Here is a 72,089-nt window from a genome sequence, read left to right on the forward strand (position 1 = left end):
TGAGGCCCGGCTCCTTTAGGGCTCTGGCGAAGAGGAGTATCAGAGCGCCCCCACCGTCGATGAGCACTTTTCTGAAAAGCACCTTCTGGATGGTTGCATCGAGGACGAGAGAAAATGCCTTGTGTAGGGAATGTGCACCCATTGGTCAGCCCTACTAAAGGTGATGGGGACCTCAGACCATGGGCGATAGCTGGGGTTGGCGGCGGCGTCCTCCGTAGTGACGGCAAGCACCCAACGTGCGGCGAGTTTTCATTCTCTTCTGCTCTCGGTGGAGGCGAGGCCCTTGAAGATTGTGGTGACCACCTTGCCGTGGTCCTAGAAGGCATTGTCATTGCCCCCAGGTGGTCGGCGACCTCCGGCTCCGTCGTTGGCGTTGTCATCCAGCTTTTTGTCCTATCCTAAGCCAAATCGAGGCAATTCTTCATCTTATGCTTGGCGTTCTTATGGAGAGGGCACGGGCTGTTGAGGATCTTCTTGTACTGCTCATCGTAGTTGCGCTTGGCACGAGGTTCATTGATGGCAGCGATGATGTGGTCTGGCCGGCGGCGGTGATTTTGACCAGTCTTGGGTCCTTCTAGCCGTTCACGGCCGCTGTCACGATGGTAACCACGGTCGTTGTGGTGGTGGTCGTCGGGGCGATCATCATAGCGGCATGTTGGGCGATGAGTGCCTGCATCCTCATTGAAGCGCACCACGGCTTCCTCGGCGTCGGCATACTGGTTGACGGTTGTGATCATATCGCCGATCCCAGTGGGTAGCTTGCGGTTGAACTTGGAGCGAAGCTCACGGTGATGAAGTCCTCGGATGAAAGCGGTGATGACCTCGGCTTCCATGATGTTTGGAATAGAATTCCTCATCTTAGAAAAGCATCGGATGTAGCTGCGGAGGAGCTCAGATGGCTTTTGGTCGATGCGGTTGAGATCATGCTTGGTCCCCGGTCACGTACACGTAGCCATATAATTGTCGGTGAAGACTTTTTTAGCTCTTCCCAGGATCCGATGGAGTCTGGGGCAAGGCTAGTGAACCAGTTCATGACGGTTGGCGCGAGCATGACGGGAAGATAGTTCGCCATGACACTGGTGTCTCCTCCGACAGTGCAAACAGCAATGGCGTAAGCCTGTAACCACTATGTTGGATTCATCCTCCCCTCGTAGGGCTCGACCCCAGTGATTTTGAAACCACGAGGCCACTGAAGTGTTTGGAACGCCCTTGTGAAGGCCGGGGGGCCCTCGGGGTTGTCGGCACCGTCGTCTGCAGCATTGCCGCCGGTGAGTTTCTCGAGAGCTGAGTTCGGGTTACCGTACTCTTGCTCGTACTCCTGGTGGTGGCATACTTCGTCTTCGTGGCGACTGAAGCAGCATTCGTCGATACGTTGTCGTGCATCACGGAGATTGTGGAGGTGCACCCGGACGTCCTGGTCGACCTCCTAGTCCTGTTGGTGGTGATGTTCGGCGCGGTTGCCCCTAGCTCCGCCCTAGAGGGGTTGCCTGATGTCGCGGTGCTGGTCGGTGAAGCGACTTTGGCGGCGATTGGTTCTTGTGGCGACTGATCGGCGAATTAAAGTGGTGGAGTATGAAGGTCTCTGATCCTGGCGGATCTCATTGACCTGGCAGTGCACCACTTTAAGCATGGCGGTGACCTTGGTGAGCTCGGGCATCTGCGGGAGGCGGGCGAGCTCATTGGCGGCCACTGCCAGATTGGCGCTTGGAGTCTTGAAGACGTCATGGCCGTCAACGCGGAGAAACACTTCATTGAGGTTGCGTTGGAGTGGTACTCCTTGCGAGTCAAGCTGCTGCTCGGCCCTCGCAAGGACATTCTCGTTTGCTCGTCGTTGTGCACGGTTGATGTTCTGGTTCTCATGAGCGGCGCGTTCCTCCTCGGTCTCGCTGTTCCAAGGGGGCTGTCGACGCTGACGTTGAAGATCGCGCCACCCCAGAAAGGAGAGAGAGGAGGTTGCTCGGTGAAGGTATCGGCGAGGGTCTCCGTAGAGCCTTGGGATTCGGAGTCTGGATTCTCCTCCGGGATGGTCAGGAGGGACGCTTCAGAACGTCAGCTGACGTGGAGCATGTTGATGACCGGCGGAGGCTGGTTGGCGATCTGGTCGATCGGCAAATTTGCCCCTTAGGGCGTCTTGGAAAGTGGCGGCGGTGTTGGCGAGCCCGAAGGGCAGAGCCACAACTCCTGGAGTCTTTCGAGCAGCCTCCGATAGATCTGGATCGGTGGGTGGTCGACATTGGACTAGAGTGTCCAGAGCCAATTCGACAATGGAGAGGCAATCGGCGAGCTTCAGACCAACCCGATCGATAGATGCGATCAGATCATCATTGTTAATCTGCCTCCTCTGGTAGCAAGAAAGCGAGCAGTGAGTCATCGATGAAGGCGACCTCGGAGGCGGTTCCGAGATCGGATCTGCTATCACAGGTGCGGGGGTGATCGGCGTAGAATTGATCTGTGCCGGCTCAAGGAGCTCTCTGACTCCATCGGCGTTGATGATCCACGAGATCGATCCGACCGTGAAGATCTGGTCGGGCTGCGGGAGGGGCGAAGAGCCTACGGAAAAAGTCATCTTGTTCGACAGGGAGTCAGCACGCAATCCCCTACCTGGCGCACCAACTGTCGAAAGAATATCGTAGGCAGTTCTCCGAGGAGTATCCCATGAAGGTAGATTGATCGGCAGAGGAGCGTGAGATCAAGAACAAGAAGACAATAGAGACACACGAGTTAGACAGGTTCAGGCCGTCAGTATGACGTAATACCCTACTCCTGTGGTTTGTTGGTTTGTATTAGCTATCGTATGATATTGCGTGAGTTTGGAGGGGATCCCTGTCCGCCTTATATAGTCTGGGGAGCAGGGTTACAAGTCGGTAAGATCTGAGAGATAACCGGAAAGTAATAACTGATTATAGGAATCTTGGTATCATACATATCCTAACAGATCTCGTAGTATCTTCAGGATATCTTCCAGATGTCTTGTGAGAGGCGCCGAGCAGAGTCATGGCCCGCAAGGCTTCGTCTCGTAGGCTGGGCCACCCCTAGGGCACAGTCCATGTGGTCTGCCATGGGTATCCGGGGTCATACCCCCACAAAGTAGAATTATATTTTGTGTTCGACTAGCTAAAGTAGAATGCATCTCAACGTCTTTAGGTAGAAGTTACGTAACTGACCGCCTCTAAAAAAACACTCGAGACTTTTGGAGACATGAACATGTTTTGCTCATATATGTAAATAAAAGAACTTATCTTGTACAATTATTTTTTTGAGCGAATCAAGTGGCAGAGATAATGGAGGAAGTTAATGTGCGATTAGTCATCATGTTTAAGGAGCACACGACCACGCTGGTGTCGTCCTCGCCCTGTCCCTGCCCCTAAATTTCACCACCTGCGGCCAACGGCTCCCGTCGTCTCGCCGCGCCATCGTCCTCCCGGTCCCGGCCCTCAACCCCACCCCACCCCCCCTCTCTAATCACCCGCATCACGACTCCCTCGCCTGGCCGCTGTCTCCCACCGCCCCCAAAGCACCTTCTACAAGGATTCTCTAAGCTCGAAACCTTAACTCTTTCTTCTTCCTCCCGACAAGCGGCGCACGGATGGGTCGCGCTGAGTGTACCAACACTTGACCCATCGCGTGATGGAGTTTGCCAGAGTTAATACGAGGACGGACAGGGGCGACGATGTCGTCCCGACGGACTCGCGCGCGATGTGCACGAGTTAGTTTGTGAGGCCCGAAGGGCCCCTACGCTATCGGGGCTCTGTTGGGCTGGATAGCAGCTTTAGTTTGGTCCTGTTTGGGTCTCTCTCCAAGCCACTATGGGTGTAGGCACCGTCCACGACACATGCCTTTTTCCCGGCCCAATTAGTCTGTGCAGAATCCTCTTCTCTGCGCCGTGTATTGGGCCGATCGGTCATCGGGCCTAGAAAGTGATCCGTATACCGTGCACAAATGAAATGAAAGGGTCTTGGCGCTTGACACCGGCCAGGTTTGACGTAGTGTTTGTGTAGCAGCGTGTATAGGAGTACTACTACGCGCGTACGTACTGCGGCTCCAGTTTCTCGCGCGCGTGTCTCTCTGGGTGTACCGACCATGCGACGGCCACCCGAGAACGAATCGCGTCGAACATCATATCCCACGAAGGCACCGGTTTGTCCTGTAGCCACCGTGCGATATGATGGGCCCACAAACATATGGAAATCGATGATGCGCCCTATTCGTTTGGGTATGGCTAAAAATACTGTTGGCTGATTTGGTATGAAAGAAAAATATTGTTTATTGACTGATAAGGCAGACACGACCAGATGGGCGCCACGCCTAATTTGTCTTTTGTCTTGTCTGCCCGTCGTGCCTCCGTCCAAATTTTGATCCCGGATGGATGGATGGATCCTTCTGCGAACTCATATATAATAATAATCCATATATTATATATATAGTCTACGGTCAACTGTCCATGTGAGCATGCATGTGGCGTCGGTTAGCACGAGTACGAGCATCATGCATGGGCTCATGGGTCATGGCACCGCGGCAGCCGGCAGGTCTCCTTTGCTAAGGCTCCGAAGCAAGCAAGCCCTCTACGAGTTGTGATCGATGCATCCGCGGATGGAGCGGTGGCATGGCATGGACGACACACGCCGTCTGCTTGTATATATCATCATCATCGTCACTCGATCAGGGGAATCTCGGATCATCATTCAGACTCGCGCGCACACGGCTTTGTTGCAGCAATCAGAGTGGCTTCATTCCCACGGCAGACTGGCAGAGGACGACGACGCGGCACTTAATTCAATACTGCTAGCTATTAGTAGGAGTACTAATCAAGCATCGAGCACCGATATTAGCTAGTAGAGCACTACTAATTAATCATCAATGAGTTTTCTTTTAATTCCCCTGTCAATCGAAGACTAATTAGAGGCTACACTGTAATGAACAATGAAGGGGTGTGTGTCCTGGGGATCAAGACTCTCTCTAGAGAGATTCCATTAACTTTGTGATGCTCAAGTAGCACCTAACAGTGAGTGGAGTTGTCTATCAGCTTGTTCAGCTGGTATGAACCGGCTGGTGCTGGAAACCAGCTGGTATAGGAAAAAACAGCCAACACAGTTCCATCCAGCCAAGACCAAACAGCCAACAGCACATCCAGCTCAATTTAAGAAAAGGCGCCAACACCACATCCAGCACAATTCAAAAAAATGGCGCCAACACATCCATTCAATAGCGCCAAAAGCAGGATACATTCAAATAACAATACAACAGCTCAAGGTGCTAACCATTAGCATAAAACACAGCACTGCATACTACAAACTTTCCAGGCCATATTGCAATCCGATGACCCAGATTGAGGGCGGAACAAGTATATCAGAATAACAGGTGCAAGAATCCTTATGCTTACTAGTTATAAGAACAAAGATGCATAAGGAAAATGCTTAGCCAGTACTTTGACTACTAAACAACATGCCATGAAGGATCTTAATTCTCCATGAATCTTAATTCTCTACGGTTACCATCTGCAATACACTGAGCACTACAGCTGCAAACAACAGCAATGAGTGTAACCTGTCAAGAAGAGAAAGGATATCAGGCCACATTCAGCACAAACATAACAGTAAGAAAAATAACTACTACGTATTACATAATTCATACATAAGATGCTTTGCATGCCAATAAAGCAATATGATGAAGTTAGTAGCCATAATTTTTTTAACTAGAAGCTAAAGGATACAATCAAAGAACCCTATGTTTCTATTCTCCACAAAGGTGACTAGGATACATTCCTTTTCTGTGGTCACCATACCACTAATTGGCCAAGTGCCACCACTACAGAATGATGTCAAACTTGACGCCATGGCCGTTAACAGGACACTGGAATCCCAGCGCACGATGGTCACAATGTAAACAAGCACACGATTCACTCAAATCCACACACCATGACAGCTAGAACGATAAACACGGCGCTAGCTAGTAGATGCAGAATTTTTCACTCATAGTTACTAGAAGCAAAAGCAGTTTCAATTATCAGCTAGCGAGAGTATCAAGGAGTCTAAGCCATTTGCAGCCATTAACCTACATCACCATCTAGTACAGATGATATGTCCAGGCTCCTATTTATTTTGACAAGGAAATCACAGACAATACTTCCGCTCATAAACCTATGCCAACCAATCTTCACAACATTTTCCTTTAATAACAGCAATGCAATGCCCACTTCCCATTGCTGGAAAGAGGTATACAAATAACCAGGACCACTAATACTGTAAATCTAATATAAACTAAGCAGGATCACTGTAAATACTTAAAAACTTGAACTCTTTGTATACAACTGTAAATGTAAGAAACTTTTCACAGAATGCAGGATCACCTTTGGAAAGAAGCCTATGCACCACCACTAGTGTCTCCAGGGCAACCTATATAACAAAATAAGAACACATTCTATATTAATGGCCACTAAGGGAAGCATAACCCAGTCTATATTATTAGCACAACTACAAGGGACGGCTAACTTTAATTGAAGTACTTGCCACCTTAATTTTAATCACCTTTGTTGCATCATTGTCCCCAGAGAGCCACAGATATGTACTCCCTCACTAATGACATAGTGTAATTAGCATTGATCTGAACCCAATCCGACGGTGGGTATGTAGGCGAACCAACTCCAATCTCACGATTGCGTAAAAAATTGTGCAATGCAAATCATGACATAATAATCATCTTTTGCTTTTCCCTATGACAGAACGGTACCCCATTTAATATGTGCCAACAGGCTTTGAGAACCCCAAATGTCCTTTCGACGACATTGCGGAGGCTTGAATGAGTGAAGTTAAATTTCTCTTGTCTAGATAATGTGTCCATGTCTACCCCCCTAAAATCGTCCAGATAGTACCTTGTATTTTTTTAATGGAGCCAAGTAGCCAGTGTCCAGCGCATATCCAGCGTCCACCAAATAGTAGTGTCCTACAACACATGCAACATTTTAGTTTTAAACAGTTTCGGTTTCCTCAAAGGCAAGTAAGAAAAATGGGACAAGTATTGCATGGCACTACTCACTAACCTACTGGTGGATGCGGGAACGATGGTTGCTGCCAACATTCTCTTAGTACGGCCATGTCATGCACTGACCCCGCCATCCCACCCCCCACAAACGTGAAGCGCATATCCATGTCCACAATGGCACATACATTAATTGTTACATCTCATTTCCTGTTTATGTAGTCAAGTTTGGCCTCCTTGTTCACCGACACTTTAATATGAGTTCCATCCAATGCCCCAATGCACCCATCAAAAAATGGTGCATATGTAGAAAACTGAGCGTGCACTCCAGCATAACTTCTATCAACTGGAACTAGAATACTGTTTGCCCATCTACTAATAATCTCCGCCACATGAGTAACCTTTCTTCTAACAGTATCTAAAGACCGCTCAAATCTATCACTGCTCCTTCTAGCTGCCCTGTTGTGAGCACAAGTCCACACATACAAACCTAAAGTTTCTATGGATCCAGTCTGTTGTGTACCCTTCAATCAATACTCAACTAAAATATTGTGCAAATGCAGGAAAGCATCAAGAGACATACGCAGGTTTTCTTTGCACCTTCGTTTGTTTTGCAGATTGAGTTGAATCCACTGCCCGCTCATCTTTGGGAAGGGGGTGGCGGGGTTGACCACTGGAGCCGCATTGTCCACTGCTGCTTTTGACCTTGCAAGGAGGACAGCAGCAGCCGCTACATTGTAAGTTGTCGTTCCTTCGCTGGAGGTGTCGCTGATGTAGGAGTCCTCAGAGCTGCTCATCTGCAAGAGCATAATATACAAATTAGATATGGATGACAAACAAAATAGCAGTTTTGGCTAAGTTGGACACCACAAGCCTTCTATTGCTAAGCTGTGCAGTTTAGTAAAATCTAGGTTCAATCTTGTCATCATGAATAACAGACAGTGATGACACCACACACTGAGACTAATAAATTATACTAAAATCAATAAATAGATATATTGATATGCAACTCAACAAGCTTTGAGAAAATATTAAGATGTGCCTGCACTAGAAGTGCTGTTATGTTGGGTAGATCTGTCATTTCCAATGAGGATAGAGAAGGCAAAGCCTGGAGAAACAAGCTAAAGTCATGCAAGAATCCATGGTAAGCACAACAAAACTTGTAGAAAATTGGGCAAGTTTCAAACGCCTGATGGAACATATATGCTCAACTATAACTTCGGTGATACTAGCTGGGAGTGAAGGAATTTGCTTGAGTTCTGGACAGATACTGAAAAATGAGATGTTCTTAAAATAATTAATCAAACTAAGAAAGCACTCAAGCTCCATAGCTTTGAGTTGATGACCTAAAAAAAGAGCAACCACACTGAAACTGACCTAAAAGACAATGAAAACAATGAAACTAAACTGAAATACTTTGGAGTTGCTTAAGAATGGCACAAATACCTCTAGTGTTTGAAAGTGCACCACTGCAGCCGATGGGATGGCCTAGAGAAACAACACCACCACCTAAAACTAGAAATGTAGGACAGTATCATAAGTCACAATAAGAGAGTTATTAAGGTGACATAGAACTCCAAATAATAGAGTCTTGTCTTGTTACGAGTTGTAGGTCAACCTACAACCAACATATGTACATCACAGAACACAATTTATTTCGATTAGGGAAAAACAACAAGTATACAAAGTTCAGGCCACAGGCCACAACACATCGATGCAACTAACCAAACAATGTCCAAGGAATATTACATGGGGCAAACATAGATCCTCAACATACACAATTCGAACATAAAACTAGATAGACTACCGTAGAAGGAACGTTCGTTGGGATAACGACTACTTGGATCTAGCTCTCAGAGCCTCCCAGCAGGCCTCAATCAAGTTTATGCGGCCCTCTTTCATTTCCATGGTCAGAAAAGTTCCTACGGTCAACTGTGTTCTTGAAAACAACTAAAGCATGAGCAAACGCAGGATCAGACTCGGGCACCCCATCTTGTTTCATAAGTTGCTTCACTTTGGCCATCTCCTCGTCGTGCTTGCTTGACCCCGCCTTCTGCTGCTGTTGGTTCTAAATGAACTGGGTCAGGTCTTCAAGGCATTCTTCAATGGAAACAGTCTTCTTACTGGGAGGGCTGTTGATGGAATGTTCTCTATTGGTTCGTTTGGAGGACTGGCCGACACTATGTGTACCTACAGGTTCCTGGGACATGTTGTGTGGACTTTCATTGGTAGGAGTACTCGGTGTCCTCTCGCGATGATGTCCACCAGCAGCGAGCAACGTGCCTCTTTCACGGGGGGTGCGTCCCCAAAGAGTGACTAGTAGGTCAAGGCATTTGGGAACTTTGGTCCGTTGCGCAGCCGATTGGCTATTTTCCTGCACACGTGCCATGGTTCCACAAGTTAGGCCGAATAGAATAGGACCATCCCTAGTACTTGGTAGTTAGTGGGCTAGAAAGAAAATAGGTGGAAGGAAGTACCCTGTTGCCATCCTCAAAAAATGAGGGGTCAACTGCGACGCCTCCTGTGATCGGGTCACGGCCCAGGCCAGTGTGGGTTTGAAGGTCGCGCCAAGCGAAATATGACCGCTTCAGGTCATTCAACTTGTTCTGAAGTTGTTTCTTTTCATAACCCAACTGCGTTTTGTTTTCGAATTGTGGATATAGATTTGACCACCCGACGGTCGTGAGGCCTCGTTTATTCCAGTGCAAAGAGGTTTTTCTGTTCTATGACTGATTCGAGAAAGGTCCTTAAGGTGGCTTCATCCCAGTTAGCACGGTAATTGGACATCTGTTGGCATTTGCAAAATGTATGGTATGATGATTGCAGCATACAAGAAATTTTGCAGCACTTGTAAGAGTAACAAACAGGGGATTTTGGTCGTAATACAAGGGGACTTGCCTTGCCAGAAGTCTTCGCGCGTTTTGAACGGCGGATGCAGTGACTGCCTTCAGGAGAGGAGCAGGACGAAGCGAACGATGCTGCCAGTGTGGCGGATCCGGCGAGAAGGCTAGCGAATCCGGCGAACTGAGAGGCGGATCCGTTGGCAGCGGGCGGGCTCAGTTACAATAGGAGCACGTGGGGGTCAGATCCAGTGGGGGTGGGGGAGGGGGGCACGATGGCGGCGTCGGATCCGGAAGGCGGGTACGACAGTGGTGTCTGAACAGGTGGGGAGGGAGGGAGGTGAACTCGGATCCGAGTGTACCAGCGTGCCGTCGGAAGAGCGGCGACGTCGGCGGGTTGAAGGGGGGATGCGGCGCTCTACTTCAACAAACTTGATGGTTTCGACGGTGCCGGGGAAGGAATGGAGAAGCGGAGCTCACACCGGCGGCGACCCACGCGGCGGAAACCCTAGGCGTGGGGGCGTGGGGGACGGAGTGAGGGAGGGAGGACGACGCTGCCGTTCGGAGTGAATGAGCGAGCGACTAAGGGACGCGGCGGAAAGCTAGCTTTATAGCCGTTCGGCTGGACTTGGGCCAGCCAAACGGCTGGGCTGATAACAGCGGCCCAGCCAGCCGATTTTGCCCAGCCGAACAAGCGGTATGTTCACAAAACCCGGTCCTCTGTACATACACATGCTGTCTCATCAAGTTTGACGAAGGAACGTGCAGTTCGTGTTTCTGCTGCAACATGTATAATAGACACACACTCTCTCTCTCCTACTAGTCGTGGTCAGTGCTCGTTTAGTTCCCAAAAAGTTTTTTAAAAAGTGCTACAGTAGATATCACATCGCATCTTGCGATACGTGTATGGAGCATTAAATATAGACGAAAAAAAACTAATTGCACAGTTTGGTTGGAAATTGCGAGGCGAACGTTTTGAGCCTAATTAGTCCATGATTTAACATTAATTGCTAAATAAAAACGAAAATGCTATAATAGCCAAATTCTCGAAATTTGCGAACTAAACACGCAGTCAGACGCAAGTACGGGATTCAAACAAGAATGGATGCCGTCTGCTTTGCACAGTACCTTGTCCATAAATGCTCATGTCCTCCTCTTACTAGCCGTTGGTTGCCCTGATCGCAGCTGCAGGTTTGTTTCGTCAAGGTTTCTGCACCATCTCATAAACAGTGGCAGTCAAAAACCAAAGTTTTCAGTTGTGGCGAAGGGTTGAGAAGGACAACCGACATGGAATTTCTCAGAGTTAGCGAAGAGTGCATAGGGGGGCAAGGGCAAGTCAGCCCTTTTAAAAAATTCCTCATCCACTTCACTTGCTGACAAAACCCATCGCACTCGGAATCACAAAAAAACAAAAGAAAACCGATCGATCGCACTCCAAAATAAGCATGCATGCATATGGGCGATGCCACTTCATCGAATGGTGGAGCATCAGCGTATAAACAAACAAATAGTGCAGAAACAATCTGCATGTTCGCTGGTTGGTTTCTGGGCTGGTTTAGGTTAGCTGATGCTAATGTGCTGGTTTAGGTTAGCTGATGCTAATGTATTGTGGGAGAAAAATACTGTTAGCTAGCTGGTTTGGGCTGACTAAAACCAATCAGCGAACAGGCTGAACAGCAGCAGCATTGCAGCAACACCCGCGCCTCTCGATGCACTTTTGGCTTGGCCATGCTTGCAGCTGCAGTCGCAACGACCCCCCAGCTCAGCTCATCTCCTAGTCCTGGATGCACTCAAAAACGTCAAACAGTAGGGGAAGTAAACCTTCAGTTAGACGTTGTTGCATGCTGCATTGCTTTCAGTTTCAGACTGTTCCTTGCAGCTGCAGACTGCTGGTGGCCAAGATTTTCGTTTTCCTTTTTTTTCACCGTCTTTACCGTTCTGTTGCAAAAGAAGCCAGGCAACCAGCGCTAGTTTAACCACAGCTGCATTCGCTCGTCGAAAATAACACAAGTACGTCTGTCATTTCAGGCCAGTTACGTGATGATGGAGCTGCTGCGTCGCGTGACGCGATCGCGATAATGGCGTCCGTCGACACCTGCTGCTCCCCATCGTCCCCCTGCCCTTGCGAGGTGGCAAGCAGGAATACATAAATACGGGCGGGGGGCACATGACCCACGGCAAGCTCTGCTCGGAGTAATTGCTGCCATCCGGAGCCTCTCGTTTCAGCTCGCTGGGCTCATTCACTGACCAGTCACCTCTGATCCATCCATCCATTCAATATCCACGGGCGGCGCGCGGTGGTCCGAGCCGAGTCCGGCCGGCGATGGGCAGGAAGGGAGGCCTAACCTCCATCTTCTCCACCTCCAGGCACTCCAAGCCCGGCGCCGCCACCTCGCCAATCTTGCCCTCCTCGCCGTGGCCATGGCCGTCGTGCGCGACCAAGCCGCAGACGGCGTCCTTCCGCGGGCAGGGCGGCGGCGACGACGACCGGCAGCCGTGCACCACAGCCGCCGCCGGGCGCCGCCGCTTCGACCAAGCAGCAGCCGCACCCGGCGGCGGCGGGAGGCTGCGGCCGCCGCGCGGGGCCGCGCCGGGCGACGAGATGTACAGGACCGTCAACTCCGTCTACTTCGACGCCGCCGACTCCTGCCGCTTCTTCTTCGACGACGACGGCGGGGACGCGGCGGAAGACGACGTCATTGATGACGGGAGCTTCTCCACGACCACGGCCTCCGAGGAGTGGTCGGAGGCCGTCATCCGCAGCCTCGGCCGGACCTCCACCGACCGCTTCTTCTTCGACGCGGGCCCCCCGGCGCCAACTGCGGCGTCCAACTCCATCCTCGCCGCCTCGCCGTCGCCGGGTCGGACACTGGCGCCGCCGGCGCCGCCTATTGAGGCGCCCGGGCTGCTGCAGGCGGCGCTGGCGCCGTACGCGGCGGGAGCGATGCTGTCCGACGCCGCCCCCGTTGGGTCTGGCTCCGACGACGACGAGGCGAGCGATGCCGAGACAGAGACCGAGGTGCCGTCGACGTCGTCGCTGGTGGAGGAGAGCGTGGCGGTGGCGCTGGACTCGGAGGACCCGTTCCGCGACTTCCGCGCGTCCATGCACGAGATGGTGGCCGCGCACGGCCTCCGCGACTGGCCCGCGCTGCAGGAGATGCTGCTCTGGTACCTCCGCATCAACGGCAAGCACAACCACGCGCTCATCGTCGGCGCCTTCGTGGACCTCCTCGTCGGCCTCGCCACGAGCACCAGCAGCGCCTCTCCCTCCGCCACCACTACCGGAACCACGACCGCGACAATGACGACGACCACAACGACCGCCTACTGCTGCTCCAGCACCAGCAGCAGCTCCAGTACTAGCAGCGGTGGCGGTGGCGCTACCAATACCACTACCGCAGCTGTAGCTCCAGCTGCAACCATGGACGAGCAATGTGGAATAAGTGCCGGTGCGTCGTGCTCCTCTCCTGCTTCGTCTGATCTGGAAGAGGAGGCTGCTGCCGGAGAGAGATCAAACAATGGCCATTGCACAAGCAGCGATGCACTCGATTCTTCCTGTTCTTGATGCTCTGCTCGGTTTGATGTATACTACTTACAAAGTTACAAGTTGTTACTAGTAGTAGCTAGCAAGGTTTCGCATAAATCAGGAGCCAGCAAATACAAGTGTTCGATTTTAGATCTGGAATGTGCGTCAATTTAATTCTGCATTCCACCGGCTCACCATGTATTACTGTACCACGCAGTCGCCATGTCGTGGTCCCAAACACGCCCTTAGCCTCGTCAATCTAGCCTGTGAAGCAACATGTCGGCCCCACCTCTCATCTCCCACATCTTCCTCGGGCCTGTTTGGCTGGTGATAAAGCCGGCTGAAGCTGTTTTGTTGTGAGAGAAAAATACTATAGATTCTAACTGATAAGCCGGCTGATAAGTTCAAGTGAAGACTCCTCCTCTCTCACACTACACGGTAGCCGGTGTGCTCGCCTCCCTTCACACTGCAGCCGCCAACTACACCCTCGCCACTCTCACCGCCCACACCCTTGTCACTCGCGGCCACGCCGCCCACACCCACAGTGGCAGGCTTACCTCGGATGAACTCAATCCACAGAAAAGTTGGGGACCCAAGCCGCGAGGTAGAGCAGCAAGCTAAAGACGACAAGGCTAGGTGTGGGCCTCGTGAAGCTGGTGGCAATGTGAGTGATAGCCGAGGAGGAGGTCCTTGCTTCTCCAACGCCATGGTTGTTGCCTAGATCACCGTCGACATACGTCGGACGTCCCCTACCCATGTGCAACCTTTCCTCCCCACGTCTAGTCGGGCCCTTCTCCTCCCCATACTCGTGTGTTGTAGCAATGCCTCCCCCCTCCTTCACCGGCAGCCAGCGCTTCCGTTGGGAGAGGCAACACCCGCTCGCCCTAGCCGGAGATGGTGGCGAACTGGCGATGGAACGATGAGCCATGGTTTGTACAGGGTGTTCCTCGAGGAGAATGACCTAGAAATTGGGCCCTTCTCGGTGGCTAGGGTCAGGGTGGAGGCTACCGCGTTGCTCGTGTCGCACTGTCCAGAGGAGGTGTGTTGCCTCATCCGCCTCACCTTCATTCCATCGAGTGCGCCATAGGCGGCAGCGGCACACCTAACGAGTGGCGGCCTTCGCAACATGGGCAGTGTTGGCACGGGTAGGGGTTTAGGCGGCCTTTGTGGCGCAGCTAGCATTGGTGAAGGTGGCGTGTGGAAGAGACGAGCAACGTAGAGAAGATTGAGGGGGGAGAGGTTCCATTGACATGTAGGTCCTATATAAACAGATCCATATCACATCTGAATTGGTACGACACGTAGGATAACAGGACGGATGACCACCCATATGGACCAGTGATGAGACCCAAAAGAAGTTTAATAATGACTCATAAATACAACAAAAGGAATTTGGAACCGAGAAGGCGCCGCCCCATATTGTTTACTCTCTCTGTCCCATATTAAGTGTCGTTTCTGGTTTTCGTGCCACAAGTTTAACTCGATTTGTAGAAAATACGTACAACATTTGTATCTCCAAATAAATTTATTAAAAAACTAGATTCAAAGATCTTTCCAATGATACTAATTATGTACCATAAATATTAATATTTTTTAATAAATATTTTATCAAAGTTGTTTCTCAGGAAGCGAAAGCGACAGATATTTTGGGACGGAGGGAGTAGACTGCTAGTGAAATTTGTTCTATATATTTTCATCAATAAATAATTCTTTTGTTCATACTATAAGTACAGTAATTTATTTCCCCTAGGATCGGAGCTGGTGGCCCCGTGGGTAGTGGTCTAGTAGTGGACGAGCTTTGTTTGCAGGCAAATCTCTACTGCTACTCGTTCTATATGTGCCAGGTTTTCCTTCTGATCGATTCGTGGAAGCGTGCGTCTGGTGTCCGAATGTACCAAAACCGTACCACGTCACTCTCAGAAGCGATCATCACCATCGTCCATGGCCTTAGTTGGCGATTTTTTTTGCAAATAGTACTGTAGCACTTTCGTTGTTATTTGTCAATTAGTGTTCAATCATAGTCTAATTAGACTTAAAAGATTCGTCTAGTGAATTTCGTCTAAACTGTGTAATTAGTTTTATTTTTTATTTATCTTTAATGCTTCGTACATGCATCCAAAGATTCGATGTGACGAGAAATCTTGAAAAATTTTACAAAATTTGGAGAACTAGCACCGTGTCGCCGTCGGTCGTTGTCACCCAGACCCAGGCCACGCCCCCCGCCCCCGGTGCTGTTAACTGCGCCTGTCTCCACGACGACGACGTACCACGGCACCCGCTCCACGGCCGGCTCCAGCAGCTCGTGCCTCGTATACATACACGTCACCGCACCGATCGGCTCGTTAAGTTTGCGTCCACCTTAAACAACCTTGACGCCTGCGCGCAGGCAGCAGGCCAAGCACACACGGCGACGACGGCGACGTACCGGCCCCGGTTGGTGGCGGCGTGTCGGGCCGTCGTCGTCCGTCCATCCGTTTCCGACGAGACATCCTCTCCGCTCCATTTATTACTCTCTCCGAGAGCTGCTCGCACGCGTATTCATCATGTGCCTGTATGTACTGCGTACACTGCTTCGATCGTACTCGCGCGGACGACCGCGTTGCCTTTGCATTGCGCGGCCGGCCGGACGAGCGAGCGAGCCACGTCCATGTCCATCGACGGTCGACGCATGGCTTCCCGGCCGGCCGGGGATCCCCTCAGCTCGGACTCCGATTTGATCTGCTCCACCGCCATAAATGCTGCTGGCCGCAGTCGATCCAGCACTTTTGTTTCTTGCTGCTCATGGAAGCCTCCTTGTATACGTCTGTCGGCCGGGGGCCTCGGCTCCATGTCTCCATGGCCATTTGTACTGTGTACCACCGTCGCGTATTATGCCTCAGCTAGCTACGGGACCGATAACCGACCATACAGGCGCCGTGCTGTTCCTACTAAGGCCTGGTTTAGTTCCCAAAAATTTTCATCCTAAACTATCACATCGAATCTTGCGACATATGCATGGAGTATTAAATATAGACGAAAAAAACTAATTATACAGTTTGGTTGAAAATCGCGAGACGAATGTTTTAAGACTAATTAGTCCATGATTAGCCATAAGTGCTACAGTAACTAACATGTGTTAATGATGGGATTAATTAGGCTTAATAAATTCATCTCGCAGTTTCCAGGCGAGCTATGTAATTAGTTTTTTTTATTAGTATCCGAAAACCCCTTTCGATATCCCCGAAACATCAGATGTGACGTTCAAAAATTTTCATTTCGCGAACTAAACATAGCCTAACTTGCTAGTACGACAAAGTACCATCAACCCATCATGATGCCCTTGATGATATGAACGGGTCGTCCCAACATTTTTCAAATTCGAAAATTTGAAAAGTTAAACAAGAGAATCCTTGCATTCATGTGTGGGCGACCGTGCATGCATGCGCCCAGTGATGATGACAACCCTTTTTATGCACCATCGTCTCTGTAAAAGGTCAATGCAAACTCGTGCTGAGAACCTCTGTTTAGAAATATAAGTAGCGTTTTGGGTTCTGAACTTTTGACTACTCACCTCGTCCCAAAAATATACTCTCCGGCTTGACCCCAAAACGCCCACACTGAGTACTTTTAAGCCTGTTACGGTCTTACGGACTATATAATTCAAACTATGTGTGGGATCAATTTTTACAGGAGAAAATATTAGTCTAATACTAGTTTCACAAAAAAAAACATATATGTTCTACAACTAAAATGTCTTGAACAATACATTTTTGGAGTTTACTAATTAAAACCAAAAGTTTGAAAACGTTGGTTGAGTCTAGAGACAAACATAAAATGCCACTTATCTCATATTACCTGTGAGTAGAAGAAGCATGCAAACATGTTACATCCAGACATGATGTACAGTGTACAACAATACAAGAGTTGCTGTAGGAGGGGCAGAGGAGTAATTGCCCGTCTAGTACTAGTACGTAGTACTAGGCTGCGTGTTTAAGTGAGTGCAACTGCCTGCCTGCGTTGCATCGGAATTAGGTCGTTGAGCCTTCCAAGAGCGGCTGACATCAAAATATTTTGCTCAGGGAAGCAAAGCATCATCGGTTCCGGTGGCGCATTTAAGACCCTCCAGCCCAAACCGGAAGAACTGGGCGCGCTCAAGGACGGACCTTGTTTAGATCACCTCCAAATTCCAAGTTTTTTCGTTTTCTCTTCATCACATCAATTTTTAAACGTACTCCCTCCGTACTCAAAAAAGTCGACGTTCTGGGCCTTTGGCCCGTTTTTACAAAGCTTGACGTTGTGCCATGGCAGGGTGAACTTTGGACTGGATTGCCCCTAGCCGACGCCGCCCGTTCGCTTCGATTGCCCGTCCGGCCGTCCGCCCGTCTTCACTCCCCATTAATTGCTGTTCCTTCATCTTCCTCTCCGCGCTCAACTCGCTATTAGAGTTCGTTGCTGTTCCTTGTCGCCACGAATGGATCACTTGCGCCGCACGCTCGCCATGACGCTCGCCACACGCTCGCCGGAAGCGCGCCGCGCGCTCGCTGCTCGCTCGCCTGTACGCTCGTCGCAGGGCGCTCGCCGCGTGCTCGCTGCTCGCCGCGCGCTGGCCGCGCGCTCGCCGTCGCGTCCTCGTCGGAGTCCGTTGCGGAGGAGGTGCTCGCCATCGCGGCCTCGTCGGTGTTCGCGGACTCGGATGAGACGTTCGCGGACGTCGAAGAGGTGCCGGACTCCGTCGAGCAGGTCGCGGCCTCGTCGGTGTTCGCGGACTCGGATGAGACGTTCGCGGACGTCGAAGAGGTGCCGGACTCCGTCGAGCAGGTCGCGGCCTCCGTCGACATGGTTGCAGACTCAGTCGACATGGTGCCCGACTCCGTCGAGCCTGACTCCGTCGAGTCTCTATGCCCTCGCTGTGGCACGTTCCACGCTGGCGGTGTCTTCGGAGAAGCTTGCTACCAAGCTCACCGGAACGCACGCAGGTGTGGCCGTTGTGGACTTCTACACGAAGATTACGATATGCCAGTAAAGTGGTTCCATCTAATGGACAAATTCGATTGCGAGTTCTATATTCCTGATGTGGCCAAACTTGAAATGGATGGTACTAGAATCAAGTTGACTGATGACGTTTTGAAGAAGGTGGAAGAGCATATTAAGAAGCAGCAAACAAAGAGCACTAAGGTACAGTACAGCATCTCTCAATTTGGCCATTGCAAACCTAAGATACACTCATCTAATAATTTGCATAAACTTGCATCTTCTAATTTGTTACAGGAAGACTAGCACGTGATTCGGCTAGCAATGAAGCTTCACAAGGGATTTGCAATGGTAGCCTCTTTTCCCTCTCTAGTGCTTGTTTGTTCATGTGAGGAATCTTGATTTTGTTGCAACCTTTTACCTTCATTGCTTCCTTCAAAACAGTTTGTAGTGTGACAAAGATCCTATTTGCTTTCTTTGGACAGTACTCCAAAAATGCCTACAAAAAACAGATTGTAGTGAGTAGAGTACTTTAGTTGTTCAAGATCAATTTAATCAATCGAATGGATGATCATTTACCTCTTGCACTGCTGGAATTAGATCTTTAATTGTCTTAGCATCTTTCTTGTATTGAATGGCTTGAATAGCTCGAAAAAACCCCAAATCTAGAATGTTAAAATCTGGAGAATTGGGTGGTTGACATATAAGCCTAATGTCAAACCCATCTTGCTTTGCAACCGCACAAAAATGAGGATCATCAACTTTTAAATGAGATGGAGCATTATCTTGTTGAATGAATATTGGCTTGTTGACATCTTCTCTTGGCCACTTTGCTCTAATTGCGGGCAACACTCTATTTATCATGAAATCTCTTATCACATCCCTTGTGATTGATTGAATTGGTTTGATTACTTCCTCTCCACGAAGACGGTTGTGGCTTCCTCTAATAGCTTGTTCAAAATTGACTAGTGGAAAGCAACCTATTTTGCCATCAAACACACATACTCCATTTCTAAATCGTGGCCGAGCACATACACATAAGAACATGATCCTAGGGATGTAGTTCTTGTTCTTGCAAAGGCAGTGTGGTTCATCTTCCTCGGGTAGCAAGTAGTACCTCTCTGATTTTTGAGTGAGGTAGAACCACTTCTCATCAATAAACACAAAGTCAAACAAATCCTTGAACTTTGGATCATCAAGCAAACCTTGATCAATCATGTCAATGCACCACTTCAACCTAGTCTTCTTGTTATCATCAGTGAGGTAAGGTTTGATGCTACTAGAGTGGCGCCTAATGAAACCCCTTTTCAAATACCTTTGTATCCTAGATTTGCTAATACCAAGTTTACTAGACACATCTTCTATGGTCATCCTTTGCTTGAGAGGAATATCCCGCAACTTTTCCAAATCTAGAGGGATTGCTTTGCGGCCACTTCTACCTTTCTTTAGATTAGGAACCACGACCGGAATGTTTTGAGAAAGTTGGTTTTTACCTTGCCTCCATATGCGCTGAACTGATCTAATTTTTACTCCAAATTGGTTAGATACAATTATTGTATCATGCTTGCCTAGTTTCCCATTTTTGCTTTTCATCAACAATGCTTGATACACTTGTTGTCTAACACGATCAGAATAGTCATTCTTCGGTTGGTGTAGTGGAACGGGAGCATCACCATCTTGTTCTAGCAAAACGAAAAAACAAGCTTTTTAATAGTACAAAGTAGTCACGGCATGATGTAGTTAAAGGAAAAAACCAATCATTTTAATAATGATAACAACAAGCTTATTTACAGTCCAAAGTAGTGACGACATGATGTAATTATAGGGAAAAAACAATCATTTGCATGGGGTGCTATTCATATAAATGAGAGGACTGTAAATTAGGCACGGCATGACTAGTAAAAAAACAGCTCCAAATTAGGCACAGCATGACTAGTAAAAAAAACAGCTCCAAATTAGGCACGGCATGACTAGTAAAACAAAAAAACAAAGTGAGAGGACTGTACCAGTGAGGTTTTGTACGTAATCAAAGTCAACAGCTCCAAATTCATCTAATGGTAAGTTCAAATCTATTCCTGTTGAAAAGGAAAGACCACACTTAGAAAGGAAAATAATTTGCATGGGGTGCTGTTCATATAAATGAGAAAGAACAAACTGAGAAAGACACATTACCGTGGTTCTCATCTTCCAAAACTGGCTCGTTGAGATCGATGGGAAGGTTGCCGTCGTCATCTTCTTCCAAACGAACGTTTAGATCAAAGGCAGGGAAAAAAGCACTCATTGCTCGGTTAAGTGGACAGAGAAGATGGCAAGAATAGATGGTTGAGAAAGAAGGAAAGAGAGGCGTTTAAGCAAGCAAGCAAATGGCGTGGGGAAGAGAGAAAGCAAGTTGCCGCATAAATAAGCCAGTGGCGTGGAGTACAGGCAGCTCAAACGTCGGTGCTATCCGAGCGCGCAGGCAACAAACGAAAATGAAACAAGTGCCAAACGAAAATGAAACAATTGCCCCGCGCGCATGCAAGACTGCTGTCCGCGCCAAGCGAAAATGCAGGCGCCGAGCAAAACTGTTGTCCGCGCGCGCCACGCAGGGCGAACAGTGCCATGCAGCGGACCATCGCCATGCAAAATGAAATGGGCAACAAAAAAGGTGGGGCAGCCGGGATTCGAACCTGAGGCGCAACAATGTAGGCTCCGCGCACTAGCCAGTTGAGCTGGTTAACTTTCTCGTACAGAGAGCAAGCGCAACCATATTTATTAGGGGCAAAGAAGGAAAACTAACCCCTAATTAACCACTCCTTGGTTACCACAATCCTGTTCTAAACGTCAGGTTTTTTGGGTATGGAGGGAGTATACATGAAGCATTAAATGTAGGTAAAAAAAATAACTAATTGCACAGTTTGGTTGTAAATCACGAGACGAATCTTTTGAGCCTAGTTAGTCCATGATCGGACAAAGTTTGTCAAACACAAACGAAATATGCTACAGTGTCCAGATTGCAAAAATTTGCAATCTAAACAAGGCCCAGATTGGAAAATGCTTGGGCCGGCGGTTGTTGCACGGGCTGTGCGTTCGCTATAGGATGGAATTTACCGACACGGGCCGTGCCGAATTCAAATTGTTCTGGGCCCGGCCCAGGCCGGCAAAAGCTCTCACCTTCTCCTCTGCGATAATAGTACAAAAGAGCACAAGTTTGAAGGGGGGGGGAAAATGAAAAATCAATAATACGAACCATCCATGCTTCTGATAAGTAACGCACGCATGTGCAACAAATTTCCTTCGTCAAAGCATTTAACCACGGCTATAGAAACTAGGAATAGAAGTATTACTACAAGCTATACTCTTGGCATGTACTGTCGTCAATGTAAAAATATCGTGGAACATGTTCTCAACGATTGCATGGACAAAACTAGTGAAATCGAGTGAGCAAGACACTGGCTCACTAGCAGGAAGGGCAGATTAGTATTGATCAATTAATAAGTTGTGTGTTTAAGGCCGTCTTTGGATCCTTTAGATCTAATTGTTAGGTACGGCTAAAAATAAGTCCAACTAAACATTAGCTAACTAAAATTTAGTTGGCGTTGTTTGGATCCCTGACTAATAGCTACATGAATTGCACCACACTCATAAAAGTGGCCTTGCTTTTTATCTCTTCTCACCTCTCACTCACCCCACTTGGTGTCTCTCTCTCTCAATCCAAAATACTCGTTTCTCCATTTCTCTCACTTGCCCGGTCTCCATGCCCCAATCAATGGACAACACTATTCCCCATCGGATAGTGGTGCTAGCTCTTCTCGGCAGTAGGATGTCGGGGGAGGCGGATGCATGATGGCACACGGGGCGAGGATCCGGCAGTGAGCGAGGCGAGGATCCAAAAGCGGTCCTAGGTCTAGTGGTGTGCCAAGCAGAGGAGGCGAGCCATCATGACCTTTGAAGTAGAGGTCCTCCCAGCACAAACGAATTCGACGACGAGCAAAGCAAGGGGATCAAATCCGACAGCACGCTTAGGAGTGACAAGCCAAGGAGACGGGCCATTGTGACCTTTGCATTAGCGCCACGGCAGGCTTGACAGCTGTAAGGAAAATGGACCCTAGGCCCATTTACTTTGGATTTTGGTGTTTGATGACCAACACAACTAAATTGGACTAATAAATTTGCAAGTGATTGTTTTATAGTTCAATAGGGTGCAAGACATGACTTGGACGAAGATGACATGATGATTTGATGATCAACACCATAAGCAAGACCCTAGGAGCACAAGAGAAGACCCAAGATATCAAGCAAAAGTCCAAGCACGAAGATAGGAACCAAGCCGCACGCAAGATCGCGAAGAAACGAGCTCACAGAGATGACCGGACGCTGGCGGAAAGCAACCAGACGCTCCGATCAAGAGGCTCGGCAACAGCAGGCGTGATCGGACGCTGGCGACAAATCGACCGGACGCAGGACTGCAGCGTCCGATCAAGTATAGAAAGGTTCCAGAGCGGCGAAATTGCGACCGGACGCATCCGGTGGCATGTGACCGGACGCTGGAAGCGTTCGATCAGTTGATCGCGGCTCTAACGGTCGGGACAACCAGACGTGTCCGATCAGGATGTGATCAGCGTCCGATCAGTAGCAGAAAAGCGTGATTTCATCCCCAACGACTACTTTCTCAGTGGGGCTTATAAATACAACCCCAACCGGCCAAATGAGTTGTGTGGAGATGAGGGAACATATCAAGGGTGTTGATACACCATTTTAGTGATCTCCACTTGCATAGTGCTTAGTGATTCATTAGGTGATTAGCGTAGGTGCTTTGCGAAGTGATTAGGTTGATTAGACCACCGCTTATGCGCTTGCTCTAGGTTTAGGCCTAGTGTTTAGTGAGGTTTGCATACCTCTTACCACTCGGTGCTTGCGCGCACCATTGTTGTACATCGGAGGGGCTTGTAGTATTGCGAGATCACACCAACCGTGGTTGTGGTGTGGCCACCACCGTGTACTGGAGGGAACAAGGCCCATGGCGTTTTGGCCAGAATCTTGATAGTGAAGACGGCGGGGAGCATCTAGGAGAGGCTTGCCGAAAGGCACGTCGGAGACCCACTTACGCGTGGGGAAGGCCCGAGGCTATCCACGGAGTTACCCGACCTGGAGCTTGGCCCTTGCGAAGGGCTCCAACGAGGACTAGGGAGAAGCTTACGCGCTTCTTGATACCTCGGTAAAAATACCAGAGTCATCGACGGGAGTTTGCATATCTTTACCTTGCTCTTTAGCTTCCACATTTACATTGATTGTATTACTCCTTTTGCGGTAGAGATAACAACACACTAGCAAAACCGTAGTTGCACATTTAGATAGTTTATCTATTGCATAGGTTTTGCTAGAGTTAGAAAAAGAGGCCATAGTTTAGAGTTAGAATTTTAAGTTGCCTAATTCACCCCCCCCCCTCTTAGGCGTCACGGTCCCCTACAAGTGGTATCAGAGCCGGTTGGCTCAATTTAGACCTTTGGCTTAACCGCCGTTGAGCCGACGCTATTTAGAGTGGTTGGGATGGATACCTCTAGGCCTCCGCACTTTGACGACACGAACTTCCCCTATTATAAAGGTAGAATGGCTTGCCACCATGATGCGGTTGATTTGGGTGTTTGGAGAGTCACTCATGACGGGATAAAACCCATTAAGAATCCCGATAAACCCACAAAGAGTTAAGAAAAGGAAATGCATTTCAATGCTAGAGCTAAGAATTGCTTGTTTGAATCATTTAACATGGATATGTTTAACCAAGTGTTCACATTAAATACGACCCACGAAATTTGGTTAAAACTTCAAGAGCTCCATGACGGCACATCTAATGTTTATGAGCAAAAACATTATCTAGCTAAACAAAATTATGATTCCTTTACAATGAATGATGATGAGCTTATTCGTGATATGTATTCTCGTTTGAATCTAATTATCAATGAGCACCATTCATTAGGATTAACAAAGCTAGATGATGCAGACATTGTGAGGAAGATCATCTCTGTGCTACCATAAAAGAAATATGCAAGCATCATCACCATCCTTCACAACATGGAGAACTTGAGCACCATGACCCTGGACATAGTCATTAGCAAGATAGTGGCATTTGAAATGTGACGTAAGATGGGTCAAGATGAAGCCTCTTCATCGAGCAAAGGCAAAGCTCTCGCATGTAGCGAGAAAAAGAAGATGAAGGGCAAGCAAGTTGAGACAAGCTCAAGCTCAAGCTCCTCAAGTAAACATGAAGAAGAAGATGAGGACGATGATGATGATTCAAGTGAAGATGATCAATCTTCCTCCTCCACCTCTGACGCTGATGAAGAATCAATCAAACTAATCAACAAGGTGGAGAAGATGATCCAAAGGCTCAATGTCAAGGGTGTGCCCATCCAAATTCAAAATCTTATTTTCACCAATCAAAGAAATGAGTAAAGAAAGAGAGGATGCTATGGATTGGGCGAGTTGGGGCACTTTATGGAAGTTTGTCCAAACAAACCCACACCCAAGATAAAGAAGAAGGCATGCAAGAACCAAGCCCTCATATCAAAGGTCATGGTATGATTCTTCAAGTGAAGAAGAACACCATCACAAGAGGTGAGGCCGCAAGCACTCATCATCAAGCTCTTCTCGTGTGTGCCTTATGGCACGAGGTAACGAAAGCTCATCCTCTAGTGAGAGTTATAGTGATGATGAAATGCCTTCTTATGATGAAATTGTGCAACAAAATCTAAATTATGTTAAAGTTTGCACTAGTCAACAAAAGAAGCTTAAAAAAATAAAAGAAAAGCTAGATAGTTCACAAGAAGCATACAAAACTTTGCTTGAACAATATGAGAACTTTGCTAATCTCAATGTTGAACTATCTACTAAAATTGAGCAACTTGAGACTAGTGCAACAACAAATGCATGCACAATCAATGATGAACAACTTGTAAAGAAAAATGAAAAATTAAGAGAAAAGTTAGTTAGATAACAAGATGCTTATAAAAGTTTGCTTGCTAACTTGAGGCTAGTGCAACAACAAATGCATGTAGAATCAATGATGAACAACTTGTAAAGAAAAATGAAAAATTAAGAGAAAAGTTAGTTAGATAACAAGATGCTTATAAAAGTTTGCTTGCTAAAATGGAAACCATGTGCAAACATTGTGATGATCTAACTATTAAAGTTGCTAATCTTGAAGCCGTCAGTACAACCCCCATCAAGGCATCTAAAAAGAAAAGTTTCATCCTTAACATGCCTAAAAAGGATGTCTCTACTTCTTGTAATGATTTATGTTTAGACTCATCTTTGTGCAACCAAGTTTATGTTGAGAAAGTTGTTGTAGATACATGCACACAAGAGGTTGCAAAGGAGAATGAGCAACTCAAGCAAGAAGTAGCTCGCCTCAACAAGGACTTGACTCAAGTGAAAGGCAAGACGAAGCAAGACCAACTTCATCAAGATAACACCGTTAAGGGAGTGAAGAAGCTTGATGAAGGACAAACTGTGGTTTGCTATGTGTGCCACAAGAAAGGTCACAAGTCCTATGAGTGCAAGGTGAAGAATGGAGGAGTAGTAAAAAAGAAAGAGAAGAAGCAAACAAGCAAGCTCTCCAACACCTACACCAACAAGGTGAACAAGAAGGCCTCCACACCATACTTGTTAAAGAAAAAGAAAAATGACAAGGTGGTGGCCATCAAGGTGAACAAGCAAGCCAACAATGGGGTCAAACGCTTTTGGGTGCCAAAGGAAATCATTTCCAACATGAAGAGCACCAAGAAGGTTTGGATCCCGAAAGAGAAGTGAGAAGTCCGATGGACTTCGGGGAATTTGGAGACTTGGCAAAGTATGGGTGCATTTCATGGGGTGCATCATGATGGACAAGATCATTGCCAAGTGGGTTAGTGAATAATATGGACCCAAATTCTCCTTCCCATGTTAGATAACTAGATTCAACTTTCTTCAAGTGTTACTAGATTTAATTTCCTAACTAGTGGCATCTTCAAGCATCTAGTTACTTTTCATGCCTAGGGTTGTATTTGCATGCTTATATCTTTTGTCATGCATACACTAGGTATATCTTATGGTAGGCTTGCTCAGTTTCATTCTTATTCCTTGGAGTAATTCTACATGGTTTAAAATTGTTTAGAAGCACAACACATAGCTTGTCTTTCGATTGTTCATCTAATATGTGCCAAAGTCCAAATTGTAGATAATTTCTCCCGAATATCGCCTTCGAAAATGACTCTCACATTCATGTGATGTCATCTTTCAAGTGGTATTTTTTATTCTAAAATCAATGTGCGTGTTTCCTACAAGTATTCCATACTTGTATGCACACATTTAGGGGGAGGTTACTCTATAAGTTGGATACTTTGAGACTAACACCTTTTCAAGCTTATCATGTGTGTAGTAGTCTCATTGCAAGGAAAATGGAGTCCCCAGAGTTAAGCATCATACTTCAAATATCCACCACCTATTGCAAGTGGTAGAAATCAAATTGGTTTCCACATGTGGTATTTCTAAACCGATATCATCATGTTGATTTTATTTTGATATTTGTTGATATTTATATGCTTTCTCCATGCATTATATAGATTAAATTCCCTTAAGCAATAATTTGCCAACTATGCATATGCTTTGCCTTCTACCATATGTATGTATATATTTAGGGGGAGCTTAGTCTATATAATGTGAGAGTCAAATTTTGTGACATATTCCACTCTACATACAAAGATCACAAAGTTTGATCCTCCCTTGTGCTACTAATGTCTTCCTTTTTGGTTTTTGATTCCAAAGGGGGAGAATTCAGAGGACCAAAAGCAAGCATTAATTTGTAGGACCAAAAGCAAGCATTAATTCATAGGACCAAAAGCTAGATCATAATAATTTACAAGTGGTAATGATCTTTAAGTGATAATGGTCCGAGAAAGGGAGGATAGTGGATTATGGATTAGCCTATATAATGGGGAGAATTTGTAGGAAGCAAGGCTTATATCCATAATGCCACATGGAGACATTTGCAAGGGCAAGATAAGTCTTTATGTAATATCTTTTAGTCTTACAAGTAGTATCTTTTAGCATCATATAGCCTCGCCCCTTGCATTGCATCCTAGCAAGTAGATAGATTTTAAATTCCAAATTTTTATTATTTGCTTGCTTTGGTCGTATTGTCATCAATCACAAAAAGGGAGAGATTGTAAGAAAAATGGACCCTAGGCCTATTTACTTTGGATTTTGGTGTTTGATGACCAACACAACCAAATTGGACTAATCAATTTGCAAGTGATTATTTTGTAGTTCAATAGGGTGCAAGACGTGACTTGGACAAAGGCAACATGATGATCCGATGATCAACACCAAAAGCAAGACCCTAGGAGCACAAGAGAAGACCCAAGATATCAAGCAAAAGTCCAAGCACGAAGATAGGAACCAAGACGGATGCAAGATCGCGAAGAAACGAGCTCATAGAGGTGACCAGACGCTAGCGAAAAGCGACCGGACGCTCCGATCAAGAGGCTCGACAACAGTAGGCGTGACCAGACGCTGGCAACGAATCGACCGGACATAGGACTACAGCGTCCGATCAAGTACAGAAAGGTTCCAGAGCAGCGAAATTGTGACCTAATGCGTCCGGTGGCATGTGACTGGACGTTGGAAGGGTCCGATCAGTTGATCGCAGCTCTAACGGTCGAGACGACCGGACGTGTCCGATCAGGACGTGATCAGCGTCTGGTCAATAGCAGAAAAGCGGGATTTTGTCCCCAACGGCTAATTTCTCAGTGGGGTTTATAAATACAACCCCAATTGGCCAAATGAGTTGTGTGGAGCTGAGGGAACATATCAAGGGTGTTGATACACCATTTTAGTGATATCCACTTGCATAGTGCTTAGTGATTCATTAGGTGATTAGCGTAGGTGCTTTTGTGAAGTGCTTAGGTTGATTAGACCACCGCTTATGCGCTTGCTCTAGGTTTAGGCCTAGTGTTTAGTGAGGTTTGCATACCTCTTACCACTCGGTGCTTGCGCGCACCATTGTTGTACATCGGAGGGGATTTTAGTCTTGCAAGATCACACCAACCGCGGTTGTGGTGTGGCCACCACCGTGTACTAGAGGGAACAAGGCCCGCGGCATTTCAGCCGTAAGCTTGATAGTGAAGACGGCGGGGAGCATCCAGGAGAGGCTTGCCGAAAGGTACGTTAGAGACCCACTTACGCGTGGGGAAGACCCGAGCTATCCACGGAGTTACCCAACTGGGAGCTTGGCCCTTACGAGGGATTCCTTGCGAGGGGCTCCAACGAGGACTAGGGGGAGCTTGTGCGCTTCTCGATACCTCGGTAAAAATATCAGAGTCATCAACGTGAGTTTGCATATCTCTACCATGCTCATTAGCTTCCGCATTTACATTGATTTTATTATTCCTTTTATGGTAGAGATAGCAACACACTAGCAAAACCATAGTTGCACATTTAGATAGTTTATCTGTTGCATAGGTTGTGCTAGGGTGAGAAAAAGAGGCCATAGTTTAGAGTTAGAATTTTAAGTTGTCTAATTCACCCCCCTCTTAGGCATCACGGTCCCCTATAGCAGCGAAGGCACCATCCCCAGCTTCTCAACGATGCCATGATGACACCACATCTAGCTCGAATTGTAACAGCAAAGAGAAAGAGGGAGAGGAGAGAGAAAGGGGACATGGTTGGTGGGATAGCAGAAAGTCATATACGACTTTGTAGCAATCTATAACACCTTTATCCCTTGTTAAGTCTGGTTTAGCTAATGGACTAACAATAAATTAGTACCTTGGCTAAAAGACATCTCTACATTTAACCCTTCTATTTTGGATCCACATGGGTTACAAATTAGCTATTACTCCCTCTATCCTTGAATAAATTGATTTCTAGAGTTATCTTAAGTCAAACTTTTTAAATTTTGACCAAATTTCTAGAAAAAAGATGATAAAATTTATGGTATCAAATTAGTATTATTAGATTTACTGTGAAATATGTTTTCATATGGTCCTCATTTTATGTCATAGATGTTGTTACTCTTTTCTATAAAATTAGTCGGATTCTATAAATTGATTTAGGACATAGGCAGTAATAACTATTAGCCCATAGGATCCAAACAAGCACTAAGACTACTCAATTTTTTTAAAAAAAGCAATGCCTGAATGGGAAATAGAAAATTCAAGCACTAAGTTTGCGCGTTGCAGTGCATGAGTTGTTGGCCCATTTTAATTGTTCATGCGCACACATTGCAACATGCCAACATTTGATGACTGACATGTGTGAGTTACTCACTACTACATAAAGGGTTTTAGGGGTGGCTCAAGACCATTTGTAGGGGTAGTTTGGCCAGCCGCTCCTACCAAACCGTTTCTACAAATCATGCATTTGTAGGGGCGGTTCCTAGAATGCCCCTACAAATCGATTTGTAGGGGCGGTTGTAGTACCAGCCGCCCCCTATAATACCTGTTTGTAGGGGTAGTTAAATCTAGAACCGCCCCTATAGTATGTTTTCCTGCCAAAAAATCAAATTTACAATTCAAATTCGACTAGAACATACATATGGCCCTGTTTGTTTCCCACGTTCACGTTCGCGTTCGCATTGCGAGTGAGCGAGGAAAGCAAGATAATCCCACCAAACACCCCGCGACCAACGTTCTGAACTACGTTCGCTCAAGAGTATTATATAAACTACAAGCCAAGAGTATTATATAAACTACAATTACAAGTCCAATTCACAAGAATATATACAATCCATCATTAAATAGACATTATTCACAAGGTAAAACCAATGTCAAATTTCATACACATTGTTATCAACGTCCTAGAGCTAGCCTTTCAGTCTCACGAAGGTGTTGGTACTGAGGATTTCTACCTAAGTCAGACTCTCAATCATGGTAGGTGCCTTTAACGTGTACAATCTGGTCCAATATGAAGTTGCAAAGGTCACCGATGAGCTCTAAGAGTTGGTCATCCTTGTATGGGTCTCTTTTTTATTTCTTTCTCTTCTTTCCACTACAAGAGAACAACTTTTAGTTTAGTATTCCATACCATGTATGAAGTTTTTATACTACGGGTGAAGAGGTTCAAACTTACACTTAAGGGGTGTCTCATGTAGGCACCGATGTTGCTCATCATAGAACATACATAGTATCCACAATGTACACTTCCAGGCTTCTACTTAGGGCACTGTGTGTTTTGCATATGGAAATGTTAAGTGATGCTTTTGACAGCCATGTAATGGAGTACTAAAGAAGTAAGTTACACTTACTGCACATAGTGTTTTTATATCTAGCTTTTCCTTCCTTACTGGATCATGCCTTCCGTGATGTTTAGTGACATAGAACCTAAATGCCCTATTTGAATTATTTTAGCAAATACAACTTGTTAGTATCTAAAAGTGAACGTTACAAGTATGTATACAAACATATAAGCTATTGAGGATTGTCGATATGTATACGTCTTGAGAATCAATATGAAGTCTTTGTATATCACCGGGTCCCTATCTATTGAATCAAAGACCCATGCCATGCTCCTCCCGACATCGATGCCTATACAAATCTAGTGGTTGCTGCATGGATTTAATCATAGAACTAGATAAGCTCTTTTGCATCGAATAAAATATATCGAACAAAGTTTTAAGTATAGAGTTGAACTTACTCGAAGTTGTATGGTAGCCATATAGTGAGTGCTGTTGGAGAATTTTAAAAGCCAGGGCAATGTATGCCGAAACCTTAAGGGACTCTTCCCTTAGTTTCTTCGTATGGATGTGCTCTTTCTCCTGAAGGGTCTTTCTAGCAGCTAGCTCTTTGTCATCCAGTTTCCACTGTTTAGGGTAATTAAAATTTGTTTGTGCTATAACTTGAGGGTCTATATACCCGGCTTTCACACTTGGCATTTGTTTTTACAATGTGCACTTGCATTCTACAAATCATGATGTGGGTTAGTTACAACAAAATTCAAAGATTACATTCATATCATATCGGGAGGACAAGGACTTACAGGCACCACGTGCGAATTAGATTCATCTCCATTGCTCCGAGGTGAAAGCATGTCTGCATGTCATTGAAGTCAAAGACAATTTTCCCGGGTGGGCTTCCAAATGTGCCGGTGGGGAAGCATGCTTGTACGAGGTCTATGCTCGTTGGGAGAACACACAAGTACCAATCATGGAACCTTCTCATTCCAAGTGGTAAGCGCTGGATGTCCCAGTTTAGTAGGAAGGGCTTGCCTCTTTCATATGTTTTCGGACAATCCTTTGACCATTTGATGGCATCAACATTTGGATACTACTTTGCTATTTGGTGGAGTTTGCTAGTGATGGCCTCCTCAGAACCCCGTGATGGGACTTTTTTCACTTGGTTCTCAGGCTTGAACTGGTCATGGGAATACCACTTGTGCACCGACGAGACGTCTTTCATCGAAACATAAATTGGTCTTATGGTGATTGGATGCTTCTTATGAAGTTTCCATTCAAGCACATCCTCATCTTCTTGTGCATCACCTTCTTCAGGAGGCACTCGTTGTTCATGTATTAGCTATTCTTGTTGAGAAGACTGTGGCATCTCATCATGCACTTGCTCGGTATGAGCTGAAGAAGGTTGTGGCTTATCAGGCACATGCTCGCTAGGAGGCGGGGAAGAATGTGGCATCTCAGTAATGTGGTGGTCATGAGATGGTGAAAATATCTCCCCGACCTCAACAACTCGCTCCAAATTTGGGAGAGGGGGATGCGGCGAAGAATCAGTCAATATAATGTCTCGTTTGTGCCAGAGAATGAACTGCCCCATTACGTCTCTGAGTAACACTAGCCCCTCGGGAGTTGCGTAGTCTATCCTCCCCTGCATGAACTTAGGCTTCACGGTATGCACCTCGACCCTAGTGTAGTCCGACAGTATCTTATTATTGTGGTGTAAGCCACCAGGAGGATGTGCCACACCCGTTGCCACCTCCATCACAATGTTCTGCCGGTCACTGAGAAACACCAAGGTGCAACTAGTTGGTTCCCGTATTTGATCTACAGGGGTTGTGGCTGCAGTGGAACCTTGGCTGCTAGGAACTTTTGGAGGGTTGCCAACTAATGCATGTTCTCCCAGCGGCGTCATTAATATCCATGGCTCCATAGATAGTCCTAGCTCCTCCAGCACCTTCGCAACTAGAGTCTTCACTTGGAGCTCAAGATTAGTCTCCCGGTCTCTGCCATGTTTCTTATACATGTGCCTGTCCTCTTCGAATCCGTGCTTCCAGGTCATCCTTTTCCCTAGCCCCCTGGTGCGGCATGTGTGCTCCTTGTTCCCAAGCCAAGGCTAAGCTTGTCCCTCTCTCTAGAAGGATTAAATGAGCCCTTCTCCTTGTCTTTAGCATATTTGAGTATCCTTGATACTGCCTCTCGGGTCTTCAGCTTATCAAACTTAAGATTTCCACCGGATAATTTTGTACTCCTCGCATATATCTAATTTCTTGAGCATACCTTCAAATTTGTCACATCGATATTCCCAGCAGCTGCGACCTCTTCGTCCATCTTTCTAAACTGCTCTTCCTTGGCATAGTAGCCACCGGGGCCTAGATGATGGTGGTGTTTGTTCCTCTTCGCTAGCTCGATGTTATGGGCACTAAGCTCCAATGCCTCAGGTGAAGTCTTCTGAGACACGAGCTCCTCTCATTGACTAGGAGTTATGTTGCTGAACTCGTTGAAGGGAGTTAACTCCTTTTGGATATACTTCTTGTTGAGCTTCAATCTCCAACGTCGGAATGACTCTCTCATGATTCTAAAAGCATTTTTTACCAGTTCGTGCTTACCCTTTAGAAATCTAAAATTGAGCTTCAGCTGCCTAACCCATAGTTTATCCTTTTTCTTCTCTGGTACCTCTTTCTAGTTAGGGATTGCTGGGTTCAATTTATCTCTTACTAGGGCCCCGATCGCATTACAGAATCGTCCTCTTAATTTCTTCGGCTCAAGGATCTCCCCTGCTGGCCCAACCTCCATTATCACATAGCATGCCTTATCTGGATATTTATTTGCTTTTCTATCCCCTTGTTTTCTCTTAGGCTTGGTAGCCGTGGTTGTGTCTTGAGGCTGTGGAGCAGAGGCCTCAATGTCTGTCTCTGTGGCTGTTGCCTTTGCTCTCCTTTCCTCTACTCCGTCTTGTCCAGCGAGATGTCATGGACGTTGACGTCATCTTTTCCGAGTTTTAGGAGGCACTTGTATATACGATAGGTCAAAGTGTTAGCAGAGGTAACACAACCAAAGCTTTAGCAAAATTTACAAGCTAAGGCTTTTTCCCTACCTTCTCGTTCAGGTCAAAATCCTTGTCCAAATCTTCCTCCGTTGGCCTCCTTCTGGCTTCACGTGGGATCAGATCCTTAGAACTTACATATCACTCTTCTGAGTCCTCATTATCATCATCTTCTTCTTCTTTGCCTTCAGTAGCCTCTCCTACTCTTCCTTCTGCTCCCCTTCCTTCTCGTCACACTGCTCCTGAGTAAGCATCACTTCTAGACCCTTTTCTAACTCGTTATTGAACTACTCGTAAGTAAGCTGGTCCTCTAGTGCTTGCTCCTCATAGGTTGGCTACTCATCATGCTCGGGGCTTCAGGCTACACTATCTGGTGTCCACAACATTATTTCGCGCTTTGTTCTAATAGATGCAAGAAAGTGTGCTTTAGGTACGCTAGAAGGTATAAGAAATAAAAAAGGTCTATAAACCAAAGTAGTCCTATAAAACAACAATATATAAAAAAAACGAGTAGTAGCAGTAGTAGAGGCCTCAGAAACATGTTAATCATCATCTGATCTTGAACTTGGAGCATCAAGGCATCATAACAGAGAAGAGAGGAGAAGGTAATGTAGGGGCGGCTAGTAATGATGGCAAATTCCTCACAAGTTCTTGATCATCAGCTCATATTCCATATAATATATGGACTTGGACAATTTCATCATCGGCAAAACAAAGGAGAGGAGAGGAGATGAGAGGGGAGATTTGGCAAAAAAAGCAACAACTGCTTAGCAAACAAGAGCAGCAGCTGATGGCAAAAATAGCCAAAAAATAGCAGTGGCCCACTGGTCCTATGACCCCAAGCACGCAGCTGGTAGATCAACAGCAAGCTAGAAATTAAACAAGAGGATTAATTTCACCAAATCGATGTAGATGTAGCCGGCTGGCTGATTAAAATCCCAAATTAATTAAGCTGCTAGGCAAGCATATCATCACACAGGAAGTTCACAACTGCAGCTGGAGGCATTAGCAGTACTCTAGTAGCAGTACGTAGCAATACCAGCAGCTTCAGCTAGCTAGAGAGACCGACCGACCAAGAAGATGATCGACCAAGAAAATGCAGCATGAACTAAGGAACTTTCTGGCACTAGCATGAAGGTCAACAAGAAGAGGGTGCTGAGGTAACTGTTATGGAGGCTCAGATGTGTCAAGAATTAAAGTTATCAGATCGTGCTGATAAGAATGAAAAAGGGGCTGTGATGGTATGACAACATGTTAGACAGAGTAAGAGGGTTAAAGAGCAGGATCTTCAAAATTCACAGAAGGAGAGGAAGACAGCAGAAAAAGAGGCCTCAGAAACATGTCAATCATCATTTGATCATGAACTTGGAGCATAGTGGCATCATAATAGAGAAGAGAGGAGAATGTAATGTAGGGGCGGCTGGTAATGATGCCAAGTTCCTCACAAGTTCTTGATCATCAGCTCATATTCTATATAATGTATGGACTTGGACAATTTCATCATCGACAAAACAAAGGAGAGGAGAGGAGATAAGAGATTTGGCAAAAAAAAAAGCAACAGCTGCTTAGCAAACATAGAGCAGCAGCTGTTGGCAAAAATAGCCAAAAAAATATATAGTTAATAGTACTGAATTGTAGTTTAGGACAGCAGCAAGCCAGCAACCATAGAATGTAGTCAGGAATAGCAAACTACTGGTATATGTTGGGGAAGAACAAAGCAAACTATATAAACTGTTGATTAAAATGAGCAGTTCACTGAAAATGGGTTTAATCTGAATTTTTAGAAGCAATGGAGCAGTGAAGTAACAAAGCAATAATAACTATTAAATCAATCAAGTACCAAGGATTGATCAGGCGCTGCAAGTAGTTAATCACCAGCCTTGATATTAAACACATGGTATATGTATATTAAACAATCATTATGGATTCTATATATCCAACAAAAAAATAATATGGGTAACTGAAGATAAGCTACGACCTCTTTTTATGAGAACAATTGACTAGAGCTATTAGGCAAAACTGAATAAAATGAATTCTCAAATGTTAAAAAAACAAGTTAGCTATCAGGCAAACTGAAATTACCAAGAGCATTGGCAGATTGAAATAAATATCATACTCAACTGATTGAAATTACCAAGAGCTATATACGAGTGATTAGCGGGAACAATGAAAAATGACAACAGTGAGGTTTGCTACAAGTTTAAATAGATGCAGATTGCACATTGGCATAACTGCTAGCAGCTGGGCACACTGTCAGACAAAACAATAGTAGTAGCACTGCAATTCATTCCTAGCAAGATCTATACAGCAGCTATAAATTACTTAGAAAGTGGAGCACATGATTTGTTTGGACTGCAACTTGCCATAACTACTTAAAAAGGCATGTCCAATAATGCTATCTCGCTAATTTCAGCAAGTGCAGGTGTTAGGACTGCAGCTGGCAACAAAGGCAGAACACTAGAAGCACAAATAACTGACATTTTCAGCAAGTGCAGGTGTTAGGACTGCAGCTGGCAACAAACGCCTTGATGACATGCGACAGCCTTGATGCTTATCAGAGGTGTATTAAAGTGTGTAATGATGACATTGACAATTTATTTTAGGCAACTGGAGAGATGGTGGAGCAACTGAAATAAAAGACCGATGATGAAATACATGTGAGAGTTGTCATCTTGCTGCGACAAATGGAAGATTTCAAAATCACCATGTGCTCTTAATGATTTTTGTTGCCCATAGCAATATACAGGTCATGAGGATATATTTTTAAAAAATCACTGTAGTCCAAACATTTTCTCCTAAGTGATATGAACATGACACTAATTTTTAACTGACTGACAACCTGAACCGTCATCACCATACCCTTTAGGTTTAACTTGTTTGCATTTGTTATTCTCGTCAACCATAGAGCAATTACTTATACCACATGATCCTAGTGTAGAACTATCCGATCATGCCTATAACAAAATTATCTGAACTCATATTGGAATCAAGAGAATAAACCAGTCAAGGATTACTATTTGCAAATTATTCTGTAACTTAAGTAGTGGCCAATATTAGCAAGGCTGCAGAACTTTCAAAAACAAGTCTGTAGGTCATGTCTTACACACCAAGTAGCTGAACACATGAAGCAGGGACATGAAGCCATAAGACTAACTGACAAAGAACTCAACAAAGCATGTCTCTGGAGCTCTGTACGTCATGGAGAGGCCTCCAGTTATGCACAATACACCGCTCTACAATATCAGTTATTGCAAAGAAATTGCATGCATACTCTACAAACTTTGAGGACCTTATTTACTAAAAATTCTGGTGATGAGCTATTCATTGTCCAGCAACTCAAGGTGAGTGCTGATAGCATAGGTAAAACTTTGTCTAACCAAGCCTTAACAGATGGATTGCTATTAGGTAAATCCATTACTAAAACAGTCGTGTAACAGATCTCAATAAAAAATAGTTGCAGCATTTAGCTAAAGGACCAGTGGTTAGCAGGGGTCCTATGGTCCTATAGATGCATCATGATTGAGCACCTATGTTTCCGAAAAAAAAGTCTTTGCAGGTCCTATAGTCCTATAGATGCATCATGATAGATAAGTGACCTGGAAACCAACAAACTGACCATGTGTCATACAAGTACAGACCACTAGCCCCTTGGATATGTTTGTGATTAAATTCCAGGTAATCCACACTAACTGATTGAATACCACAAGTGTGCAAGAGATATGTACAAAACTGCACCAGTGGAAGCAAAGTAATCAAGGTAGCAGAGCCCGAGCACCAAAAATGTATGCATAGCACATCAAGGTCAACTTTGCAATATATCCTATTCCTATATAAATGAGATAGCATGGATGAAGCCTTCAAAGACTTTTAAGCACAGGAAGAATTTTAAGCTGCTTTTGGAAGGACTAATGTAGGACTGATAAGCATTGCCCTATATAAGAAACTACTAACCATTAATTCATCATAATTAAAAAATTCCTAACTTCTTCAAGCATTTAACTACATTTCTGAATCATTCTTTCACTGAGAAATGACTGGGTTCAGGAAAACAACAGCCAGGCCAGCTGATTCTTTCCCAGCTTCCAGCAGGAGAATGAAGTTTCCTACTAGTAATTAATTAATTCATGCAGGACTATACATCTATAAAAAGCATTGCAAAGCAGGGTGAATAACAGAATGAGCAAGATGTTGTTACACGACTGTAAAAAAACTTGACCTGCGGGGGTTATGACGGCCCCTGGGTTTCCCTTTAAGAAGAAGATCTTCTCACACAGATCGAGAAAACCCCCGAACCCTCGCCCCCATCCTGACGCAGGAGGTACCATTACCCTGTGAGAACCGGGCCGGAGCCTTCCACCGTGCTTTGGCACATGGGGACGGGCGAGGGGATTTTTTTTAACCTCAGCCTAAAATCCGCTCCCACAGGGAGTCTAACCCAGGACCTGAGGAGTGCCGCTGGGTCACCTAACCGATTGAGCTAGGCAGGCTACTGAACGGGATGGCTCCTTATAGAAAAAAACAGAATGGCGGTTCCCCTATTGCAGCATCTAGTGTTTCTATATCCATGGATTAATTTGCACACACAGCCACAAGGATTAATTTGCACACACAAGCCGCATTCACATCTCTACAGGGATATACGTTCATACTCCACTAAGCCACTAAGCTAGATGTTCGAATAGAAATAGCACCATATTTGCAGCAATACCACATAAAGTAGCAACTGACAGGTGAAATTCAATACAATTCACGGACGGGGTAGTTCGAATCTGGAAGGCGCAATCTATTCGACCATCAAAAATCAACCAATAAACGAGGATCACAAAAGGATGGGACGGATCAAGCCAGTACCGAGGGCACGAAGGTGCGGAGGGGTAGTCGGCGGTCGAGGGCTAGGGCAGTCGTGGTGCTTCGATGTCGTCCTGTTGCCTCGGGCAGCGACGCTCTCTTGCGGCAGCGGTTGGGCAAGGGAGGGGGGCAGTCATGGCACGATAGGGTCTCCGGTGGCGTTCGACGTGGCGAGGTGCTGATGCAGGCGTGGAGTGGTCTCCAGCGGCGATGGAGCGGTCGAGCTAGGAGCAGTGGGGGCGCCGGGGCTGGGGTTGTCGGGCCACCGAGGTTGGGGCAAGGGAGCCGCCATGATCCGTCGGCTAGGACCTCAACGGTGGAGAGTGAGATTGAGTCCAGGTGGGGGAGGGCAATGGGGCTGGCGGCGCGGAGCGAGGCGCTCGGGCTCTAAAACCCTATAGGGAGCAGCGGGGGCGTCGGGGAAACAGTTGGGCAGCCTGACGGCGTCGGGAGAAAGAAGAGAGTGCCCAACACTTGTTCACCCAAGCGCCCGTGGTTATATACCCAGGACGATTTGTAGGGGCGGTTCCGGATCTAGCCGGCCCTACAAATATTTTCTATTTTATTAAATTATTAATTCTGTATTTTTTATATCACAAACACACAAAGTAATATAAAAACAATTACATATATGCACAAATATAATATTTTGTATATAATATTTTGTATTATTCTATATATGCACAAATATATATAAAAACAATTGTAGCCAAAGCAATATAGAGAACAAAAAAAACAAAAATTAAAATTTTGAATTTAAAAACTTTGACTACAATTTTAGGACATTAAATGACCTAAAATGAAAATGTTGTAAATATAAAAGTTGTATAACTCATCAACATGTCCAACTTTTATTTTAGTCATCTTGTCATTTGACTTTGTTTGAACGATTCAAAATTTGAAATTCAAACAATTTCAACTTGAAACAATATTTTGAAAGAGTAAATGATTTCAGCTGAAAAACTCATGAATACCAAAGTTGTATAACTCATCAACATGTACAACTTTTATTTTGATCATCTTTTCATTTGACCAAATTTGAATAGTTGAAATTTTAAATTTTAATAAATGGCAACTTCAAACAAGATTTTGAAACCTTAAATGATTTCAACAATAAAAGTGGTGAACATAAAAGTTGTTGAACTCATCACTATCTACAACTTTTATTTTGGTCACTTCTTCATATGATAAAGTATTAGTAAACATTGTTCATAAATTCACATGACTCATAGTTTCTTGAACTATACGAGAAACATGTTGATTTATGAATAATGTTTAATATCACTTTGTCAGATGAAGAAATGACCAAAACAAAAGTTGTAGATTTTGATGAGTTATACAACTTTGGTATTCATCACTTTTTCAGCTGAAATCATTTAATGGTTAAAAATCTCGTTAGAACTTGTTTTTTTAATTTAAAATTTTGAATTCCTCAAACTTTGTCAAATGAAAAGAATAACTAAATCAACACAGTAACTTGATAGGGCATGATTTTAGAAAATTTTAGGAGAAAAAAACAACACATTTAGAGTTGGTATGAGGGAGAAAAACTAGTTACAAATTTTACCCAAATATTAAAAAGAAAAATCATAACTGTTCATGATGATCAATAATAAACAGGTGTGATTTCTCTTTTTAATCTGTGGCTGAAACTTGTAACTAGTTTTTCGTCCTCATACTAACTCCAAATGTGATGGTTTTTTCCCTAAAATTTTCTAAAATCATGCTCTATCATTTTAGTCTAGTCGTCTATCTTTGTCACTAATTTTGAACAATTTAAATTTTAAATTTCAGAAAATGACAGATTCAAACCTGATTTTCAACCAATAAATGATTTCAGCTATAAAGGTGATGAATATAAAAGTTGTTGAACATATCACTATCTACAACTTTTATTTTGGTCATCTTTTTATTAGACAAAATTTGAAGAGTTCAAATTTTGAATTTCAGAAAATAACAGCTTCAAACTTGATTTTCAACCACTAAATGATTTCAGCTGTAAAGGTGATGAATATAAAAGTTGTTGAACACATCACTATCTACAACTTTTATTTTGGTCATCTTTTTATTTGACAAAATTTGAACAGTTCAAATTTTGAATTTTAGAAAATGACAGCTTTAAACCTGATTTTCAACCACTAAATAATTTCAGATATAAATGTGATGAATATAAAAGTTGTATAACTCGTCAAAATCTCCTACTTTTATTTTGACCATTTCTTCATTTCATAAAGTGTTAAGTGATTTCATAAAGTTTTAGTAGTAATAGAGTAGATGTTGAAATAGATTCATCTGGATGTTGCAAAGGGTAGTCTCAAACACATGCATAAATGTAGTCTCACACATATACATAAATATATAGTCTTACACACACTTAAATATATAGTCTTACACGCTTGCATAAATGAAGTCTTACAAACACACACTTACACAAACACTCCACGTTTAACAACTAGCTAGCTCGCTATAACGACTTTCCCTTTAACACATTTTTGTTCCCATGGCAATATGTCTTTGGGTAAGTTCTTTTCCACAACACTAATCTTCTTAGTAAAGTCTGTGAATAGCGACATCTTATCATAGTTATTGTAAGCTTAACATCGTCCACGCCATCAACTCCGACAATGTGCTGTTTCCCGAAGGCAACCACGTGCATTGTCTTCTTCTTCAAGGGGAGGTTACTTTGTGGGTCAAACATATAGAAAACTTGTGCGACACGTGAAGCGAGCACCCAAGGGTCATCTTGGTAGCCTAGATTCTCGAGGTCCAGGACTCTCAATCCGATCTCGTTCAGTTGGTATTGTTTGATATAGCGGCATCGAAACAGGGCCACCGTTATATCCCTTCCATAGTCAAGTTCCCATATCTCTTCAATGATGCCAAAGTATTGGATCTTTCACCCCAATCCATCGAGAGCCTCTATTCGAACGCTGCTGTTTTGGTTCACATATTTACTATCCTTTGCGTGGGTATAGTACGTATACCCATTGATGTCATAAGCATTCCAAGATGTCACTTGTCTCGATGGCCCCTTCGCCAACCTACTGATGGTAACAGAGTCTATGGTTTCTTTAGGCGGTATGTTTTGGTCCTTCAACCATGTATTTAGTTGTTGCTTGTGTTGTTTAATGACCCAATCATCCAAACGACTATTTTTCCCCACCATAATGATAGCCAAGTGTTCATCAATGTACGGTTGCATCAGTTGTGTATTCTGCAAGACATTGTAATGCGCCTGACTCACCTCTTTGTAATCATGGTCGATGAACACTTTTCTACCACTGGTGCCCCTCCCAGCCATCCTACCCTTGTGATGAGAATCGGGTTTACGAATCCCTTTCTGTACTTTTAGGTACTCTTGACAGCACTCGATGACTTCTTCAGTACTGTAACCCTCTATCATGAAGGCCTCTAGGTATGCTCGATTATGCACGTATCGACTTAGAACCGACATGAACCGCTCGTAGGACCACATTTCATGCAAGTAGCAAGGGCCTAGCGCATGTATTTGATGAACCATGTTAATCATGAGATGTGGCATTATATCAAAAAAAGCAGGAGGTAAACACATCTCTAGTTGGTTTTGTGTCTCCACCACAAATTTATGTAGGTCACTCAGCTCTTGCTTGCCAATCGTCTTTCGTGAGATCTTCAAAAAGAAGTAGCACATGCGGGTGATGGCCATTTTCAAGAACTCTGGCTTTATAGCCCTGATTGCAATAGGTAGAAACACTGTCAGCATCACATGACAATCATGAGCCTTGCAGTGTGTTATTAACAAGTCCTTCATTGATACTAGCTTCTTCACATTCGCTGAAAACCCAGTCGAGACTTTGACCCCCCTTAGGAAAGTGCATATAGCTCTCTTCTTGTCTGGTGTTAGGTTGAAGCACGCCGCGGGCAGAGTGTATTTTTCATTAGCCTCAAGTACCGGGTGAAGCTATGTCATCACGTTTAGCTGCACCATATCTTTCCATGCTTTTAGACCATCCTTTGACTTGCCTGTTTCTATTAAGGTAGCAATGAGACTCTCAAAGACATTCTTCTGTACGTGCATAGCATCAATGGCATGGGGGACCTCCAAGTCTGGTCAATAAGGCAGATACTGAAAGAAGATCGATTGTTTCTTGAATGGTACGCCTTCGACAGGAGGTGTGCTTCTATCTCTGTTCGTCCCATTCAGATTCTTCTTTCTAAAGACGATGCATATGTTTTTCACCATTCTGTACACGTGTTCTCCGTTATGACGTCTCTCCAGAGGGGATTCAATATCCGGGGTGTTATCATAAAATCTAAATAACAATTTGCTATGGTACTTGTGACTTGTCTTTAAGAAGCATTGGTTCCTTAGGTAAACTATCTTCTTGGATGCATCTAGGTACACCCATGTAGTACCATCCAATCAAACCAAGCATCCTGTCTTCCCTTTGATCTGTCCAGACAAAGCAAATAACACGGGGTAATCATTGGTAGTAACAAATATTATTGCTCTACATATGAAGTTCTCCTTTCGGAACGCATCGTACATCGGCTCCCCATGCCTCCATAGCCTCTCCATTTCTTGCATCAAAGGCTCGAGGAACACGTCTATATCAATGTCTAGTTGTTTAGGGCTAGAAATAAGAATAGTGAGGAGAAGGTACTTTCTCTTCTGACACAACCACGTTGGGATGTTGTACATGGTCAAGATCACTGGCCAAGTGCTGTGGTCGCTCATCCTCTCATTGAAGGGATTCATTCCATTGGTGCTCAAGCCAAACCGTATATTCCTTGGGTCATCGCTGAATTCTTTGTGCTTCTCATCGGACCTTTGCCACTGACTACAATCAGCCGAGTGTGTAATCTTATCATCATCCACCTTGCAGTCATCATCCCACCATGTCATAAGTGTGGCTTCTTTAGGGTTTAGGAAGATACTTCTCAAGCGGCCAGTCACTAGCAGGTACCACATTACCAAGGCAGGAATTCTTCTCTGCTTTGCATCGTTGCCTAATCGACTATCCTTTGGGGGTTGAGATTCTTGTACCACCTTTTTTGTACCCTTCTTATTTCTCTTTTTCCCCGTGGAGGCTTCGTCCCCATCGTAAAGGTCATTGTTCTTGTATCGGCTGGCCCCACACCGGGGACATTTATCTAGTGCTTGAATGTTTCGCCACGAAAAAGTATACAATGGTTGGGGCATGCATGGATTTTTTTCAACCCCCATTGTCAATGGACTTATGACCTTCTTCGCTTGGTATGTGTTGGCAGAAACTGAGTTTGGTTGGGGCAGCACCCATGACAGGAGATGCAATAGATCATTGAAACTACAGTCTGACCAGTCGTACTTAGCCTTCAGGATGAGTAGCTCAAGCACAAAATGTAGCAATGTCCAATGTGTTGGACAACCCTTTTCAACACCATACACAGTCTCCTTCGATGCTTTTGTCACCCTTTCCAAATTTTCTAGATTTTTTGGGCTATTTAGTAAAATCTTTGGTCCAAGGGCTCGAATCATGTTCTCCAAATCATCTTCATCCCCGACACGTGCTACACCATCATTATTGGCACCACCTTCGTCATTACCATCCCAACCACCAGCATCACTACCTTGTTCATCGCCAAACTTGGAATCCATTCGTGCATCAAGCTCTGTTGAATATTGGGACATAGATTCTAGGGTTTCATCGTTGTATTCCTCCTCATCCTCGTCGTTAACAATAACTGTTTCACCATGATGAATCCACACTGTGTAGTCCTCAACAAATCCTCGTATAATCAAATGTGATCTGATGATAGTCACATATGTCCATGCCATATGGTTCTTGTAATCTTTACAGGGACAAATAATTGTATCCTTATTCTCTATCAACGTCGTTGCATGCTTCTTTGCGGCTTCAATAAATTTATCCACTTCTTCATGAAAACCTGCCTTGAACCTTAATGAACCATACATCCAAGAGTTCATGTACTCCATCTTTTACAACAACAACAACAAAACAAACATTAAAGGACTACTTATTCAGATATATATAAAAATGAATCAAATTAATAATTACTTAAGAATAATTGTATATACTTCAGATATATATGAATATAAATCAAATATAATTACATGAAGCATACAAACACACCATGGTAGAGGAAAATTAATTAATGGCCCATTTATCCATAAATAATTAAAATAAAGATTTATTGATTACAATAAACGATTTCAAAGACAATAAATAGCAATAATTATATTTTACCCAATATCTTTCATGCAAACCCTAGTCCAATTTTATCAAACACAAATTTACAAAAATAAAATTAATAAAAAAAACCAAACCCTAGATCTAGATCTACATGCGCATGAAACATCCATAAAACTAATTAATTGTTCACTAAAATCAAGAAACATGGACCAAATAAGGGTATGATCTTGTTCCCCACCTAATTTACTCTAGTACATTCAAAACTTGGGTCTAATTTGCTTCATAAGTAGCTCAAGCACCATAGAAGAGAGAGAAAAACAAAACTCTAATTACTCACTAATCAACCATTAAAACTTTAAAAAATGTGAAATAGCATTTTCTTACCTTCTACAACCTCTCCACCAAAGGATTTTAGACCAAAACCTTCCTCCCTTAGTAGAGCAATTTTTGAGAGGTGTCAAGGCCTCCCGACCTTTCTTTCACGGGTTGGGGTGAGTGACCCGAGGAGGAAGAAGGTGCTGCAGTTTTTTATATGTGGGTCATCTGTAGGGGCGGCTAGTGATTGAGCCGCCCCTACAAATAGCAGGTATTTATACGCGGGGCATTTGTAGGGGTGGCTGGTGAGCGAGCCGCCCCTACAAATCAGACCCATTTGTAGGGGCGGCTCGTATCACCAGCCGCCCCTGCTGTTCTATTTGTAGGAGCGGCTGGTCTCTGGGCTCCCGAGCACGTCAGTATAGGAGCGGCTCCATCACCAGCCACCCCTACAAAAATATTTATCCCATTGCTATAAATCATTTTTCACGCAGTGACTTCCGCTCTCGGTAGCCTTTTGCCTTGCCTTGGGATTAGTGTAGTGAGTCTGTTGCCTTGCCTTGGAATTAGGGCGTGGAGCCTTCCAATTAATGTGAGGGGTGACATCAAGTTGCTAATTAGCTACCGGCACTTGAGTTTTGCGATGCCCATGGATCCATGCAAAGCAAAACATCATCGATTTCAGCGGCACATTTAAGAACTGTATGATGAGGTGGAGAAGAAAGGTGGACGCTGAAGCACAAGAACTAAGAAATTTGTGAGAGAAAGGAGTGTGCTATACGTGTATGAAGCTCTGAGAACAGAACGGCGCCGTGCACCTGCGCTATGAGTGAACGAAGCTCTTGAAATCGAAGTCAAGTCGATACAATCATGTCGGCCATAATACAAGAGTTCGATTTGAAGACAACTTGGAAACACTTGTGCCGTCGGCCATAGGATGGGCTGCCAGATACATAGGCCGTTTATTGGTTGGTTGTACTGTGAGAGTGTTAGAGGTCTCCGGGAGCCCATAAGGCCATAACGATTGGACCAAACTACTTTGCGGGCTACGACAAAGCCTAAAAGGTTAACAGGCAAAATATCTACTCCCATGTGCAAAGGAAAAAATTACCCAAAAATGTGCAAAGGGAAAATATTTGTAAATCATTTTTGTTTTTATAAAAGGAAGTCGGCAGCTCTCTCTGTAGACTCCGTTCGAGCACATATAACATGATAATACTCTCTCTTCTACCCACATTCTTTGAAGACCCGTAAAAATTATCTAGAGCATAGAAGAGTTATTTATTTGATTGAACAACATATTATTATTATAAGAAACATCAGCGTTGTTAAGAATTAATCACATCTTCTAAATCAAATTTTAGAGATAACCAAGATCACCATCAACAGAATTAGGCTATAAATAAATATTTTTTCATAATGTATAAGTCTAAAATTTAAAAGCGAAATATTTTTTATGCTAATCACTTTCTTCATGAAAATAGATAGCTCGTGTTTTATGAATTCTTTTTACATATATTCACCAACATGACCATCTAGTAGTGAGCTACATGCATTTTTGATTAAAAGTAAGCATATCCACAAGGATGTAAAGCAGGAAGATGAGGATGTAACAGTAATGGGATCGAAAATTAGAATTATTACCTTCAGTTTGGTTTTAGTGGCAGTAAATTGGGGAGTATGTGTTCTAGCAGGATGTATGGCGGAATAGCCACCGAGACCGAGATGGATTTACTATTTTTCTGTTGAGATGATATCCATATGAGATTTCTATCACTGAATTCTTAGACCTTTTTTTCAGTCGCTGACATCTTCCTTTTAGTTGGCATACATGCGTGCATGTCCAACAAAAAATTCTGATCCAATGCTTAGATCCTAACTCATGACATAAAGAGGAGATATTGAGAAAAATCAGCATCAACACCTATAGAGGAGCGATATGTTTCTCCTAGGTGCTTATCTTTTGTTTCCCCTAAGTGCTTATCTCGTCAAATAAATGATGCGAACCGCCCTTTCCTTCTCATTAGTTTTTCTCCGTATCTGTATGAACAACGGACACGGTGAAGATATTTTCCCTTTTCCTCTAACTATTTGACACTGGTATAATCAATCAAACAATGTGATATCGAAATCAAGCAGATTAAAGCAAGAAGAACATGGGTGATGGGATGAGGAAATAAAAAAGCAAAAAAATTCATATCCCTTTCCATCCATCCATCCACCCTAATTTGTCACTTTATTTCATATATAGTACTTAGTTCTCAGTAGCAATTGCGTTATCATGTTGGCATTTTATCTAAATGGGCCTAGCCTGAATTTCTAGAGAAATAAATTAGAATGGGTCGCCTGTAGAAATAGCGGATAACTCTCATAAGTTGGATTAGCATTTTTAGAGACGGCACAATCATAAGCTATGAGGTGTTGTAGTCGTCCACAATCATGTTCGTGAGCAAGTGCCCATTGGAAGTGTTGCGTGGGTTCCTCTCCTTTCTGTGTACCTCGCTCACCAGGGCTGGTGAAAGGTTCTAAATGGCTAGAGGGGTGAATATCCTAATTAAAATGCTACAAAATCACTAGAACAAAGTGTTAGACAATAAAATGACATAAATGCTGTTTTGCTCTAACTCTACAATAATGTTGTGCAAGCCACCTACCGAATGCTAGTTGCTATGATCTCTAGAATAAGTCACACAATCAAACAAGCTATGTCACTACTACAACTAGTGAGAGCTAGCAAGATACTAGAAACAACTAATAACTACTATGCTACTCAACTAGCAAGATGAGCAACTACTACACAAGATGATATATGTATGTATGAGAAACAAGTGTAGTAGAGAGTGATATCGAACCGAGCAAATGTCCAAATTGAAATCCAATGAGACAATGAGACACAATATTTATGCCGTGGTTCGGTTGTTTGCCGGCAATTTAGTCCACGTTGTGAAGACATACTTACTTGGTGGTTCACGCGCTAATCGGTATCACATGCCTAGCCCTACACAAGGGCGCTGTAAGAATCAACCACAAATGAGGGTACACAAGTCATGCGCAATTTACTAGAGTTCCTTTCGTGACTCCCATGGGGAATAGGCACAAAAACCCCTCACAATCACCGTTTGATGACATTGGTATTTTTACCAAGGCACCGGTAAGCGTGCAAGCTTTCCTTTAGACCTCATTGGAGCCCCCTCGTAAGGAAGCCCTCGCAAGAGCCAAGCTCTTGGTTGGGTAACTTCGTGAATAGCCTCGGGCGTTCTCCACATGCAAGTGGGTCTTTGGAATAGCCTCTCTTGGACCGCTCCTCACCGTCTTCACTATCGAGCTTCCGGCCAAACCGCCACGGGCCCCGTTCCCTCCAGTACATGGTGGTAACCACACCAAAAACACGGTTGTTGTGGTCTTGCAAGACTACAAGCCCTCTAGTGTACAACAATGGTGCGCGCAAGAACCAAGTGGTAAAGAGGCATGCAAACCTCATTAAACACTAGGCCTAAACCTAGAGAAAGCGCTAAAGTAGTGGTCTAACTAACCTAAGCACTTTGCAAAAGCTCATACTCTAATCACTGAGTATATCACTAAGCACTTTGGTGGCTAGAGCAACTAGAGTGAACCTCAACTCACACAATAAGTCTTCATTGAGCTCTACGCCCCTTCTCTTGTCAGCTGGGGTCATATTTATTGCCCCAAATGGGGGACATAGCCATTGGGACTCAACAGGCTTTCTATGCACCATCGTACTGTCCCATGTGTGATCGTCGGACTAATTCCCTCGGTTCGGTGTCTCACAACGGCTCCTGTGTCAGCACTAACCGTTACCGACTGTTGGGCGCGTCTTTGTAGTGTATGGTCCGACGCCCTATGTCGGACCAGTCCGATGTGCCAATCTCCTCTCTGGAACCTTTCTGCAGACCATCAAACAGGGTTACAATTGGTCTGACGCTTCTGCCTCCTCAACCTGACGCAACTACATTGTGAACAGTGGCGACACTTGGTCCGACGCCCTTCTCCACTTTGGTCCAATGCTCGGTTCGACGCTGCTGCTGACACCCTAGCTAGGGTTTGTATTGGCGTATGGTTCGACTCTCCTCAAGGTCTGGTCCGACGCCTCGGTTTGATGCCCCTGAAACCATTTTTTCAACTTGTTTCTTCGCGATCTTGATGTCTGGCTTGGTATCATATTGTGCCTTTGACTCTTGCATGTCTCGTAGGTCTTTTACTTCTAAGGTGCTTGCTCGATGTGTTGATCATCCAGATCACACCGTTGCCTATGTCCAAGTCTATTTTTCCACCCTTTGAACTATATCAAAAAAAAAACTAGACAAAAAATGTTTGCCCAAATGGTCATGTTGATCCTCAAATATCAAAATCTAAAATAAATGGCTTATGGGCCTATTTTTCTTACGGTAGAGACGGCCGTTGAAGTGGTATGTCCCTGTAAATGGCTTAAGGTTGGAGTCTCTAAAAATCGATTTTTATAGTAGCGTATATTTTGCAACATTAATTTATATTGTGGCCCATTAGTGGTGAAAATAGTGTAATTTTGATAAGGATCGAAATTTTGCATTACTATTTGTGTAGGAACACGTCCGTCTCCCTAGCATGTGCACGCGTTCGTGAACCGGGAGGCGACAATTCAACTACGCCATGTATAGCTTCCGTAGAAGAGTAGAGTTCTCATGTAATTAATCTCATTGACTAGGGCAGCATCTATCATACAGTTTGATCAAACCAGGACTAATTTTTAACACACATACATACGCGTACAATTCAACAAGTCGCTAACATGCATACAGCTACTGATCATACTCCCACGTCCCACCTCCATGGATCGATGGCCTTCATGCGAAATGGAAAGGCGCCATACAGAACACAAGCAAGCACAACCTCACACAATTCTAACTGCAAGACTGAAATAAATAAACCAAGAGCAACAACTCATCAACTACCTGGGATGAAGAACATGGTGTGCTGGTCTAATAATGCTGCCACACACCACTTTATTTATTACTATTATACATATATGTCCTTGATTAGCCTAATTTCCTGACTAACCACGGTTAAAAATTTGTACTTTGTTGCTGCAGCTGTCGTCCCTCTTCTCCTCTCCTCTGAGATCCTATTCCTGCAACCACCAGGTCCGTCACAGCAGCCGGCACGAGCGGGTAGCCTGGTAGGGTGGACGCTGTCATCAGCGCCGGTACTGGTACGAGTACGACGCTGGCGGCGACGGCGACGGCTGGGTAGGAGGAGGAGGAGGAGCGGCAGCGGCGGCGGCGCTGGCGATGTGCGTGCAGACCTCGGCGAAGGCGGTGAGGATGGCGGCGTGGTGGCGCGGCGCGTTGAGCGCGAGGAGGCGGCGGAGCATGCCGTGGAGGCCGTCCCAGTCGCACAGTCCCATCTCCACCACCATCTGAACCATGCTGTCGCGGAAGTCGGCGCGCGGGTCGGACGACTCCTTCTCCACCGCCACGCCCACGCCGTCGGCCTCCGCCGCCACCGTCTTCTCGGCCGCCCTCTTCTTCTTCTTAGCCTGCTTCTTGGCGACCACCGGCGGCGCGCGGGCAGGTGATGATGCAGGCGCGGCCTTGGCCTTGGTTGCCTGCTGCTGCTTGCGGACCGGCGGCAGCGGCAGCTCTTGGTGTTGCTTGGTGGTGCAGGCTCCGTACACGACGCGCGAGGGGTAGCAGTAGTAGTAGTCGGAGGAATAGGCCGACGCGTAGCCGCCGGTGCTGTGCGTGGCGGCCGACGAGGAGGAGAAGGAAGCAGTGGAGGTGGAGGCGCAGGAGTACTGCTCGCCGCCGCTCCGCTTCGTCGTCGCAGCCTTGCCACCACCGCCCATCATCAGCTGGCTGCAGGGCTTGAGGAAGGACGGCAGCCTGAGCAGCCTCGGGCGGCGCGGGCGGCACCCGCACCCGGCGTCGACCACCGGCGCGTACCGGCGCCGCCCCACCGGGAACTGCCTCCTGCCGCCACCGCCGCCGCGCGCTCTGGTTGACGACATCGCCGGCTCGTGTGGTGTGCTCTAGCTGTTTGTGTCGTCTGGTAGTAGTTGCTTGCACGCACCGTTGAGATGTGGCTGCTGCCTGTCTTGCATGCAAGTGTGTGGATGGTGATATAAGGAGCAAAGGAGGGGGGATGTGTGGTTTATATATATGTATGTAGTAGATTTCATTTGATTTGACAAGCTATAGGTGGATTAGGAGGGGATGGGGTTAAAAAAGGGATCTCTGGTTGGGTTTAGTTGGGGCATGTGGGGTGAGCTTGGGGGCTCATCATTACTCGCCCTGCAAACCTCTCTTGACTTTGACCGTCCTTGCGGTCTAGACTTAACCGTTTCAATTAATCTTTGGTTGTGATTTATCAAAAATTTGGTTGTGTATACTTTCTAGTATGCTTAGGTTTAGCCATATGAAAATGATACTAGTAAACTACCAGAAAATAGAATTTCGTTGGCAGGCTTGCATTTCCTTGAGGGGTGAAATAAAACCACAAAGGAATATATTATATCTTCCTTGACGGTGTTATTAAACCATCACGAAAATGTGTAGTCCTTGAAGATTGATGTGGACTGCCAAGAAAGTTGTGTATTTCCTTGAAGGTTATTAGCCCACGAAAGACTTGATGGCTAAAAACATTTTATCATAGCTTTGGTGAATTTGAACTAAGGATTGAGCCTATTGCTTGAGGGTTTGATGCCAAAGAAATTGAATTTTCTTGTGCTCTATTCTTAGCGGATTTTGCTTGACAGTGGTTTATTTCTGGCCGCTAAGCAAATTTTACGTCCTAAAACTGTAGATTTATATGTCTCGGAAACAGAGACGGAGCCAGCGATTTTGATTAAGGAGGGCCGGACAAATGAGATCGTATTTTTTTAGTGTGATAAAATATACGTAATTAAATGTTTCAACAACTTTTCAAAAAAAATTACATTATTTCTAACCAAAATCATCACGTTTTAACAAAAAAAAAACAGGTGAAATTGATATTTTTACGCTATAAATACCAATATTTATATAGTTATTTAAATGAATCTACTGTGCTTCGCGCGGGGGGGGGGGGGGGGGGGGGTGCACGGCCCCTGCTAGACCCCTGGCTCCGCCTCTGCTCGGAAAGTAGTTTCACAAATATATGCTTTTTCTATGTGTATGCAGTAAAATTAGTTACATAAGTATTATCTATTGTGTTTTAAAGACCGTGTTGATGTCAAAAAAATTGCTCAAGCAGCAAGTTTACGCATAGGTGTGCTTCTGTTACACGCATGCACGTACGCTGCCAGCACATGGATAAATAGGTCGTCGGGAAAATTTAGTTATTGGTATATCTCCATTCATATTTAGTACTAGTAAATATGAGACGTTAGAACAAGCTAAGTCATGGTTCAGAATTAATTAAAATATCATATATTTTGAATGGAGAGAGAGAGAGAGAGAGCGCATGTATATATATATATATTTAACGCGATAATATGATGTTCACTGGTCCTCAAATTAATGTGCACACATGTAGTACACAAATATATTCTCGTCAACCCTTGAGAAATCCCTTTCATCTCTCAAAAAATCTCCAAGGCTTGTGTATGTAGCACATGGATCGGCCGGCCATTGAATTCTTCATTATATTCTTATTTTAATTTGTGCGCGCAACACGTGGCGGTGGTCGATCAATATATATCTATATCATGCTGTTCTTCATACGTCGTACACATACAATGTGTCACATACTCACACATATTACTAGTAGTACGCAGTACATAATAAATATACTCTCGATCGTCAAATCTGCATGGAGACAATTCCTTGAATCAATTCCCCTTCAAAATTTCCAACGTCAGGGTACATCAGATACGATCGAGATTGGAAGCTTGGGCAGAAAGATCACCACACTTGATTAAAAAAAAAAACCACACCACACATACGTGATCAAGATATAGACGTGTAAAAATATTAACTAGCAAGTCTAGACCACGCGTAGTCACTAGTCAGTACAGGGTGGTAGTTTATCGACGTGTCCGCGTCAACTGCTTATCTCTAGCGCTGCTACTTTATCTACGTGTCCGCATCAAGTGCTTACGTGGCAACGATAGAGCCGACAGCCGAGGCATGCAGCGACAGCCATTAGCGCTCGTTTCTAATTCCTAATGGTCATTGAGATCTACACGTTACGGGCCCCAAACCCGCAAGCCAAGGAGGAATCGATCGATTGGTTTGGTAGAGCCCGTGGTACGCTACGTACAAATATACGGTGGAGATGGAGATGTGAGGTAGACGACGCCACGATGGACATGGAGTTTCTTGCAAGCCACTCTGATTGGACCGGACGTCGTCGTACTACGAGATCTGCGATCGAGATGCATGCAAATTTATCGCCCCTTTACTGTGCGGACGTCGATGCATGATTCAACTACAGTACTGTACATTACGTTTGCCATGTTTATACGCAAAGCTAGGGCCTGGCCGCCGGGAGAGACCGGTACGTACGTACGACCCTTAACTATAGACCTGGATCTAATTTACTGCAAGAGCATTCAGTTCGTCCGTCAAAAAATAAATTGCACGGCAAGGTAAATGTTACTGCCACGGTCTCTTTTGTGTCATTTTCGCTTATCGAGAAGTCAATCACTTTTAATTTTGACAAAATTATATGTAAGAAAAATATTAATATTTATGATGCATAATTAATATCATTAGACAAATCGTTGAATATATTTTTATAATAAGCTTATTTAGAGATATAAATATTGTTATTAGTTCTATAAATCTAATCTAACTTAAGAACCGACATGAACCTCATAGTGACACTCTTTTAGGGACGGAGAGGGAGGAGTAGGTATGTTAGTTTGTCGGGGAACTTATTAACGTATATTTAGTTCAAGGGTCAGGATGGGCTGGACCTATTTTTTAAAATACTAAGTAGCGTGTCTGTGCGTTGTTACGGGACAACTAAACTTTTGTACTAAAAACCCGTGGATTGAACGATAAGATAATAATATTGTGAAATTAAATACCGACGTTAAAAGTGATATTTAATTGAAAAAGCAAAGTTTGTGATATAACAGTCATGGAGAGCGCGGTATCACAAGCTCACAAACTCTATTTGTATAGACCTTTCCGTGATACGGCTAAGGTAATGTTTTATATCGGCAAGAAAAAATCTCCGATATCCATTTTTTCGTGCGTCAATAAATCCACACATAAGTTCCGCCGCATCTCCATACCATCTTGTACACAGTTCGAGTATATATGTAAATATTAGTGACTGTCGCATGGGTAATACTGTGTGTCTTAAAAAATCTCTCACAAACCTTAAAACAAATTGTTATACTCACCGTACAAATATGTGTGGCTTTAGATCTATTCCACGCAGACTTATACTGTAGAATAAGATATCCACTTGAGTGTCTGTAGCAAGACTCATCATCAACAATATATAGAAATAGTTAAATCATAGGTATTATTGCAAGCGACGATGACTCTGAGTTAGTTACCCATCTATGTCATGTGCAATGTTTTTTTTTCACGGATGAATTTTCATTTGAAGATATCCTCGTTCCATCTAGGAATATGTACATTCGCTGCGGCCATGTATTGTAAGTTAAATCCAAGAGTATACTTGTCGTACATCAGCGCTGGTATGTCTTTACACCACTTTTTAATAGGTAAGATAAACATCTTCTCCTGCTGATCGAAAACATAAAGCATATATTTCCGACGAAGACATGGCGAAGCGCCCGACGAAAACTTGGGCACCTGGCGTAGGGCTGCCGCAATGGTCTGCGGTCGGTGCACGAGAGTGCGCGTGGGCCCAGCGCCCAGGTGGCTAGCGACGACGGGCAGCCTGGCGTCCTTGGCCGGCGCCCTCGCCTGGTGGGCGGCTCCCTCGCTTGGTGCCTCGTCCGTGCGGGAGAGATCGAGGTGGAGCGCGTTGGGAGGCAGCATCAGGGGCATGGGGAGTCGTGCGCGTGGTTGGCCAGCGTGGGCGTGACTTCCGCGAGTTCCTTATTTGAGCGATCACGGGCGGTCCCACCTGTCGTCTCGTAGCTGCGGGATCGTACTTGCAAGATCGCACGGGGGGGTTTAATTTTACATCTGGATTCTTTTATTATTTTTTATTTTTGTTCACACCCTTCCACTACTACGTTTATATATTCTCTCTCTTGTACATTTGTATCAGAAATCCTTTCTTATTCTTTATTTACTTTCACACCCTTCAACCTCCTGAGCATGGGCGGCGGAAGACAATACATCAGGAATCCTTTCTTATTCTTTATTTTTTCGTACCCTTCCACCTCCATGTTTCTCTTGTACATTTGCATCAGGAATCCTTTCTTATTCTTTATTTCTTTTCGCACCCTTCCACCTCCTGCATATTTGCATCAGGAATCATTTCTTATTCTTTATTTCTTTTCGCACCCTTCCACCTCTTGCACGCACGTTGGGTTGCGAGATCGCACGGATGGCGGCAGAGCGACGAACCAAAAAAAAAAGTCGCACCAAAAAATTATCTTACTTTTGTTCTTTTTAATCGTAGTAGATTTAGTTTAGGAACTAGGGGTTGAGTTTATCCCGTAAAGAGAATAATCTCTAGATGTAAGTTTCTTAGGAGGTATTTGGTTTCTCCTCCTAAACTTTAGTCGTTGTCCCATCAGATGTTTGGATACATACATGTAGTATTAAATATAGACTAATTATGAAACTAAATGCACAGATTAAGACTATTTTGTGAGACAAAATTTTAAGCCTAATTAGTCCATGATTTGATAATGTGGTGCTACAGTAAACATGCACTAATGACGAATTAATTAGGCTTAATAAATTCGTCTTGTGGATTACTGACCGATTCTGAAATTTGTTTTCTTATTAGTATCCGAACACCCCCATGCGACACCCTCATATGACACCTCCTAAACTTTAGTCACTGGATCCAAACACCCCCTTATGTGAAATATGTCTATTATGGTGGAACGCAGCCCAGTCGCTCCCCCCTGAGCACGCCAAGGGCAACTCGAGGGGCCCTCGCCCTCGCCCTCATCGGCGCCATTAGCCCCCCTCCCCTGAGCCACCTGCTCAGCTGCCGTCGCCGCCCTCCGACGCACGGTGGCGGCGGCCAGCGATGGGCCTAAAAATGGGACCTCCGTCCACGTCTCCCTCCTCCCCCACACATCCTCTGTCTCCCCTTCCCTTCCCCTTCGTCTCCGGCGTCCTTCCGGTGGCAGCGAGGTGGATCCAGGCCCCATGGCCCCAGATCTATGAGGTGCAACGATGGCCGGCCGGGCTCCACGTGGTTTGGTCGTTGTGCTCCCCTCTGCTTCGTCTACAACGTCGTCCCGGCGGCGGCATGGCCGATCCGGGCCCCCTAGCCCTAGATCTGTCGGTCATAGCCTACGAGGCGCGACGGCCGTGGCCTGCTAGGCGCAGTCGGGTCGGTGTCCTCTCCTACGCAAGTGGCGAAGAGCACATTGTGGGTGCGCGGCGGCCGGATGCCGCGGCTCGCCACCCCTAGTCGGTGGGGGCCCAGTGCGTCGCTCCGCGAACCGACGGGGATACGTATTGGCGCATGACCACCCCTGGTGTGACCTCCCTGTGTGCAGTGCTCCCACCCAGCGGAGCCCCTACACGGGTACTTGTGGAGCTAGTCTGTGGTATGGCGTCTCTCTTCATGTGCGTGCGCAGGGTCCTAGGTGTGCGGTTTGGCCGCGGGCTTGCTGGCGGCGGGGCTGTGTGGCCTTGGAAGTTCATGTACGTGCGCAGTGCGCGCGGTTTGGCCACGTGTGGGGCTGCGTGTCCACGGCTACCCTCCCCTGTGACTCATGTCGGGGAGGGCAGAGTCTCAACAGCTCGACAGCGAGGTCTCTGGGCGAAAACTTTGCTCAGCTCTTGGCTGGGCCAGCGATGAGGATCGTCATCGGGCGCATTTTCCTTCTTGAGGGCATCGTTGAAGAACCTCCTGCTCCTCTCCTTGGTCAGTCAGGCCATTGCAGCTCTCCTCAGCACAAGACTCAGGCGAAAGCCCTGCTAAGCTTCTGCTCTGCGGACGATGATTACGTCTCCTCGTCATTCACCTCCCTGGAGGCATCGTCGAAGAGTTCTTTGCTACGTTGTAGTCTTCTCTCTCTTTTGGTGCACTGGTGGTTGTGCCACCGATCGCGCTTGCTAGGGCGTGTTGGTGTCATGTACAAAATGCCCTGTAAAACTATATAACTGGCGTTTTGGGCCAATATACGAATCAGGTGGGAAACGGCTCCCCCGATTGACCTTAAAAAATACCTACTTTGACGCATGCATGGGTGCTCGCCCAGAGCATGCGAGCGGCGGCGACGGCGCAAGCACGGTGAGGACTGAAGAGTAGTGGAGACGATGCGGTAGCCAAGGACAACGCAAGCAGGGACGGAGCCAACGGTAGGGCAGGGCGGGCTCGAGCCCCCGCCCCCCCCCCCCCCTACGGCTCCTGGGCACGTGGAGCCCCCCTGAAGACTCTCCCTAAAAATTTCACTGCATGGCTACTTTAAGCTATTATATATTTATCTATTGTGAGTGATCATAGTATAGCTAAGTCGCTGTAGGATTTTTGTTCAGCCCCTTTAAATTTTTTTCTGGCTTCATCCGTGAACGCAAGCACGTCAGCATGGCTCGACATCAAGCTCGAGGGCCATATGCCACACGGAGCGGGTCAAGCTCGAGGCGACGACACGCCACATGTTGGCCGAGCTCAATCGGGTGGCGCGCTAGCCAAGCGTGCGGCCGAGGTTAATTGGGATGGCAAGCAGTGGCGGCACGGGTGATTAGGCCGGTGTGTGCGCGCATGTGTGGAGAAGAGAAAACGAGGAGGAAGAAAGCAAAATAGAGGATGGCAGTAAGCTAGGCACCTGGTTCCACCTTCAAACCGGACAAGAAACGTGGATGGACCCTAACCCACACAACTAAACATAAAACGGTTCACTGCATCCTAGCTAAAAGTATGGGTTAGAATGAACCCATCCCATGAAATCCGAGAACCAAACAAAGTTTTAATGTCGAGGTAATTCTTCTTTCTTCAAAAAAGAAGAAGAAGAAGAAGAAGAAGCACATACACGGGTACATATATGACTATTGATCGTGTCAACTAACTAGCTCTCCCATTATATTCTCCTCATATATATACCGTACACTATGTATATCCAAATGGAAGTTAAAGATTGTTAGCACGCGCGCAGCCGGCCAGTACGTCTTAGGTGTACCAAATACCGGCCCACCCAGCATGGTAACTAAAACACAATAGCAGTGCGTAGCCCTGGAGCTGTTTGCAACGAGAATTACACACGCTGTATCGTATGTCTACCAGTCCGATCCACTGATGGATCCGTAGGAATCTACGGAGCAGGAGCACAGGTATATGTCGCGCAGTGGTCCCCTCCCTGGAGACTGCCGGAGGTTGCTGGACCGCTGGATGCGCGCTGCAGCCCCCCGCCGCGCGCCGTGATCGTCGCCGCTCCATATCCCCTACGATTTCCTCCTGGTCGCCTCGCGAGCTTAGGGGTCTCGCTTCATCTGGCAGTTTGTGTTTGGTCCGTCCGATCCATATCCCACCGCCGTGTGCAGCTCCATGCATGCCCTCAACAAACGTGGAATCCAACCGTACGTGCGCACCACCAACGATCAGTAACCCTGGCTAAGATTCTAGTTGCAATTTTGGTGGCAGCTGGCTACTACTAACGATAGCTCAATACATAAGGCCCCACAAAGCTAGCTGCACACACTGTACAAGCACATGTTGGATATGTTGCGTCACGGCATGAGTACGCTGACGCGCGCGGTACAGGGGCCAGGGGCGTACGTGCACGGCAGCAGAGTATCCACTGTGGAGTACTGTACTGTACATTGAGGGCTGATCCGTTTCTCTCTCTCGTTTTTTGATTGACCAGTCGTCATCGCGTGTCAGGTCGTGGGTCCGGTCCCCTTCGTGGCCCCCACCCTGCTGCTGCTGTCCTGGCTGCAGCACACATCATCGGATTCAGACACGGGCAGCAGCGGCTCCACGTCATTCATCGTCGCCTCACCAGTGACCAGTCGCCACTGCACACAGGCGGACGGCGGGGGGACGCCGGCCACAACAGGCCCACAGGCCACAGCACAGCAGCAGCAGCAGCAGCAGAAGGCCCACTCCGTCGCTGCTGACGCCGATGCTTTCCTTCCCTGTACTGCCACAAGCTGTGGGCCACGTAGGCGCTGCTGGCCCAGGCCCATCCGCGGATCCTCCTCCCTCCCGCGCCTCTCTATCTCTCTCACTGTTTCGGGTAAATAAATAGTAATCGCCGCCGCACGCGGTGAAAGTAAACTCAGCGCTCCAGTATACCCACCCGAACCCGATCCTGCACACCACGGCAGGAGTGACACTAGGCTCTCATCGTTTCTTGTTTTTACGCCAAAACTAAGCATGGCTACGATTTGCTACGGCACTGATTAGGATGTCTGTTACCGTATTATTAATTAGAGCATCAACTAAATAAGATAATGACAAGTTCCGCAAAAAAAAAAAAAAAAAAAGATCATGACAAAGCATTAGACTTGGAGAAAATAGAAGGAATCAATGAAACTATGGGTCTGTTTGGCAGGGCTCTGGCTCCTCTGAAAATGGCTCCGGCTCTGGCTCCTCTGAAGGAGCAGCTCCTCTGGAGGAGCTGAAGCCGTTCTAAAAAACGTTTAGCAAAACGGCTCCTTCGCACTAGACGAAGTGAACCCATAGCAAGGAGCCACGCGAAACTCGTTTTTTAGGCTTCTCCTGCGCAGGCAAAAAATGGCTCCGGCTCTTGACCGGCTCCCATGCAGAGCCCTTTCCTAAACAGGCGTTTGGCACAGCTCCTGCGGGAGCCGGAACTAAAGCCCATGCAGGAGCCTTGCCAAAGAGGCTCTATGTCTACAATTTTTTCAGTTATTACACTGGCTATGCGAGTGCTATCAGGTCGCAATTTTCTTTTAAATTGGGCCACCAAGGCAAAGCCAGCAAACCATACCGTGACCTGCCTCTGAAACCCTGTTCATCTTTTCTCCGACACCCAGCAACGACAACCATCAGATAGACGCAACAACTATTGAAGGGAGAGCCCGCTTCTCCTCCACTAGGCTCCACCCCTGTCCACACGAGAACCAAGATAGAGAGATGTGTGATTGGTAGATGACAGTAGGGAGAAGGTACACTACTACAAAAAAAACTTTATGGAGGCAGGCAAAAATGATTTCTCGAGGCATGCATCTCAACCGTCTCCAATCAAAGGTCACGGTTAATCATGATTTATACAGGCTGTTGAATATTGCCCACCTCCGTTAATCAAAATAAAAAACAAGAAAGACCTAGATCGGCGAATCTGGGCCGCTAGCATCCACGCCATGCCGCCGCGCCGTCGGTCCTCCTGCAAATGAGCTCCTCCACGCTGAGCTCTTGCGCACCACCCCCGCCGCTCCTCCTACGAACAGGACGCCGCTGCTCTTGCTGGACAAGCCGCCCTGACATGAAGAGAGTGTGAGCGAGATGGAGAGGAGAAAACGAGAGGGAGGGAGGAGTTGTCAGATCTGCCTGCCCGAGCGCTCCTAGCCACGCGCTACCGAGGGAGAGGGAAGGAGGGAGGGAGCCGTACCTGAGGCAGATCTGAGCGGAGGAGGCGTGATGAGCCCGATGTCTAGGGGGAGCCCACCGTCGACGTAGAGGGAGGGAGGGAGCCCACCGAGGGAGAGGGAGGGAGGAAGCTGTCGGATTTGAGTAGAGAGAGGGAGGGAGAATGCCAGATCTGAGCAGAGAGAGGGAGGGAGGCAGGGAGGGAGGGAGGAGTTGCCAGATCTGCCTGCTCGAGCGCTCCTAGCCATGTGCTATCGAGGGAGAGGGAAGGAGGGAGAGAGCCGTACCTAAGGCGAATCTGAGTGGAGGAGGCGTGACAAGCCCAACGTCGAGGGGGAGCCCACCATCGATGCAGAGGGAGGGAGGGAGCCCGCTGAGGGAGAGGGAGGGGGGAAGCTGCCGGATCTGAGTAGAGAGAGGGAGGGAGAACATTGGATCTGAGCAGAGAGAGGGAAGAAGGGAGGGAGGAGTTGCCAGATTTGCCTGCCCGAGCGGTCCTAACCACGTGCTACCGAGGGAGAGGGAAGGAGGGAGGGAGCCATACCTGAGGTGGATCTAAGCAGAGGAGGCGTGATGAGCCTAACGTCGAGGGGGAGCACGTCATCAACATAGAGGGAGGAAGCCCGCCGAGGGAGAGGGAGGGAAGCCGCTAGATCTGAGTAGAGAAAGGGAGGGAGGGAGAACGCTGGATCTCAGCAGAGAAAGGGAGGGAGGCAGGGAGGGAGGGATGATTTGCCAGATCTGCCTGCCCGAGCGCTCCTAGCCACGCGCTACCAAGGGAGAGGGAAGGAGGGAGGGAGCCGTACCTGAGGCAGATCTGAGTGGAGGAGGCATGACGAGCCCGACGTCCAGGGGGAGCCCACCGCCGACACAGAGGGAGGAAGGGAGCCCGCCGAGGGAGAGGGAGGGAGGGAAGCTATCGGATTTGAGTAGAGAGAGGGAGGGAGAATGCCAGATCTGAGCAGAGAGAGGGAGGGAGAATGCTAGATCTGAGCAGAGGGAGGCAGGGAGGGAGGAAGGAGTTGCCAGATATGCCTGCCCGAGCGCTCCTAGCCATGTGCTACCGAGGGAGAGGGAAGGAGGGAGAGAGCCGTACCTGAGGCAGATCTAAGTGAAGGAGGCGTGATGAGCCCGACGTCGAGGGGGAGCTCGCCGTCGACGCAGAGGGAGGGAGGTAGCCCACTAAGGGAGAGGGAGGGAGGGAAGCTGCTGGATCTAAGTAGAGAGAGGGAGGCAGAACACTGGATTTGAGCAGAGAGAGGGAGGGAGGGAGGGAGGAGTTGCCAGATCTGCCCGCTCGAGCGCTCCTAACCACACGCTACCGAGGGAGAGGAAAGGAGGGAGTGAGTCGTACCTGAGGAGGATCTGAGCGGAGGAGGCATGACGAGCCTGACGTAGAGGGGGAGCCCGTCGTCGACGTAGAGGGAGGGAGGGAGGGAGCCCACCGAGGGAGAGGGAGCGAAGCCGCTGGATCTGAGTAGAGAGATTGAGGGAGGGAGAATGTTGGATCTGAGCAGAGAGAGGGAGGGAGGCAGGGAGGGAGGGATGATTTGCCAGATCTGCCTGCCCGAGCACTCCTAGCCACGTGCTACCGAGGGAGAGGGAAGGAGGGAGGGAGCCGTACCTAAGGCGTATCTGAGTAGAGGAGGCGTGACAAGCCCAACATCGAGGGGGAGCCCTCCGTCGACGCAGAGGGAGGGAGGGAGCCCGCCGAGGGAGACGGAGGGAGGGAGAACGCCGGATCTGAGCAGAGAGAGGGAGGGAGGATGCCGGATCTGAGCAGAGAGGCAGGGAGTGAGAGGGAGAGGGAGAGGGAGAGAGATCTGCATGGAGGAGGGAGATGGATGGAGAGGGCGGGTGAGGGAGGGAGGGCGTCACCTAGACCTGAGGGAGGGAGGGCTGACTGGTTGAGGAGGAAGCCGTTGAACCCTAAGTTGATGCATATATACGAAGACAGCTATCGGGCCTCGCCTGGGCCTATTGGGCCTCGATCTTTTTAGGAGGCGGGCATTATAGTGCGCCCACCTCCGAAAATGGATTTATGGAGGCGGACGTCTTAAGAAGACCACCTCCAAAAATAGTTTATTTTTGGAGACGACTGTCTTAAGGCGCCCGTCTACGGAAATCCATTTTTGGAGGCGGGCAAAAGTGACCGCATCCGTAAATAGAAATGCCCGCTTCCGTTAATCGTCCAGTATTTTTCAAGGCGGTTGAATTTTGTGACCACCTCCATTAATTAAAGTGCAACGCCACGCAAAATGAACCTATAGTAGTGGTAGCAAGTTTATTCCAAAAAAAAACACCATGTGAATATAGTTTCTACGTGAAGTCTCCTCGTGGCATGTTAAGTAAGGAGACTATAACATTCTTGATTGGATTGCCCTTACACAACCCAACAGAGATGAAAACATTTACATTTATATTCGTGCATATCTATAAGCAATTAAACACTTATTTATCTATGTGCATAGCTAGAAATATACTTCATTATTTAGGACAGAGGGCACGCTTATTTTTCATTATTTTGTGCACTGAAACCGTTCATCTCGGGAGATTTATATTATATTATCCTAGGAAACGGACGTGCTTCATTTGCTTTGTGGAGCTGCCACAAGGGAGCTGAAGCAAACATGGCCAAACAAAAGCTTCTTTTTCCTGTGAGGCTTACCCGTCAAGGTCCATAATGTTTTTTGAATACAGTAGAACTGAAGAACACTGTAACCTTGCAATACTCTCTCCGTCCTGAAATATAGCGTATTTTTATTTGTCATAAGTCAATCCACCACATATTTAACTAAGAATTATAGATAAACATATAACTTCTACCGTATCGAAAAGGTAAGTTGTAAAAATACATTACATAATGTTTATCTAACGAAGCTTATATGATGTTAAAAATATTATTGTTTTTCCCTGTAAATTTAGGCAAACTTAAGATAGGTTCATTGAAGACAAATGAAAATACACTATACTTCAGAACAGATGCAATAGTTATGTTGATCCATTCGGATATATAAAGGATCGATGTTGTGATCTCTTATTGGCCCCGTTTGATATCCTGAGAAGTGTTATCTTGAGAAACTACACAAATGAAGGAAAAAGGAAGCCAGAATAATCTGGTTTAATTCGGCTTATGCATTTTATCAGGAAAAGGCTAAAAAGAAGCGTGTTGTTTGGCTCAAGTTTCAGCTATTTTAAGTATAAGCAGCTTATAAGTTGTACTAGACATGCCCATTGCATCATCATGTACTTCAAATACATATATTATTATCTAAACACAGATCTCTTCGGAAAAACAAGTACAAAAATAATGCTCCCTCCATTCCAAATTGTAATAAGTTGTTCTGGATTTTTTTTAGATACTTAGTTTGTTCTATGTATCTTGACTTTTATAGTGTATACTTAGGTGCCTAGTAATAGTTTTTGTACTAGAAAAATCAGACGGAAGGTAATAAAGATCAAAGGCTCTGATGGGGTTTTGCTACAGCAGCCTGCATGCATGTTTCCATTGTTGTAGTACGATCGACCGTGCACGGTCTTATTGGTTGTCGCCCGTACGTAATCCCATGCATGATTGCTGTTTTGAAAATTAGACACGATAAACACAACTCAGATCGATCATCACGTGCGAGGAGTGCAGTACTACAGTGCAGGGCACCACCATCGATCGGCAACGACGACGTTTATTCTGGCCGATCATTGCAACGCAGCGCGCGAACCGCTGAACATTCTCCGTGAGAATTGCCCCAAGGAACGTCGATCTCTTCAGGCATTCCTTCTTGCATGATGACACGCATGATGACACGCATGATGACAGGCATGAGAGATCAACTTATTACTCTATCTATGTGATACTGACAGAGCTATATATATTATATACTACTACAACAGAGATGGGTGAGAAACCACAATATCAATATTGGTACTGATCCAGATCAGCACGCGGAACAAAACACAAATTTCCTTGCATGTTCCATTTCCAATCCTAATAGATAAATAAATGATCTCTCACGGCCATGACTACTTCGTTCCCATCCGATATATAGCATGTCATTTATAGAAGAAACAACAGTTATGAAGCACTAATTAGTCAAAACCATGGGTTGCCTTCACCTGCAGAGGCTTAGGGCTTGTTTGGTTATAAGGGACTAGAGACTAGTGAGCTCATTTTGGTCCCGTCTAGTCCCAAGTTTGACAAACATGAGAGACTTATGAGGGACTAATAGTCTCAAGTCTAGTAGTCCTTGAGGGGAGCTATGTGGGACTTCTGGCCCAAAAACACAGCCCATACCTCTCCAGCTCTATCCTCCCTCGCGAGTCTCTCTCCTCCTGCACGGCTCTCTCTCCTTGCTGCGCCCGCCTCAGGCATGGGAAGACAAGGATGCCTCCATCGATGGGAGCGAGAGAGCACCACCGTCGTTCCTGTGCGCCCCTGATCTAGATTTGGGTGAAGTCACAGTCACCCTTGTAGTGGACGATGGCACCACCACCGGTGCATGGAGGAGGGCACCGGTGCCACTGTCGTGGAAGACGGCGGCGCCGCCGGATCTGCCATTTTCTTCGAGGGACGTCGTAGCCGGGTGAAGGGGAGGAACCGCCGTGGCGCCAGGTTGTGGGGACGGGCCGATGCCGGGCGCCGCCGTGCCCGCGGGCCGGGCCGCGCGCGCTGCCAGGGCGGCCCGGTGTTGGGGGGCGGTTGTAGAGATGCCCGCCGCCGCCGCCCTGCTATGCATGATGCAGACGGGGGAGGGGAGAGAATGAGGAAATGGGGAAGGAGGAGTTGGACTAGGAGCCTTTTGGTCTTTGTTCAGCAGCTTTAATGCCCTTTAGTCACTTGGACCAAACAAGCTATTAGTCTCTCTTTTAGTCCATGTTTTAGTCTCTAGTCTCTAGTCTATGGAACCAAACAGCTTCTTCTTAGATGCGTCCATTCCTTCTTACAATCATGATATAAGGGCTCCTTGGAATCTCACAAAAAGTATGACAGTTTTCAAGAAGCCCCTTATATCATTATAGTATTACTATTTTGAGGTTTTCACATTGTGTGGTTGCATGGTAATACCGGATACTTACAATACCTAACCACCACACCGAGAGCTCGATCGATCCATAGGTTGCACACACACGCTGTTTCAGATCAAACTCAAAAGCTTTTTACGGCCGTATGGTTGGTTGCACCCCTGTAATCACCCATGCATGCATGATGATTGCAGTTTGAAAACACAAGTGACAGCTAGCATCGATCATCACGTGCAAGCAAGCAGTGCACAGGGCTCCATCGATGGACGACGATTATTCCGGCCGAGTATTGCAGGCAGCGCGGAAACCGCCGAACATTCTCCGTGAGAATTGCCCAAAGGAACGTCGATCGAAGAGGCTCTGTACATCATTGATATAATCACTTGCAAGATTTTCTCCCTAGCACTCGGGGAAGAGGCTCTTTCCCGAGTGCCAGGACAGAGCACTCGGGGAAGGAAGCCTCTTTCCCGAGTGTCCTGTTCTGACACTCGGGAAAGGGCCTCTTCCCCGAGTGCCAGGGAAGGCACTCGGGGAAGAATTTTTGTTTTTTTAAGTTTTAACGGCGTGGGCGGGGTGAACCGTCAAGTAGCATGTTTCTTTGCCGAGTGCCGATCTTCCCCGAGTGTTGCACTCGGGGAAGAGTTCCTTTGCCGAGTGCTGCTCTTTACCGAGTGCGAGGTTCTCAGCGGCACTCGGGAAAGCCTCTCTTCCCCGAGTGCAATTCTTCCCCGAGTGCAACACTCGGGGAAGATCCTCTTTCCCGAGTGTTCGATTTTTGGCACTCGGGGAAGCCAGAGACACTCGGGGAATTTTGTCTCTCCCGTAGTGATCACCATTCTCATTGTCCAGGCATTGCACAGCCTCTCATGCACTGATCCACAGTCAGGCCGACAGCATCATCAGCCTTTACGAACGTACTCCTATGTGCAGCCCGTGAATGTGTTTTATTTGCTATTGGAGAGAGAGAGAGAACCTGTGTGATCTCCTCGGCCGTACGTGATTAGGGCGGTTGCATAGATGAGTGACGTTTTTGCTTGTTAGCTTATTTTTTCTGAAAATATGGAACCAATACTGTACGTATTTTGCACTCAAGTTTTTAGCTACAGTACTGTTATTTGCTATTTGAAGGGCGGGCCAAGTGCAAATGGTACAGTCTTATCGTCTGTGACCGGAAGGTCCCGGGTTTGAGTCGTAGTCTCCTCGCATTGCACAGATGAGGATAAGGCTTGCCACTGATACCCTTCCTCAGACCCCGCACAGAGCGGGAGCTCTCTGCACTGGGTACACACTGTTATTTGCTAGGAGTATTTGATTTGGGCCCTCTACTGTATCACATCAACTTTTTACAGAGACTGAACTTTTTACCGAACAGTAATTTCCTCACTGGATACGGGATAAATTATGTATGGAAGCCCCGCTCTGTCCAGTCCAGGCAAAGCATGGCCGCGGTAATAATAATCATAGCAGGCCCGTATATTAACAGGAACAAGTGGGGCAACGGTTCAGGGCCTCTAAATTTACACTGAATAGTAGCAATAGTTAATCCTTGAATAATAGAACAGATAACACACGGCCATACCTGCAATCATTTGTTTATTAATTGGAGTATTGGCCCAATGTAAGGCCTATTGTTGTATCTTGATACCAGATTAGTCTATTAGATAATATGAAAATTCGCATTATAATTATGGAATTGGAGAGGGGGTTTGTTTATTTCATTGATCTTCAACATGTCTTTTCAAAATAGCTAGGTGGTATGATTCTGGCCATGAAAAGCATAACAAGAAACAAAGATTAGAAGTTGCAGCTCAAACTCAAAGGAGCGCTCTTGATACATATCATGTGAAAGAATCTTAGTTTACTTCTCGAATTTTAGGGCCACATCACGCATTTTGTTCAGGGTCCTCCAAATCATAGGTACGGCCCTGATCATAGCGAGATCTGCGTCCGCCCGCCCGCGAGACCGTGCATCTGAGCCTGAAATCATGAGGTCTCCTAATCAGAAAGCCCATGCAGTCATACCAACCACCATGGCTCAGGTCAGGTGACTCAGGTGAGCCTGCACTGCATGCTATACGTTGCATTTGCATCTAAAAGCAAGGGCATTTAACAGATGTACTTAATTATTCGTAATCTATGAGACACTGACACAGGGTGACAGCTATATATATGCAAATGCAATAGAGGTGGTTGAGATCGAAACCACAAACCAGGCATTCAGAGTAGTATGTAACACGGAAGATTACTTCGATCACTGAATGGGAAATGAATATTCTACCTCCATCCCCTGCCCTTCTGCGAGACTGTATGACCGTGCGGCTCGCGGTCATAATACACGAAGCATTGCAAGGTCTGCAATTGTGTGGCCGTGCATGCATGCATGTGCGTCTGAAATCATGAGGCCGGTCTCCTGAATTCTGATCAGTGCCGTTGCCGTGAGTGACCCCCGTCCCATGCCTCAGCTCATCAGGTGAGCCTTCACTGCACTGCACTGCATGCGGCCAAATGGCTAATGTAATAATAAGTCGTTGCAGCTCATCAGGTACAGTAATAAGCAGAGGGTCAGTTCAGGCAGGGTCGTTCACAGAGCAGAGCAGGGTGTAAAATTTGTCCAAAGATTCCGGACCGCCTAGCTGCTGCAACGCAGGAGACCTGGAGGAGGAGGAGGAGGCTGCTGGCCGATGCAGCTTGGAAAGCATCTTCAGCCTCCGCATTTACCCTAGTACAGTACTGTGTGTTTCAGTGTCATCCACCCTTCCGGCCTTCCCGCTGCTTCAATGCTTTGCAGATTGCAGGTGATCAGATGATACTACTATGCGCTGTGCGCTGCGCAACAATTTCAGTCACGCGTCCCGCTGTGGATGTGCGCCCGCCTTGTTTTCCTTCCGCCTTTTTCTGAATATATATAGAAGCACTGGCCATATAGTTTTTTCTCTCTGAATCTAGACTGGGTGGCGTAGGGTGTGTATATAAGTATATATCTAGATGTTGATTTCTGCACCAGTCCTCTGAAAATATATAAGGAGAAAGATGACAGATTTGTTCACCTGCTATTCCCCTTAAAACAAAAGAAAGAGTTTTAAAGCTGCGCTGCGCCTGACATCTTCCTTCAGAACTTCAGATAGATAGATTCCAAGCTGGTGCAACATTTGCAGTGCAGGAAAACAGAGAGGCTGAATCAGAGTTCTTATCGCGCCTGCACTAGGCAGCAGGCACGGTGAAATTTTCACGAAAGATATGATGATTGGTTTTTGGATTTTGTGGCAGCCTTTGGATTTTGTGACAGCCTGTTCGCTGTTTGGTTTCTGGACTGATAAGCCCGACTAGTGCTGGTTTATTCTAAGAGAAAAACACTGTTGGCTGACTAATAAGCCCTGGCTGAAACCAACAAGCGAACAGGCTGATCATCACGTCAGACGAGTGAAAGTTATGGTACTTATCCAACGATCTGAACAAGGCACCTACTGAACGAAAACTACCGCGCTAGTTTTACTAATGGCCTGACGGCGCCCTTACGCTTCGATTGGTAAACTGATGATAAATGCGTGCCAGATTAGCCTCAGTTTAACTGATAAATGGCTAGCCCAGTAGCAAGCGGAAGTGTTGAATGTGTCGCAGCAGGAGCAAACGGCGCTGCTTGAGGACGAGGAAATGAAGGGCACGTTTAGGTGGCAAATTTTTTGGTTTTTCTACTGTAGCACTTTCGTTTGTATTTGGCAATTAGTGTTTAATTATAGACTAATTAGGTTTGAAAGTTTCGTCTCGTGATTTCTCACCCAACTGTGCAATTAATTTTGTTTTTCATCTACATTTAGTATTTCATACATGTACCGTAAGATTCGATGTGACACTTTAGGGTGAAAATTTTTGAAATCTAAACAGGGCCGAAGTTCCATTGGCGGGGTTCATGCATGATGACCGAATGTGACCTCTGACAGATTCAGCACAAGCTTGGCTGAGTCTATGGAGGCAGCCAGCCAGCCAGGCCTGGATCATGCAGGCCTTGGCCCTTGGGGCAGCAGAGCGGATCACCCATGGCCTTATTTAGTTGGTGAATTTTTTTTGAAAATAATACTGTAATATTTTCGTTATTATTTAGCAATTAGTGTTTAATCATAGTCTAATTAGGCTTAAAAGATTCGTCTCGTGAATTTCGTCTAAACTGTGTAATTAGTTTTATTTATATTTATATTTAATGCTTCATGCATGCGTCCAAAGATTCGATGTAACGAGAAATCTTGAAAAATTTTGCAAAATTTTAGGAACTAAACAGGCACCAGATGGCAGCAGATCAATTGATTGTCTCTGACAATCTCAAAGCAGTTCATTTTACACGTTCTTATTATCTTCTTTTTTTCTGAGGAAATACGTTATTATTATCTTCTTCTTCTTTTTTGTGCTCATAGACATAGTAATGTGGGCCGGAATGATTCCAGCCTTGCAAACTTACGGAACATGGACAGTAAAGTAGGCTTAATTAGCCCAGATCGATGCAGTTGTCCTAGCCCAGAGGTCAGCCCCGAAGGCCTACGAGAGCCCATGGCCGAAACGGCACCGGTGGTTTTGGATGCCTCGGCCCACACGCTCCCTGTACAAAGATTGTTTGTATATACGTTCCGGCCCATGTTTCTCGAAAAAAAAAGAAGTTTCGGGCCATGCAAAATGGCTCGGGGCCCGTTTAAAATTCAAAAGGAAAAAAAAATGCCGAGACAGGGATAATATGGCTTAGGGGCCCGTTCGACAGCTGTACTAGGCACGGATAAATAACTTTTCACGAAAGAGATGATCGGCTTGTTCAGTTGATGGGTTGCACATATTTTAGATTATTTTGAATCATTCAATAGTATTATATGAGAGAGAATAAATTAAAATAAGCTAAAACAAGCTGATAACCTACCAACCGAACCAGCTATGATGATTTGTACGTTGTACCATCCAGCATATCTCAGGATCAAACGACGCTGATGGCTTCACGGCCGACGGTTCCAGACGCGCGTAAGATAAGTATTGGATATGGCGCTGCGCATACTCCTCCACTAATTCCTCGTCCGCTCTCTCTCAATAAAAAAAATCTCCAATGCTTATCCGCTCGTCTCAGCGTTGGCCGCTCGCCCTTCCTCACCACGCGCATGTCTCCTGCGCATGCCATGCACTCCGTCCGCCACGCCCCTTGCCGACGGACCCAGCCCATGCTGTGCGCCCCGCGCCCTCACCCCGCGTCGCCCTCATCAGTTGCATGCGAAAGAAATCGAGAGCATCACTGGCCGCACAGACACATCCATGCATGGCGCCACCTAATCCCAGCGGCTTAAGCAGTTGCATGGCATGCCACGCGCTCCTGCACACACCGCCCGCGCACACTGCGCTGACGAGGTAGGTGGGTCCGCCCTCCTCCTCCATCTCCTCCTCTAGATCTAAGCTCTCCTTCTCTGGATCTGGATCTGAGGGACGCGGCCGTGGCTAGGTTCCGGCGAGCTCTGTTACAGTAGTTTTGTTTTGCTGTTGCAACAAGTAATATTTATTTATTGCATTAGTCTCTTTTTTCTGATGTTGCATCTCGCATTACGCTTTGTTTCATGTTGTTGCAGTAGTGTTGTTTTGCTGTTGCAATAAGCAATTTTTCTTTGTTGCATTAGTTTTTTTTTCAGATGTTGCATCTCGCATTGCGCTTTGTTTCTTGTTGTTGCAGTAGCTTTGTTTTGCTGTTGCAACTAGTATTTTTTTGTTGCATTAGTCTTCTGATGATGTTGCTTTATCACATTTCGCTTTGTTTCTTGTTGTTGTAGTATCTTTGTTTTGCTGTTGCAACAAGTAAATTTTCTTTGTTGCATTAGTCTTTTTTTCTGATGTTGCTTTCTCGCATTTGCTTTTTGTACTGTTTTTGTTGCAGTAGCCTTGTTATGGTGTTGCAACCAGTAATATTTCTTTGTTGCATTTAGTTTCTTTTTCTGATCTTGCATCTCGTATTGTAGTAGTTTTGTTCCGTTGTTGCAGTCGTTTTGTTCTGATATTGTAGTAGACTTGTTCCGTGGTGAGGATGCGACGCACCTAGCGTGGGTATGGTAGGTGGATGGGCGACACGGCGGGATGGCGGGGGATAGGTAGCGTGGCGGGACGACGGGATGGTCCTTACGTGCATGCGCTGCAGTAGACCCAACATAGCATGCGAGCAGCAGGTAAAAGCACACAGTGCGCACCACGCGAGCTAAGCATGCAAGCAGCAGGCGCAGGCACGTAGCGCAGCACACGAGTAGAGCATGCGAGCAGTAGGCGTAGGCACATAGCAACATGCAAGCAACCACACGCAGCGAGCAATAGGACGCGAGCACTAGGCACACCCGCACGCGAGCAGCATCGGGTGGCAATTGCGTAGCAGTAGCAAGCGGGTGCACATCGACAATAGCACGGGTCGACAGGCGCAGGCAGGACAGACGGGTCAAGCGCGGGCGTCCACGGCACCGTCCGATGGATCGGTATCCATCGGACATCCAGGGCCCAGCGCTCCGGCAGTGCTCCATTCATGCATGCATGACGCCTAAATGTGAGCCTTGACAGATTTACCGTGTGTCCCTGTGTGTAATTAGCGGCAGCCTAGCAAGCCCGGATCGAGGATCATCCTCCATCCATAACT

General features: G+C 46.1%; 2 protein-coding genes across 2 annotated transcripts; one reads left to right on the forward strand and one right to left on the reverse strand.

Annotated features, from left to right (window-relative positions):
* The first annotated feature begins 11,778 nt into the window (after positions 1 to 11,778).
* LOC136481523 (nuclear pore complex protein NUP62-like) lies at positions 11,779 to 13,489 on the forward strand. The gene has a single exon (XM_066478855.1). It carries the CDS (start codon positions 12,139 to 12,141, stop codon positions 13,378 to 13,380), a length of 1,242 nt encoding a protein of 413 aa, XP_066334952.1. The 5' UTR covers positions 11,779 to 12,138; the 3' UTR covers positions 13,381 to 13,489.
* Positions 13,490 to 49,739: 36,250 nt separating this feature from the next.
* On the reverse strand, positions 49,740 to 50,951 carry LOC136481524 (transcription repressor OFP8-like). Its single transcript, XM_066478856.1, has one exon. It carries the CDS (start codon positions 50,853 to 50,855, stop codon positions 50,043 to 50,045), a length of 813 nt encoding a protein of 270 aa, XP_066334953.1. The 5' UTR covers positions 50,856 to 50,951; the 3' UTR covers positions 49,740 to 50,042.
* Between the last annotated feature and the right edge of the window lie 21,138 nt (positions 50,952 to 72,089).

Source organism: Miscanthus floridulus, chromosome 9 (genome assembly GCF_019320115.1).
Source record: "Miscanthus floridulus cultivar M001 chromosome 9, ASM1932011v1, whole genome shotgun sequence".
NCBI classification, from domain to species: Eukaryota; Viridiplantae; Streptophyta; class Magnoliopsida; order Poales; family Poaceae; genus Miscanthus; species Miscanthus floridulus.

Coding starts and splice junctions, on each gene's coding strand:
- LOC136481523 (XM_066478855.1), top strand. CDS start 12,139: ATGGGCAGGAAGGGAGGCCTAACCTCCATCTTCTCCACCTCCAGGCAC.
- LOC136481524 (XM_066478856.1), bottom strand. CDS start 50,855: ATGTCGTCAACCAGAGCGCGCGGCGGCGGTGGCGGCAGGAGGCAGTTC.